At 47.3% G+C, this 70,011-nt stretch overlaps 2 protein-coding genes across 5 annotated transcripts; both read left to right on the forward strand.

Annotated features, from left to right (window-relative positions):
* The first annotated feature begins 432 nt into the window (after positions 1 to 432).
* Positions 433 to 42,065, forward strand: CREBRF (CREB3 regulatory factor). 4 transcript variants are annotated; one of them, XM_054567351.1, is made up of 9 exons: positions 433 to 556; positions 15,874 to 16,061; positions 18,018 to 18,143; positions 19,576 to 20,662; positions 25,095 to 25,289; positions 26,904 to 27,093; positions 28,756 to 28,829; positions 32,263 to 32,385; positions 36,462 to 42,065. In XM_054567351.1, exons 2-9 carry the CDS (start codon positions 16,053 to 16,055, stop codon positions 36,575 to 36,577), a joined length of 1,920 nt encoding a protein of 639 aa, XP_054423326.1. In that variant the 5' UTR covers positions 433 to 556; positions 15,874 to 16,052; the 3' UTR covers positions 36,578 to 42,065. The 4 variants fall into 4 exon arrangements, with proteins under 4 accessions (XP_054423326.1, XP_054423239.1, XP_054423414.1 ...); XM_054567264.1 differs by lacking the exon at positions 433 to 556 and adding an exon at positions 7,932 to 8,100; XM_054567439.1 differs by lacking the exons at positions 433 to 556; positions 15,874 to 16,061 and adding an exon at positions 17,519 to 17,665.
* A 3,310-nt stretch (positions 42,066 to 45,375) lies between these two features.
* BNIP1 (BCL2 interacting protein 1) lies at positions 45,376 to 55,891 on the forward strand. Its single transcript, XM_054578657.1, has 6 exons — positions 45,376 to 45,481; positions 47,247 to 47,339; positions 49,111 to 49,202; positions 51,854 to 51,955; positions 52,163 to 52,281; positions 55,334 to 55,891. The coding sequence occupies exons 1-6, from the start codon at positions 45,398 to 45,400 to the stop codon at positions 55,528 to 55,530; spliced, it is 687 nt and encodes a 228-aa protein (XP_054434632.1). The 5' UTR covers positions 45,376 to 45,397; the 3' UTR covers positions 55,531 to 55,891.
* Positions 55,892 to 70,011: the final 14,120 nt, after the last annotated feature.

A 70,011-nucleotide genomic window follows, 5' to 3' on the forward strand; every position in this document is an offset into this window, starting at 1 on the left:
CAGGGAGCCTGGCCCCGACCCGCCGCTCTCGCCACCCGAGCAGAGGAGGCAGGGAAGTACCGAGGGCAGTCCAGCCGTCCCTGGGGGTGGTTCCTGGGACTAGAAGGAGCTCAGTCTCTGGATTCTCCCTCTTTCTTGGCCCTAGGCTTTCTGACAAACCCGGCCGCCAAGCCCTGTAATTGCCCTCCTTTAACCGAAGAAAGCAAACCTTTTGCTGTTTCTGAGCGGGCTTGAGCTTTAAGACTAGCTTAAAAAGGTACTTGGATAACTAGCGGTCTGCATTTCTGCATCAGGCCTCAGATAGAGGCAGGCAGGGAGGAGGAAGTTCTGCTTTTCTGGATATTGCACAGAGAAAACCAGGACTAGAAAAGCAAAGTTAACGGCTCAGCGGGGTTTCCATTTTTCATCAGGCTCCCCTTTAAAGAGCAGGCCCTCCCGTACTTACCGCTTCTCACATTGGTAGCTTCCGTAAATGAACTTCATGAGAAACTGAGCCGTGAGAAAAGTCTTTAGATTTAAAGGTTCTTTAGGATTTTGTCTTGCGAATACCCTGCAGGTGAGAAATAGGATCAAGATCTGACTTAATTTTTAAAAAGCAAAAATTAAGACTTCTGTGTAAATCGTGTCATCTGTGGTAAACTCGTTGTCACTTGATTGTACTTTTAAATATTTTTCCCCATTGTATTTTAATCCGGAATAGCCAGGAGAAACACCGGAGACGAAGTGGGAAATGCTATGCATAATTACAAAATCACTAATTTTACTTTGTTTCATGATTATATTGGCATCACGTCGGCCTTATGAAATGCTTAATTTAGCTTTATGTTTACATCAATTTACAACCTGTGGCTACATGGGTATTGTCAAGGGTACCAGGTTGTTGATGCATCTTTGATTAAGCACTTAGGGGTGGAAGTAACACACCTTCGATATATCATGCAAGAGCTCTTCAAGAGTTGACTGTATTTAGGAATTTGTATTATTCCCTATTTTGTTAACTGTAGAAAAATAATACTTGGTAATAAATGATTTATCAATTTCTGTATTAATTTGACTCACAGTTCTGTTAGGAATGATATGTAAAAATAGAATCTCTGCTCATTTGATGGCCTTCAGTTGTTAAATATAACTAACAGCAAATAAAAATATTAGCTTGTTTTTTTCTCTTATTCTAAGAATGGCAGGTATATCCAACAGGACTAATTTGGGTGCAGTTTTTTTTATATGACTAATACAGCAACTTTAAGATTTTTAAGCTAGTAAGCATAGAAAAAACTAGATACATCCAGAAGAAGAGATTTTGGATGCTTCACTTACCGTCCCAGTCTCTGTCTGCCATGGCAGGTGAAACAAACTTTTACAGACTGTGTCCTGCTTAGTCGGCTTAGTTCATGGTATGTGGGTTCTTGGATGCCATTAAGGAGTATAGGAATAACTAGTATGGTTCCTTGTGGTGCTTAACTAAGTACAAGTGACAATAAAAGTACATTGAACCTTGTATGTTGATTTTAATGCAGCACAGATTTTAAAAGATTAAGAGAACTAAACTCACCGTTTCCTTTTAAAGTTTAGTTTTTTGTTAAGAGTGACAATTATATGACTTTGAATGAATCAGCAGAGGTTATTCCATGTGGGTTTCTACTTGGATGTTTTGGGGAAGATTTCTTTTTCACTGTATTGAGTGGTTCATGTTCTAAGGTAGGTGAACTCTCAGGCTAGGCATGCGCTCGTCAGATCATTGGTTCTGATGATTCTAATAAAGGGGTCAACAGTAAATATTTAGGCTTTGTGAGCCATATAGTTTCGGTCACCACGACTCAACTCTGCATACTGTAGCGTGAAAACAGCCATAGACCATGTATTTGGGGGCTGTATTCCAATAAAACTTTATTTACAAGAACCGCCTGGGGTTGAAGGCTGTAATTTGTGAGCCTCTGTTTCAAGACATTAGTCACCGGGTTCTGAGAACTTAGATGTTCAGATATTGCAGAATGTATAAACATGCACTTAGGCTAATATTTGAGCTCTTGCGTAACATACATATTTCCTTCCTTGAAGAATTTTTAGAATTAGAGCACATGGCAACATTGTGGTCTAGATTTTTATTTCATTTGCAAATAAATGATTTCCTGAAAAAACATTTAAACAAATATTGGAATATTCATTCTATTTAAGAAATGCATTCTGATTGAAAAAATTTTGGCTTTAAGATACGATACCTAAGAACCTCAGTATAGGCAAGGGCACAGTCCTGTGGAGGTTTAAAAGTGCATTTAGCGTATCATTCCTTACAAAACCACGTATAGCTGCTGTAAGAGATGTTAATGAAGTGACTGGCCAACCCACTTAGCTCATCTATATGTGTCATATAGTTAATTTGGAAACCGCATTGATTATACCAGTGCCTGAGAGGTTTATAGAATTATCTGAGTAGGGTAGGAATCTTTTTTAAACAAGACTCAAAAATAGACAGCTCACTGCCCTCTTGCTCCTTGGAACATGTCAAGTGGTGCTAAGTGCCCACCGAAGCAGAGATGCCATAACCTAAGAATGTTACATAGGCAAATACTTATTTTTTCCACGAGTAGCTTTCTGCTTTGTTTTAATGTGATATTTTGCCAGTTTTGTTGACATGAATTGGATTTCTGGATTTCAGGTGTACATCTAAAAGTAGAAAGGAGAATATATTGACTTCTTAAAACTGTTTCGTCACATGGTCTATAACGTTTCTCGTTCTAGTTAACCTACTGTTCGGCTGGGTGACTGGGTAACGCGGGTAATTATTTTGTAATGGTAGGGATTAATGATGTTCTCTATCTCACAGATACTGGGAAGTTGTTTGTTATTGTGTCTTCAAGCTCTTATACTTTGAATACGTTAATATTTGGGACTGCTGCTACTTCAGGCTGATTGGAACCACCTCTCAAGTCTGGATTAGATTCTTCTTGCTTATTGCTGCTCAGTACTAGGCTCCTTAGAACTTGCCGCTCTCTACAGTATTCCTCTACCTGGTTAACTTTCTCTATCCATTTAACGGTGGGCTTAAGGTCAGAGTCGGCCTTTTATATCTGTATCCCCAGTGCCTGACACTGTGCCTGACAATTTTTAGTGCTTCTGAATTGTTTAAATGAACGATCCTGAAAACTGCTTATCCAGAAGGTAATAAAAGTCAGTCTATTAGTAGAGATGTTTGGCTTTTCTTGGTTGGAAGGGAGGAATTAATCACCATCTGCTCAAATATTCACTAAAAAGTCTTTATTTAAGAATTGACCCTTTCTTTTAAGAAAGTTTATGTAGAAGCTATTTTGATGATGTCTAAAAAGCCTTTGAATTTTTTTGGTAACTTTTTTTTTCCCCCAGATTAATTCCATTAGTTAAAATTGTTGAATACTCCTTCCAGGCACAGTAGACCTTGTCCTTTGTCCTTTGGATTTGTCTTTAGCTCTTGGCACAGTAGGTCTCTGGGTGTTTGGCAAATGTGAGTGGAATCTCCTTTCTTAGCAGTTTGGGATAATTGTTTATCTCTGTACCAGGGACCCTTTTGTGGGGAAAGCACTGTAAAATCCTTCTTGTTAATAATTCTGCTTCACCCCAGTGGCGAGGGCTAGACGTAGGGAGAGAGTGATGCAGGCGACTTCAGTGGTACTTTGTGGCTGCAGTACCGTCCCATTCCGTCTCCAGCCAAGCCTGGTTTGCCTTTGCACCAGTTCACAGCCTTTTTCCCAAAATCTGTATTGGAGCCCTCCTCCCTAAACAGCTTTCTAAACTGGTCATCTCCCTGCCCGTTTGTAGCAACTCTTGATCATATTATCATTCTGTCCTTTTAACATCGAAACCACTTTTACATCTTTGTTACAAAGACATGTTGTCACTTATTTATCTTTGGGTATTGTGTACTTTAAGTTTCCCATGAAAACTTCATGAGCGTGCTGACTTTTTGTCTTACTCCAGTTTTCTTCAGATTCTTGTACACTTATTTTCTTCAGTAAAATCTTCTGTCTGTGAGAGTTTAAGGAGCTCTTATTATCTTAAAGAGGAGGTTTCTTCTTTGACTGCTACATGCCATTCCTGACGCAGTTTGCTTTCGTCTCTCTTATATGTTTGCCATTCACTGAGAAATTGAAAGCATTATGGAAATCAGCCTTCAGTAAGGCGGGGTGGCACCTTGGCCGGTTGGCGCAGTTGGTTGGAGCGTTGTCTGGGTAAGCCAAGGGACAGGGTTCCGTCTCCAGTCAGGGCACATGGAGCGACAAATCAGTCTCTCTCTCTCTCTCTCTCTCTCTCTCTCTCTCTCTTCCCCCTCTCTCCCCTCTCTCTCCCCCTCCCCCCCACTCTCTCTCTCCAAAATTAATTTAAAAAAAGATAGAGTGGATGTGCTCTTGTTCAAATGATTCATTGCAGAATCCCTTCAAATAGCAAGGCTTTTAGCATCCCACTGTGTTGAGAAGATGAGGGACTTTACATTTTTTAATTTTTTTAATTTTTAAAAAAGATTTTATTTATCTAGAGAGAGGGAAAGGGGGGAGAAAGAGAAGGAGGGAAACATCAATGTGTGAGAGAAATATCCATTGGTATGCCCCCAAATGGGGACCCAGCCGAAACCCAGGCACGTATCCCAACTGGGAAACGAACCGACAACCTTTCAGTGTGCAAACCAGCTCTCAATTCACTGAGCCACATTGGCCAGTGCTATTTTTTTTTTTAAATAATGTATTTATTTATTTATTTTTAGTGAAGGGGTAAGGGAGGGAGAAAGAGAGGGAAAGAAACATCGATGAGAAAGAGAAATGTCGATTGGTTGCCTTACCAAACCCGCAGCCCAGGCGTGTGCCCTGACAGAATCGAACTGGCGATGCTTCGCTCTGCAGGATGATGCCCAACCATTGAGGCCCACTAGTTGAGGCACTTTACGTTTTTGAACTGCTTTTTAGTAAGGGTTTTTGTTCTTAATATTCAGTGCTCTGTTGGAGTTGCCTGTAGACTAGTAGAGGAGACAGACACTGCAGTTCAACGTTAAGATAATATTTAGAACAACGTGTTCCAAAAATAAGGAAGAGGGACTGCTAACAATGCATGAGAAAGTTGGAGAAGCTTCACAGGAAAGGCAGCATTCGAACTGGGTTTTGAAGACCAGTGAAGGAAGCTCCCTAGCCCGGTCAAGGCGGCGGAGCGGATCGGTGCACAAGCTGCGTGGGCTGGGCCGGGTCTGAGCAGGCTCCGTCTGAGGCAGGGGTGGGAGAGGCCGTTCAGTGAGATTTAGGAGAAGAAAACTTGCTTGTTTCCCCTTGTCCGCAAATTCTTCTGGGCCTGCTGTCAGGTCTTTCGTCTCTCTTCTCTGTAGCTCTGGCTTTGGTTGGTTGGTCCCTTTTTCCCTAGTTTTTAGTTTTACTTTTTAGTCCCTCATCAAGGTACCGATGCACCTTCCTTCCTCTTCTAATCTGTCAGTATCAAGGTACCTTTGATTCTGACCCAATGTATCTGTTGTCTTTATTTCACCTCCTCACCTCTAATCCTACCTTTATATTCTTTGGGTTTCTTTTCTCTTTTTTGACTTATCCTTTTGCTTCATTTTAAAACAAAAGAAAATAAAAATCATTTCACACTGTCTGCTTATTTTGCATATGAACCGTAATATATGTCTGAATTGATTCCCTCTTGGGAAATCTTGTAAGATCATCCTGTCTTTGATGCCTATCCAAGTACTCATTATTCATCTCTATGAATTTCCTTTTATGAAGCATTTTCCTTTGTCTTCAGAGATGCCACTTCTGGCCTGCAGTGCAGAATATGACTGCTTATCTCGTGTGTTTTCTACTTCTTTTGCACCTTAAAATTGTTCTATGACAAGATCCAATTCAAATCTCACCTTTTCCTGAAGTGTTCCTAAATTTTCCCAGGTAGAGAAGTAGTACTCTCTTCTCTAGTTTTATAGTATTTTGTAAACACCTCTTTTTAAAATCAGCTTTATTGAGGTTTAATTTACATAAAATAAAGTTCACCCAATGTTTATCTCTGACAGGTGTGTGCAGTCACCTAAGCATTTCTGCAGCCGTCATGCGGAACATGCCCACTGCCACAGAAAGCTCCCTTTTGCCCCACCCCAACCCCATGTACTGACTTACTGTCTTTCTCTACAGCTTCGTCTTTCTGGGAATTTCATTTAAATGTAGTCATAGAGTGTGTCATCTTTTGATTCTGGCTGCTTTTACTTAACCTGATGCTTTTGAGATTTATTCATGTCGTTTGCAGTATCAGTTGAGTACTTTTTATTGTACGGATTGTTGTATGGGCATGCCACCATTGGTCTGTCCTTTTACCAGCAATGGCTATTTGAGTTGTTTCCCGAGTTTAGGCTGTTGTGAATAAAGCTGCGATGAACATTCCTGTATAGTCTTTAGGTGTCTCTTTCAACATTAACTACCTTTTATTTGGAGGACAAGTTGCAGGATAGTTAAGAGTGAAACTCCTGAAGTTAGCTATAGTACATTCACAGATAGAGTGTGGTTTTGAGACTCTCCAAGCTCTGATTCCCCATCTGCAGCATGGTGCTGGGTGGGGTGTGGAGCTGCTGGAGAAGCACAGGCTAGTTAAGGGCTAACGCTGACTTCAGTGCAAGTGATTCAGCTCAAGTGATCTTGTTGGGAATGTGTGCCCGTTATTATCAGATCTAACCCCGCCCCCCAGGCAGTGGCACTTGATAGCAGGATTTAGAAATTGTACATGAAATTTCCAACTTAAGTGCTGACAGTTAAATTTAAATTTTTAGTAGCACTAATATGCAGCTTGAACAAAACCCTTGTGTAGGCATTGATTCGTGGCTGCAGGATAGTTTGAGTTGTTTTTGCTTTAAATCTTCAGCTAATTTTTGTCTTTTGTTTTAAAATGTACATACTCCTAGTAGAGTGAATTTGAACTTGTTAGGACTGCATCACCTTTATTTTATAAATTAGCATAATAATTTGCTGGTTGTCCAAACTCCTAAGTTAAAAACTAATGAATTACTATAAATGAATTTTATTCTTTTCTTAGATTGGAAAGATATGAGAATTCTGAGTGTCCAGCGGGAAGGTGGGACCAAATCCTTGTTACACTCTGTACTTCTCTGATAGCTGCTGGTTCTACTCAAAGCTATGCTTTCCAGCAGTTGGGATAGTCAGCCTCCTTTGTTTGACTTATTCAGAGCCCTATTGAGACATGTATGGTATAGAACAAACTCTGTGAGTGTTTATTAGAAACCATGTAGGATGTTATGGATATAAAGATAAATTTTGTATAAGTCTATTCCCTTGAGTTGCCCAGAATCTGTGGTGAAGCCAGTATAGCTCACTATGAAAAAAGATAAATTGTATGTAATTGTTTGAACAGTAAGAACAATAATCTGTCTGAAGAAGTTCTTTCCCGTTGTAATGTATTTGCCGGTTCTTTATTATGTATAGAGATGACTAGTTTGCAGCTCTATGAATTAACTCTGTGAACCCAAAGATCTTGTGCTGATTAAACCAACGTAATTGACATTCACCCTCATAAAGCTGGAGCAAGGGTGTTAAACGACCTATGATGCCGGTGTGTCCCTTATTCACCTTCGTTCCAGGCAGTTGCGTTTTTGTGATTATTAAGTGTGGAATTTAGACAATCTAGGATTCCAGGTTGAGTTTGGGTTTATACCTTCAGTAGCAGGAACATCCACCAAGGAAGGAATCTGAGAATAAAAACAGCCATCGTTTATTGAGTGTCTTTTTTTATGTCAGGCCTAGATGACTTTATATAATAACATGAATCACAATATTCCTGCAAAGAAAGAAGGGGAATTCTGGTATTTACAAATAAAAGAGGGCAAGTGAGAAGCAGGAATGAAGTTCCAAATACTCAGTTATAAAAGAGAACCTTTCATCTTGAATCCAGAGTTTGTTTCTCATCAAGCAAGCCTTTTAGGAGTATTGGAGTCAAAGTGGCAGCCAGACTTTCTGAGTGTCGAAAGAAGTGACTGGAAATCTGTGAGTGATCCCTCTGTGACCCCGCGCCCATCGCCTGTGACCCAGCTGTCCTGTAGTCTTGGCCTGTGCTGCAGCCCCACTGCACAGAGTGGGGAGGAATTTGAAGGTATCTCACCATTGTCTCTTGCCTGTATTCATGCTGTGTTAGAGAAGGAGACAGCACATCTTGGGGAAGAGCCCAGACCCTTGTTAGCAGGAGTATTGGGGTTCTTAGGGTACGTCCAGAGTTTCCTGTGATGGATATTTCCATGGACTTCTGACTTCCATTGTACTGTACCGTTTTTACATTTTGTATACTATTGCAGAACAGCTCATAAAACGAAATGATTCTCTAAAGCTCCAACCTTAACCTCCATTGAATATTTTCTTTTAATTAAAAAGTGTGTGTGTGTGTGTGTGTGTGTGACAGAGAGGAAGGGGAGAGAAGAAGGGAGGGAGGGAACAGTGTAATACGTGCACTCTGTTGGTTTAAATAAGGTTTAACCCTACTCCTTCCTCTGCCTTCTGCTCCCTGGGTAAGAATTATCTCAGGTCTTTAGAACTGGCTGAAATTCAGACAGCACTTCCTAGATACTTAAAACAAAATGGGTACAATTTTAACTATTTTTACTACATGATATTACAATGGTTCAAGTCTTGATTAACAAGCTACTACAAGACACTTCAGAGCACATAAAAGATGCTCAATAAATATCTGTTGAATGACTGACTTATTGGTAATGTCCTCTTCGTATATGAAGAATATGGGACCTCCTTACCCAGAAGGACCTGTGGTCTTGGGATTTCCTGTCCATTGTCAGTCAGCTTTGGTCTGGGAGCCTGTGCTGGGCAAGCAAGGCATTGCTTTTGGCACTGCAGTGAGATGGAGCTACAATGGTCATCAGAGATTTTACAACCTGGTAATGGAGGCGAGGGGTTTGCGGGGGAGGAAGAGGAACAACATGAGCCAAGGTGCGAAAGGCCAGAGCCTTAACTGTTGAAGATCTTTTGGGGAGCAAAGTGGGATTGTAAGTACCTCAAGGATTTGGGGAAAATGTTAAGATCAAGCGAATGTTAGTTTTATATTTATAGAACAGTAGTGGACGATGGAGTGGGAAAGATAGTTTCACTATGTCTGAGCATCCTGAACACTCTTCCGGAGGTGTGCTAATATGATGTGGTAGCTCAGGGAGAATGATTTTATAACGCAGCATAATCACTGCAGAGAGGGCGAGGCTGGAGGCAGGAAGATCTGCAGGTCAACTGTGGGATTGGCCAATAGAAAGTGATGAAGCAAGTAAGAGCTGAGAAAGTGGGAGGGCCAAGTCAAACACCATGCTTGCTACAAGGAAAGTCATCAGTATATCTTTGTTACAAAGAGAACTGGCAAGTGGGAAGGAGGAAGAAAAAGTCAGGGCTGAGATTGGTGCTCCGTGCCTGGGTGGCTGAGAGTGATGGTACTATTGACCGGACAGGAATGTTTGGATGAGGAGGTGGTGTGTGTGTCTGAGTTATGGGATGTGAATGAACACGGAAATACCTGCTTTCAGATGGTAGGTTTTGTGGGCTTGGGTGTTCAAGATAAAGATGTAGATTGACTTGTCCTCTAGATGTGATCTTTGAGACAGTAAAAGTAGAGGTGGTCTCTAAGACAGCAGGTTTGCACAGAGGCATCATTTCCTGAATCCCTTAGCCAGGCTGAACTTTTCTTACTGATGTAAAAATGGTTGGACGGAGGGTCGGGAATGATGAGTGTGCCCATGCTTACCCGGACTGCTTCACCAGGTTGTATGAAATGACAGGGTATAGCAATGTGCTTTGTAATCTGTTAACAGCTACACAAATACCAATTGGTGAATATTCTGTTGCCAGTAGTAGCCAAGTATGGCTGGGGTTAGAAGAGTGTTCTTTGGTTCTGTCTAAAACTGTCCCATGCTCTTATTCTTGTGCCCTGAACAAGTTAATGTATGTATCAAGGCTTCAGGAAGCCCCTAATACTTCATAGTTACAGAAATAAAAAGTAGCTGTTACCGTTCAATTCACATTGATCCAGAAGCCTGCTTTTATGGCCTTCCTTTTTGGTTTCCAAAGCATTTTAACCACGCTTCTATATGTTGTCTCTGTGGCCCAAAGATTAAAGTTGAGTGAAGCTTCTGGAAAGGAATTGAATAAAATTTTGAAAGGTCTTGTGTCGTCCTCCAAGACAGCATGCCAAAGAGAGCATTTTTGATATTTGGTGTTTTAGCTCCTTAGGATTTTCAGTAAAAATTACTTTGTTTAATTTTTTTGTGGTAAAACCAATTTAAGCACCATCTGTGTTACCCTCCTGGAGTATGAGGATAGAAGGAGACGATTGGATTGGCCCAGGGACAGAGTCTGCTAGGTGGTTGGGTAAACGGATCACATCTGCTTGTAAGGCCGTAAGGGCTCCTCGGCTGGGAAGATGCTCGTCCCTCACCTGAGCAGAGGGGAAAGCTGTGTGTTCTCCTTACTTTCTTTCTGGTTTTCTGTTCTTAAAGACCAGCAGGAGCAGGATTTAGAAAATGAATAATGCGGGTCTTTTGCTAATAACTCCTGACATAAACTATAACCATCTAGCTTGAAGTTTACTTGCCTGTTTTGTAAATTTTGGAGTTCAGAGAACTGCTGTTGAAGGGCAGAGAATCGCTCAGCGCAGGCAGGTGTAGTCACGGGATTTGTATTACATAATAAAGAGAGAGCGTGGCCCCACCTTTCCTCCTGTGTGTTCCTGGCTTAGGCAGCCTCTGCTTCCTCAGTGGTGTGGAGATTCTGGGATCTCTGATTCCTGCTGTGCCATAAAGCAGGTAGTGGCTTGATTTCGTGAGCATCCGGAGGGCTGTTTGGTTCAACTTTTGCTGAGTCGTTTTCAAAAGGAATTCCCGAATCTGGCATACGGTGTGTAGCAGAAGGGCTGGGTTGTGCGGTGGCTGGGTCCTGGTCTGTTAAGGAGCTTGGGCAAACGAACAAACCAATAACTGTCTTCCTTGCCAGACAGGGGAGTCCCATGGGGTATGCACTGTAGAAGCCTTTAAGTTACCAGGCCAGGGGTCCTTCCTTTCTTCCCCCATCCTGTTCCTCCTCTTTCTTCCCTTTTCTTTCAGCTTTACTTGGAGGATTAAGAGTCGAACGATTTACTTAAATTGGGGGTCAGGACAGTTACCACCTCTTAGAAATGTGAACCTGGCACACTTGAAAGACAACAAAGAGAGACCCCAAGAACTCTGCCCACCTAAAGGAAATGATGAGAACAAATCTGCAAAAATTAGGCAAGATCCAAATAGACTGTGGTATATGAGTTGTGTAGCAATGTAAATATAAATGTGTCAGCATTTCTTACCTTGAAATTTTTTTAAAAATGTTTTTTGTCTTGGTAAAATAAAGATAAATTTTTCCATTTAAATCATTTTTAAATGTACAGTTCAGTGGCATTAAGTACACTGACAATCTTGTGTAACCATCACCGCTCTATTTCCAGAACATTTTCATCATCCCAAACAGGAACTCTCTACCCAATAAACACTAACTCTCCCAGCCTCTGGTAACCTCTATTCTACTTTCTATTTCTCTGAATTTGCCTCTTCTGGTACCTCATGTAAGTCACATAATGTTTGTCCTTTTGTGTCTGGTTCAGTTTACGTAGCATAATGTTTTCAGGGTCCATCCAGGATGCAGCATGTATCAGCATCGTGTCCCTTTTTATGGGTGAGCAATGTTCTGTTGAACGTCTGGACTGCGTTTTGTTTATCCGCTCATCTGTTGGTGGCTACTAGGGCTGTTTCCCGCTTTTGGCTCCTGTGAAGAGGGCTGCTGCGGGCAAGAGTGCACCTGGATTCGCCCCTGCTTCCGATTCTTTTGGGTACACCCCTAGAGGTGGAATTGCTGGATCATATGGTAGTTTCTGTGTGTGTCTCTACGGGGAACTGCTCAGCTGCTTCTCAGCTGCTTCCCAGCTGCACTGCTACACGTTCCCAGCAGCAGTGTGCACACGGGTTCCGATTTTTCCGTATCCTCGCCAACACTTGTTGTTTTTCTTTTTCTTTTTTTTTTTTTTTTGGATAATGGCCAAAATAGGGTGTGTCAGAAATTTTTGACCATCTACTCTGATGCATGTTGGATGATTCAGAAGTGCGGCTTACTGCTGAGGAACCAGTTCCCTCCAGTTACTAAAAGGAAGCAGCGGCCTAAGCCAGTGCCCTCTAAAGGGGAGCTGCGGGGACGCCGGCCATATGGACAGAGTCTGCTTGTCCAGGAGACATTCTCATTTTCAGAGAGGTGTATGGTTTGCTTGATGTCACCCTTGTTTCTGTGCGTGGCCTGTCAGGGACAGCTGAAGCCCTCAGGTTCAGAAGAGGCATAAATTAGAAGCTCTTGGATATTTGTGAGCCTGGGGCACACCAGTCAGCTCTAGGGTCTGGTTTGCAGAGATTGGATTAGAGGTTTGAGCAGCCCCAGGGAGGAGCTTTTGTAAGAAGTCCTTGACCTTACCCACCTTACGTTTTGCCTTGCCAGAGGTGCAAGTGAGCCTCAGCGTATTTTCAAACGGAGAACCAAAAACACGAGGGGTAGGCCCTGGGGGAAGGGGCTGTTCTGAAAGAGAGAAGCTCTGCCCGTCCCCAGGTGGTACTGTCACTGATCATAAATCAGCCATTTGCCCCATCTCACTGCTTTGGAAGGCTGGTTCAAGGTTACCCAGAGTGTTTTCCTGTGCTGAGGAGCTCTTGTTGAATTGTTTGGGTTTTTTTTTAAGATTTTATTTTTAGAGAGAAGGGAAAGGAAAGAGAAAGAGAGAAACATCAATGTGTGGTTGCCTCTTGCGCACCCCCCACTGGAGACCTGGCCTGCAACCCAGGAATGTGCCCTGACTGGGAATCGAACCAGCAACCCTTTGGTTCTCAGGCAGGCACTCAGTCCACTGAGCCACACCAGCCAGGGCTGTTGTTGAATAGTTTTGATAGTGTTGAATGAGCCCTGGTATAGAAAATCTGTTGGTAAATGTTATGTCTGATGGACCGCAGTCTTCTCTTCCTTGGAAAACGAAACTGTGCTGGGAACTGTGAATGAGAGGAAGGGCAATTGATTTAGCCTTTCCCCTAGGTTTTTTTTTTTTTTTAAAGAAACACTTGTTTTGAGTTCAGCTTGAGGGTAGAGTGGAAGATTTCATGATCAAATAAGTTTGGGACTTGACATCTGTTCTTTTGACCTCTTGGTGATTTGCCATGTGCACTAGCACCTAGCGCCGCAAGGCTTCCAAGAAGTGCTGCCTGAAGGCAGGGTAACAGTCCTGCTTAGCGCGGCGTTTTCCCAGGCTCACAGCCCTTCTCTTGGGTGTCCTTCTCACATTCCTGGGAACAAATGTTCCTCGGGTCACACATTAGGAAATTAGGAAAAAAGCTTTTTATGGACTTCAGTGTTAAAGCCTTGAGTAAAATAGGGATGTTTTTGCTCCTAAGGAAATATGCAGGCGTTCTGCAAAGCAGGTTGTTACACCTTCCTCTTCGGTGTCCCCTGGCCACCCAGGAGTTGGTGTCCACTTTGCATGTGGCTGCCTGGTGTGGGCGATAGTTTTGGAGCAGTGTATCATGGTGGAAGAGGCTGTGTAATGGTGATTGCTGGAGAAGCTTTTCTTCTTTCCACTTTTGGGTGGGGGACTTTGTTCTTCATGGTTGTTTCTCAGTATATGCCTGGAGGGGGACCAAGCGCTTCTGGGTAATGGGTGCCAGACGCTGGGGATGGGGACCGTTTGTAGTGAACTGGGCCATGAGTTCTGGAGACTAAAGAGTTTATCATTGAAAAGAGGTCCCACTGCTTGGGGGAGAGTTGGCCCTTCCCCCACTCCTGCTCACTGCTCCCCGAAGTGTTATGGCATAGAAGACTTGGTAGTCAGAGGGATGAGAAAAATGAGTCTTAGAAAGATTGACCTACCCAGTATTGTATAATTTGCAAGTAAAAGCTGCAACTGACATTTAGACCTTTTTTTGATCTAGTGTTTTTCCCTGATAAACGAAGCTGTTGGTAGATGGTGTCTTGAGTAGATACTAATAAAAATATGTTGAATACAACTTAATCTCTTCTTGAGTCTCCAGCCCTTGCTAGGAAGGGTAAGTTTCAGGTTGCACAGAGTATCAGGCTTTTCTCCCAGATCCCCATGGTAGACCACGATTACACTGGTACACTTCGTTGAATGCATCACTTGAATCATACACCTTTTGGGGGTCTAAGTAAATAGGCCTAAAAAAAACGCAAATAGCCTGTTCCTCACAGGAATCTGAGGAAGAGTTAGGACTGAGGCTACGTACCAGCAGTAGGACCAGCCATGAAGCCACATAAGTAGAAGTTGAACCAGACTGGCCTCTGGCAGGAGCAGGGATCAGTCCACTAAGACTGTAGCCCTGGATTGAGGTGCATTAACTAATTCTATTTCTAGGCCCAGGCTGGGCACTTGATGTTGTCTCCTAGGCTATAAAAGAGCGAGCTCAGAATGACACCCACCAGAGGGGAGAGCCCAGCAAAGAGCCAGGAAATACACATGGTAGTCAATTTATTAATCCAATGAAGTAGAACAATGATTGAGTCCCTTGTTGCCTATGTTTTATTTATTCAGCAAGAGATCTTTGAAATAATGTATCACTCTAACCTTCTAGCCCAGAGAGTGTTTTAACTATAGAGGCAGCTCAGCTAATATTGGCTCTTACGTCAGTCTAAGAAATGATGCTGCATCTAGACTGAAAGAGAGCTAGGAGTTGGCAGTGGTTCTGAGCTGTTACGGAGGATCAGAGTCACCTAGCTGGCTCGTTAAGACATATAACTGGGCCTCATTTCCAGAGTTTCTGCTGTAGTAGGTCTGGGCTGGGACCCATGCTTTTGTACTTCGAACAAATTTGCAGGTTGATACGGATGGTGCTGGGCAATTTTGGGCCACTGATCTAGGAAAGATGATGAACTGGGTATAGCTGTTTAGTTCCTGATGATTAAGGCCTTCACAGAGTAGGGAAAAGGGAAGTAACAATTAAGTCTCTTCCATAGGCAGGACCCTGTGCCAAGCAATTTGCAATCATTGTTTAATTTAACCCTGCAAAGTAGTCCGTATCCCTGTTTCCCTCCTGAGCATACATATATTTAAAAACTTACTTGAATAATTGTTACTTCAAGGACAGTTACTTCAGTTACTTATAACTGAAAGAATAATATTGTACATACCAGTACGAATATGATTTTATTTAATATAGAGGATATATCAAATTACATCATTCACTATTATGTATTCATTGCTCTTGTATCTTTATGAGTGATGTAAAATGTAGATTAGTTTAGTAGTGATGATTATACAATAGATGGAATTAAACGTTGCAACATATTTTTTCATATGGAACATAAAGTGAATGGGAACTTTAACATAAAGTATAATGTATCTTTCAGATCACATGAAAAATCAGCCTTTATTAATTTTTCAGTTTTTTAAAAAAATCCTTACCTGAGGATATATATATTGATTTGAAAAAAAAAAGAGAGAGAGAGAGAGGGAGAGAAACATTGATAAGTTGTCTCCTGTATGCACCTCGACCAGGAGATCAACCCCCTGCCAGTTTTTGGTGTATGGGACGACATTCCAACCAACTGAACCACCTGGTGAGGGCTGAGGGCTTTTTTGTGTGTGGTTTTTTTTAATGTGGCTGGTTTCTTATTGACCGATTCTATTTTAGAAACAAATACAAGAAGGAATGGTGCATTTTAGAGTAGTTGGTGCTAAAAAAGAACCGAATTCTTGATATTGTAACCACAAGACTTACTCCTTTACAATGTCCTTTGTTAAGGTCGTTTTGAAAGGTCAACTTGTTTTTAATGGTGCTCAGTGAAGTTGCTGCATGTTGTTGTTTGACAGATTCGCACAGAAAAGAAGAGCAGTGACCCCAGCCGCTGAAGTGAAGGCATTCCAGGAAACCGTGCCGTGTGTTGTGAAAGTCATCTTTAATTCTGAAATTAAAAGTAAAGCTGGAAAGCAATTTACAAACGAGAAAAAAAAGAAGTTTGGGATCGAACTTGCGGGATCTGGGCTTGGAAATGCCTCAGGTAAATCATACAGAGGAGGCGCAAGGTTTTTTTGTTTTCCCATGGCAGAAAGTTAGCACCACTGGTTCTGTGCGTTGTCTGAGTCTTAACACAGCTTGATATACTGCCTTCTTAAGACGTTTTCCTTCTGATCTCAGCCAGTTTTGAATACATGTCCTTCCTTCCAGTGCTTCTGTTTCCTTCTTTGCTATACAGCTTTGAAGTTTCTGAGCTTGGCACAGGGGACATGGTGAATGAAAAGTTAGAAGTTGGACAGACCTGCTGGCTTTATGGGGGCTGAACCTACTCCCCTGAAAGTTAACCTGCCCCAGAGAGCCTGTTTTCGTCTTCTCTGTCTTCTATTTCCCAACTGTTCCTTTCAATTCATGCCTGTTGAATTTAAAAGTAATTTAAAGGAAATGGTGTATATCTTTCATTCATATACACATGTGTGTGCGCGTGTGCACACACACCTCCCACAAAACATGTCTAAGAATGATTATATCCATTTGTATTGCTACTTTTAATTGATCAGTTCTGGTTTCAGGCAGTCACTGAAACCATAAACGAAGCCCTGTTAGTCCCCACTCTGCATATCCAGACTTCTTCCCTTCCATCTTGTCATTAGCTTTTACCCTCTTCCCTCTTTGTCTTCAGTGCTGGGGAGAAATCTAGAAATAATGAGAGGACAGGGAAGCTTAGGGGGCTTCATGGGGGACCAGGCAGAACTATGTCTGGGCACAGCAAATCAGAAACTTGTTGGGACTGTGCTGTGACTTGGAGGCAGGCAACAGAGGCGAAGAAAAGGGATTTGCCCACTGAAGTCACAGAGACCAGTAGCCTGCCTCGCCCCAGCCTCCCTGCCAGGCGGACTGCACATACCCGCTCAGAGTGCTTTCCCGTCCAGGGTTAACTTGCTGTTTACCGAATGCTTGAATTTAGGGCTGTAAAGCACTCCTTTTGAGTTTGCCCTCTGGTAGGATTGGGGAAGAATCAGAGAAAGAAAAGCTTGGGACAGGATGTACCAATGAAGGGAAACATGATGAGGGAGTACATGTGATAGTCTGTGGTTGGGCGGAAGGTGCGTGAATACACAAATGGAAGCAAACAGTCTATAATTTTTGAAAGTTTCAGCAGAAACTTGCAGAAGAACAAAAAGACGGAGAGGGAATTTTTACTTTTTCCCATCGTTTTCCTTCCTGCAAGTTTGGTTTCAGAGGGAGGCCTCTCTCTTGAGTGGGCCACCTTAGGAGTGTGAAGCCCGCCTTCACTCTGGAGTGGTTTATCAAGATGTTGAGGTGGGAAAGGGGGGTACCTTAACTCTGGGTGCCGACCCTTTTTCCCCCTCTCTTCTTTATTATAGAATGGATTGTGCCCTTTTCAGGAACCAGGATTAAAGCCACTGAGCTCATGTCCAAGCTGGTCTCGCCCAGGAGGTTTTGACCGTTTGGCCGATCGTATCTCCGTCACAGTCCCGGAGGCGCCTGTTGACTGGAGATGCGCAGATGCCTCCCAGCTCGCTTTGGGAAGTTAGACACTGGGCTCCCTGAGAAGTGCGGGGCCAGCTGACTTGCTGCCTCTGTAGACCCAGGAGATGGCAGGGCGCTCCCCTCTTCAGGGAGTTGGTACGGAGAGCAGGGTTAGGATGGGTTTGAAGAATGCGAATAGCCTAGTGAAAGTGCTCCTTTGGGACTGTGCGCGGGCTCTGGTGGGTAAACAGGCTTAGTTTTTAGAGGTTAGGTATTATGAACAACTGCCACTCTTACTTTTTTTGCCTGTTTTTATGTATCTTAGTTATTGTCCTAATATAAGTCTGCAGTTTAATGCTGGTTAAGTCTCTTAAATGTACTAAACAGTAGAAAAGATACCAAACTGCTTTCTGAAAATAGTTTTCTAGGAGTGGGGTAGGGTGTCTGTGTAATGAATTGGTCTCGAAGTAGCCGTTCAGATTCTAAAGTTAAGATCTCTCTGTCACAGCCTAGTGTAAGCGGAATGGATCCGCCTTTTGGGGATGCCTTTCGAAGCCACACCTTTTCAGAACAGACTCTGATGAGCACAGATCTCTTAGCAAACAGTTCAGATCCAGATTTCATGTATGAACTGGTAAGTAACATTTTCTTAGATTCTCCTTTGATTTATGGTAAGAGTGTTACGGTAGAGTTTTTTATTTATAAATGACGGAAAGAAAAAAAAAAAAGGATGTGATTAGGCCCAGTTTGATTCTTGTGACTGTCACTCTAGGAACTTTAGAAGAATGTATGAACCTACTGACAATAGTAAGAAGAAAGGTTTTCTAAATGTCTTTAGTCTGGTTTTGGATGATGAGGATGGGAAGCCGTCTTTTTTCAATGTGCCCAAGTGCTGAGGAACTTCCCAACTGGGAAATTCAAGAATGGTAACGCGGGGCAGGGTGTGCGACACAGAGGGTGTGGGCAGAAGTCGCAATTTCGAGCAATGTCTGTGCATACTTATTATTTGTTCTTGAGGTGAATAGACACTTACGATTCCTAAGAGAGACATTTAAAAAATAATTATAATTATGTATAATGTCAGCAACACAAGCGTATAAAAACTGGAAAACTAAGAATACAAATTGGTTCATTTACTAAAAATCATTGCCTTGTACACCTAATAATAGGTGAATTTTATGGTATATAAATTATATACCTCAATAAAGATGTTAAGACATACACACATACACACACGCAAAAAATGAAAAATCCCAAACAAATGCAAAAGTCAAAACAGAACAAAAAACTGGGAAACTGAAACTTTCTCATTTCCTTCCTGAGCCTCCACTTTCCAAACCTCCCCAGGGGGAACTACTGACAGAGAGTTGTTCTGTGCCTATCAGATTATATGAATATTTTAAATTGAGACATATTCGTAAGTACAAGATTCTGTCACCTTTTTAACATAAAAATATATAGTGAGCAGCCTTTCATGTTAATTTATTGGAGTTTAACTGTGTTCTTTGTAATGGCTGCATAGTCTTACATTTTAAAAATTACATCTCTGCTCATGAGGAGTATTTTATTTGCCAAGCCCAAGAGTTGTTACAAGGTCTTACTAAAGATCTTATTGTTCTGTGGCTGAGTTCCAACTCTCTGAGTTGCTCTTTGCCTGTAACTTTGAGTTCTCATTTAAGAAGACATACTGTTCTATGATGAAGGTAAGGTCTTCGCTATTGCTTTGTAATTGAAGCTTGTTTCTAAGGCGGTCCCAAAATCCTTCTAGGTCAAAGATCAGGAAATGTAAACTTTTTTTTTCAGGAAGAGTGTTTATAGTAAAGTTCAAGAGGCCTTGATATCTGGACCATACTTAAACCTCTCAAAGGACATATTTTCCCTCCTTTTTTTTCTTGTCCAAGGAAATGATGTTATATGGAATGGTAAAGTTTCATGTAAGTAGCCTTTATCTTAAAATAAAACAGACCAGAGGTCAAGTACTTGTTTATCAATTTGCTATGTGGAAGTGGATGGAGGTGGATATTTCCTAAACTAGGGGGTGTAATTTTGTTTTGAACCTTTCTCAGGACAGAGAGATGAACTACCAGCAGAATCCTAGAGACAACTTCCCTTCTTTGGAGGACTGCAAAGACATTGAGAATCTGGAGTCCTTCACAGACGTCCTGGAGAACGAGGGCGCCTTAACCTCAAACTGGGAGCAGTGGGACACGTACTGTGAAGACCTGACGAAGTACACCAAGCTGACCAGCTGTGACATCTGGGGAACGAAAGAAGTGGACTACTTGGGTCTGGATGACTTTTCTAGCCCTTACCAAGATGAAGAGGTCATAAGTAAAACTCCGACTTTGGCGCAGCTTAACAGCGAAGACTCTCAGTCTGTTTCTGACTCCCTGTATTACCCGGATTCACTCTTCAGTGTCAAACAGAGCCCTCTGCCCTCTTCGTTCCCTGGTAAGAAGATCGCCAGCAGAGCTGCCGCCCCTCTGTGTTCTTCTAAGACCCTTCAGGCTGAGGCCCCTTTGTCAGACTGTGTCCAAAAAGCAAGTAAACCCACTTCAAGCACACAAATCATGGTGAAGACCAACATGTATCACACTGAGAAGGTGAACTTTCACGTGGAATGTAAAGACTATGTAAAAAAGGCGAAAGTGAAGATCAACCCAGTGCAGCAGAGCCGGCCCTCGCTGAGTCAGGTTCACGCAGACGCAGCGAAGGAGAACACCTGCTACTGTGGGGCGGTAGCAAAGAGGCCCGAAAAGAAAGGGATGGAGCCTCTGCAGGGTCATGCCACTCCAGCTTTGCCTTTTAAAGAATCCCAGGAACTATTACTCAGTCCCCTGCCCCAGGAGGGCCCCGGGGCGGCTGCAGCAGGAGAGAGTAGCAGCCTTTCTGCCAGCACATCGGTCTCAGATTCATCCCAGAAAAAAGAAGAGCACAATTATTCCCTCTTTGTCTCTGACAACTTGGGTGAACAGCCAACCAAACACAGTCCCGAGGAAGAGGAGGAGGACGAGGAGGATGTTGATGACGAGGACCATGATGAAGGGTTTGGCAGCGAGCACGAACTTTCTGAAAACGAGGAGGAGGAGGAAGAGGAAGAGGATTATGAAGATGACAAGGATGATGATATTAGTGATACTTTCTCTGAACCAGGTATTGTAGTGCTTAGAGACTTACGAGACTGACCTTTCTCCTTCTCTCTGGAAATAGACGTTTTGCTATGGATGCTTTCTTTGTCTTAGTTTGAGGATTAAATGGCTTAATATCTTGGCTTGGATATGTAATTGCTTTTTTTTTTCCTGTTCAGACAGCTCTAAAATAATTACTTTTGCTCCTATAGTGGTTCATATGCTGATTCCTCGAGGGCTACTTCTTAATTTATTTTATGCTAAGTGACCTGATTTATCACTCTTGAGCAGCTGTGCAGATGCCAAGAATTGATTGGCTTTAAAAAATCTTCCTATTTATGTGTGAGTCCCTCCATTAAGTTAGGAGCTTACAGAATGGTGGACCCAGGGATGATGGTGTGCATTGCTCACGCCTTTCACCAGCAGAGCCTCCTCAGTGAAGAGTGCAAAAGAGCTTTTCCTGTGTGTCTGCTGCATCTGGCACACGCTCAGTACTTTTCCATGTAAGGAAAATCTATGCTATAGTTTCGCGAGCATGAAGGAGACTCTGTTTTATGTATACGCAGTGCTTACGAACAAGGGAGGAAGAAAACGAGGCCTGCGGGGGGCGGCCCACTTCAGCGTGTGCGCGCCCGGGCTGCTGCCGCTGTCAGCGTGTGCGGTTTATTTATGAAAATGGTATTGCCAAGTGGAGCGCAGTTAATACACAAAGAGGTGAAGATCTTCAAGTTTAAGCAAAAGTTACTTTCTTCAGAAGTAATGCTGATACTAGAACGCCTGCATACAAAAAAACTAAGTTATTAAAAAACCTTATAAATTGCCAAAGAACACCTTCCCCATTTGTTATGATGACTGTTGGAATTTCCGGTAGTGTAAACCTTGGTATTTAATTTTTGGAAAGGTTTTTAAGGCATAGTAGCTGTGCTGCGGGCACTGAAGGCACTGTTACTGCTGAAAGACTCCTTTTATTGCAGTCTTCTATTCCACCAATGCCTATGTGGATGTGTTTGATACAAGCATGTTGTTTGACTTGGGTGGGGTTGGTTGCAAGTAAGGAAAAGGCACTTTAACGTGGAGGAAAAGGGGTTCTGCCTTTTCTTCGGTTTTCTTTAGAACTCTCTATGGTCCAGGTAGAATATCTTTCCTACTTGGCAGGAAAATTTTTCAACAAACTAATAAAATCTGCTTGGAGATGTTTCAAGGGACGTCGTCTTTGTAGCCGGTAGTAAGACCAGAGTGGTCCTTAACGTCTGGCAGGCCAGCCCTGTGGCTCTGAGTTCACATTTAGAATTAGGATGCGGGGTAGGGGAAGGGTGAGACCAGGAGGAATGGGCAGTAACTAAGGGAAATGGCAAGCTTGGGGAAGTAAACGCCTTTGCCAGCCAGTGCTTAAAGGAGTAGATAGGTCAGTAAGCAAACGTCCCCACCGCTGACCAGGCAGAGCCTGTTCTGTCTGCCCCACTTCTGGTTTACGTTTTGCTCTTCATTGACTTTTAACTGCTTTACATTTATTCTTGCTCTTTTGACTTGGTCTTGTGTTGAGAGGTGAGTGGGTCCATGAAGAGATACCACTTGGTAGGTTGACCCTCATTTGCGTGTTCTCAACCTTCGACCCTGATTGAGAGGAGGGTTGGTCCTGGCTGGTGTGAAGCGGTCAACACTGCTTTAAAGCCGAGACGGGTTGGTGGGCACTCTGCAGAGGACAGCTCCCCTCTTGGTGCTGTTTAACAATGTTACATGTTCCGGTGGCATTTAAGTCACTCATTTCCAGTTGACTTTAAGTAAACCCTCCTTGTTTAGTATCACTGGGACAGTTTTCACAGACGCTAATGAATGACATTCTTTAGCCACAGAAGCAGCACAATTTTGTGGCTGTAATTGGGGCTTTATTCACACTTGCTAATGAAAATTTTCCTTTTTCTTGAAAGAAAGAGCTAAACAAGCAACTTTAGGAATGCAACAAGTGAGTTATTGGTGAGAAGCAGGAAGAAAGTCTTTGAAGCTGGAGGCGCGGGGATGGTTGTAGCCCCTTCGGAGCGCTGGTTTCAGAGCGGGTCGCTGGGTTTGCTCGCAGCAGACAGCACACAAAGGCCCTTTTGTGACGCCCAGCTCCCTTGATGCTGGTTCTTGGCAGTTCGCTACAACAGTGCCCAGGCCTACAAAGCTCCAGGAAAGGTGTAAAAGGGAGTTTCAGTCCCTACGCTGGACTGGCTCCCAGGTTTTAAGAGAGCCTATTCTGTGGGCGGGCCACAGCTGCTGGGGGTCATGGAGTTGCTTGTTTGTGAGACTGAGAGTTGGGCCCCCTTTGTTCTGTCATCCTCACTGAACACTTTTACAGTTGACTTTCCCAGCGTGATGGCAGTAGCCTTTACTAACCAAAGATGTGTGGTTGAAATTTTAGGCAATAAACAAGCCTTTTTGACTTTCTTGGGATAATCATGTGAGGAAGGAATGAGTTAGATCAGTCTGGTGATCCATCAAGTGAAAAAGAAAAGGGGAAAGGCTCAGTTGGAACTCTTGCATTAAACAAGTCATTGGTTTGTTAAAATTTTTTTGATTGCCTCCTTTTGTGTCAGGCACTGTGCAGAGATGAGCAGAGGAGAGAGACGTGGTCCTTGTCTCCGTGGAACTGAGAGTGGAGTGGGCTCGCTGTTGCGATTTCCACCTTCTAACATGCTGTGTGCCCTGTGATTTGGCCAGAGGGAGAGGCAGGAGGAGTTTCTTAAGACTTTTTTGACCACAGAACCCACTTGGGGATGAAGGCATATCTTATAGCATTTCTCAGAACATGCTCTGAGAAATATTTAATGACCTTAAATACTAGCCCAGTGATCTGGGAGTGTAATTTTTCTGCATTTTACTGGATCATGGTGGACTCTGTGTTGAAAGGTAGATGACTTCAGCTAACAAGTCCACTGTGTGTGCGCCCTGTGGTGAATTTGTGGTGTGTGCTTGTAAGAAAATGTTAAAATATTAAGTCATAGAAAACTGATGGCCCTTTAAATACTTTTTTTAAGAGACTGAACCTTTATAACTAAATAAAACTGGTAACTAATTTGGGTGGGGCAGAAGAAATAAAAATCTTCGTGACTCTCTGAATTTAACATGGAGCGCCTGTGGGGAAAAACTCCATTGAGACCGTTTCACTGGATCAGCGCAGGGAGAGTAGGAAGCCCAGTGGGAGCCGAACTCCCCGAGTCCTGGGGCCTAAGTGGGTCCAGGCTCTGCCCAGTGACTGGACTTCTGCATCAGTTCTAAACAAAGAAGCTGAGGTTCACAGCCACTCTGCTGGCCACATTGTTTTAAAGAACCACAAGTGCACGCTAATGCTGTAGAAGCTGGGCCTCATTGTTGCTTCGAAGTCATTCTGCTCTCCGAATTGATTCTCCTTTTAAAGGTCATGTGTATTGAGGTCTAACTTTCACACAGTACAATTCACTCCCTTTAAGTGTGTACTTCCGGGAGTTTCGGCAAGCGCATGTAGTCATGTAGCCACCACAATCAAGACACAGAGAATTTGATCACCTACCCCCACTTTCCTTCAGGATCCTTTCTGGTCAGCCCTCCCTCCACCCCCAAATCCTGGCAGCCACTTTGGCCCTATAATTTTGCCTTTTCTAGAATGTCATATAGATGGAATCATATTCCTAGTTAATTCTTAATCTGAAGAAAACCTGGTAACATTCTAATTTTTTCTCCTAACTGCTCAGATCTCATCACTTTCTAAGTGGCAGTTCCAGGGGAGCCAACATTTTAGGAGGGAAAGTGGCCAGTGTGCTTGGCCAGTGCCGCCCCATTTTCCCCGGCCACTCGGGTCGTGGCCATGTTGTGCATGGCGCGTGCCCGCTGCCCCACGCACTGGTGCTGGGAGCGTGGGGTGCAGACGGGGCGGGCGCTCGCTGAGGGGACCTGAGGGCGGTGGGTCGTCCTGCACTGGGGTCCACCAGAGGAAGCCCGCTGCCGCCTCACCCGCTCTGCCTAGCAGGACGGCGCCCCAGGAAGGCACCCCGCTTGCGGTCAGGGCGCGCGTGGTTCAGAAGCGTAACATTAAAAAGAAGACACTGAAGATCACGGGACAGTGGCTAAGCGTCATTGTCTGTAGTCCTTTTGACATTCCTGTTGCTGTGTTCATTATTCTCTGAATCCTACCTACGTGAAGATACAAAGTGTCATATACTAATTTATAAAAACGAAAGAGAAACACTGGGTATAGTTATAGTGTAATTATCTTTGCTTTTAATCTGTGAATATTTTATGAGTTAGAGGTTTCTACATTGAAAGTTATTTTATGGGCCTGGCTTATTATCTTTGACGTGCCAGTGATAAACAGTGATGTTTTCAGATGAAAAGAAATGTATCAAACAACGAATAGAGGATCTTTTTGTTTGTTATGACTGGCTTATTGAAGTTTATGGAACTTAAAAATTGGGGTGGTGGGGCTGTGTTTTTTTTTTAAGGCTATGAAAATGATTCTGTGGAAGACTTGAAGGAGATGACTTCAATATCCTCCAGGAAGAGAGGCAAAAGGAGGTACTTCTGGGAGTATAGCGAGCAGCTCACACCATCACAGCAGGAGAGGATGCTGAGGCCCTCTGAGTGGAACCGAGACACCTTGCCGAGTAATATGTACCAGAAAAATGGCCTACATCATGGTAAGGGAGATGGCAGTCAGCTGGTTGGTGCCGTTGTAAACAGAGACACTAAACCATGACGTTTAATCATTGCACGTAGGTGTTCAGCCCTTCCTGGCACCCTGGGGAGGGGAGCAGCAGAGCTGCCATGCCGGCTGTGGCTGCTGTTCACTCCCAGGTAGCTTTTACCGGGGTTGAGAGCCGTTACCTGCACAGAGGGAGACCCATGTGAAAATGATGCTGTGTTCAGTCACTTCCAGGAAGTGATCGGGGACTGCCGATCGCTGACCTGGCGCAGCTGCCAGAAGGGGGGGTGGTGCCTGAGATGCGGGAGGGCGGGGGGTGGGGGGGGAGTGGGCTCAAAGGGGTGGTGGTAGGAGGGAGGGGGAGGAAAAGGGAGAGAGGGGAAGAAAAGCTGTGAGAAAAGGGATGGAAAGAGGAGAGGAGAAAATAGGGGTCGGGAGAAGCTTCTCATCTCAGGCAGGTCAGTTTTTGAATTGTGAACCCAGGCCGATGTAATTAAGTAGAGTTTCTTCTGCATAAATGATACTTTTACATGTTTCCAAAGTGGAGGGCGCTCGTGTGTTTGGTGCTCAACAGTCTGCAGATTTATGTTGCTAAGCACTTTTGCCGCTGGAATTGTACCAGGAGTATATTTGTGCCTCGTTTTCCTTTCCATTGGTATCCAGGTCTGTGCTTTGCTGTCTCTTAACACCCTAGTTTTGCCTTAAGATCGATTTTTCTATCAGAAAGGAGAAGGCGGAACCAATAAATAGGCCTAGCTAGCGTGCGGAGAGCACCAGGAAAGCTGTGTGGTGTGTCGCAGTTTGAGACCAGCGCCGGCCCTCTGGCCTGCAGTGGCAGGGTGAGACCCTGGAGTCTTCTGTGAGGTTGTGTACCAAACGAACCGAAGAAGAGCTTTCAAAAAAGGCAACCCGTACTTGAGGGACTTTGGAGTCCAACACATATGACACATTTTTAGTTAGAGAATCAAAGCATCTTGGTTTAGGTAAAATCTCCAAAATCATTTTCTCACTGTATTTTTACCCTAGCCCTGATTTTTTTTTTAAAAGATTTTATTTATTTTTAGAGACGGGGGAGGGAGGGAGAAAGAGAGGGAAAGAAACCGCTGTGAGAGAGAGACACACACACACATTGATCGGCTGCCCCTCGCACGCCCCCAGTAAGGGACCTGGCCTACAACCCAGGCCCGAGCCCTGACCGGGGAGGAACACTGGCGACCTCTCCCTTCGCAGGATGACGGCACGCCCACTGAGCCGTGTTGCTCAGGACCTGATTGTTGTGTGCACGTGAACTTGCACCCCAGTCCTGAAGCTTGAGATGCTTACTACTGCCATGCAGATAATAAGACTCTGTCATACCAGGACCAGAAACCTTAACTGAGAGGACTTAGAAAAGGCTGCAGCGGCCCCACATTGCCCCCACTTTGTGGGCAGGAGAGGAGGCCTGCGCTCCCCGCAGAGGTTGCGATTGTGAGACTTCTGAGATGTGCCGAGACCTCTGAATGAGAAAAGGGTTGGGTAGGGAAAATGTGGTTTTAAAATATGGCTGTAGAAAATATATCTCTTGTTAAATAAAATGATGTAACTTACACTTCATTTAAACAACCTCTAGGAAAATACGCAGTAAAGAAGTCACGGAGAACTGACGTTGAAGACCTGACCCCAAACCCTAAAAAGCTACTGCAGATAGGCAACGAACTACGGAAACTGAACAAGGTGATCAGCGACCTGACTCCAGTCAGTGAGCTTCCCTTAACTGCTCGGCCAAGGTCAAGGAAGGAGAAGAATAAGCTGGCCTCCAGGTAATCACTAACCGTGCCGCTCGTGTGAATGAAGCCAGGAGGTGAGGTTAGACTTGCAGTGAGCTTTTATAGACGCTCATCTGACCCTCAACCATTTATTCAGAAATACGCTCTCATAAAAACTGCAATGAGAGTATTACAAATTTTACCTTGAAAGTAAAAGATAGTATTTATGCTATATTTTATCCTCACCTGAGGACTTTTTTTTAACTACTTTTAGAGGGAGAAGGAGGGGGAGAGAGAAACATCTGTGTGAGAGAGAAGCATCAGTTGGTTGCCTCCTGTATGTGTCCAGAAGGGGGTTGTACCGGGGACTGGACCTGCAGCCTAGGCATGCGCTCTGACCAGGGATCTAACCGGCAGCCTTTCGGTTACGGGACAACGCTCCAACCAACGGAGCCACACCAACCAGGGCAAAAGACAGTGTTTATGCTCGCTGAAAACAGTTTCTAAAGGGCAGCGGTGAGCGCTAGCTTGGCGGCTCAGTTGGTTGGAGCATTGTCCCATGTACCGAAAGGTTGGCGGTTCGATTCCTAGTCATGGCACATGCCTAGGTTGTAGGTTTGAGTCCCAGTTGGGGTGCATATAAGAGGCAACTGATTGATGTTTCTCTCTCACTGTGTCCCTTCCTCTCTCTGAAATCAAGAAAAACATACCCACGGGTGAGGATTAAAAAAAAGGTGGCGAGGGGGAGAGGTGAATGCACTCACGTCTAGTAAAACAATGAAAATTTTTATCATAGCTTTGTTTTTTGTTGATTTTATAATTAAAATTCATCCCTTTTAATGTTCACTTCTGTGAGTTTTGACATAATCATATAACCACGCCCACAATCAAGATATTGAACATTTTCATCCCTTTAAAAAATTTCCTCATGCCCCATCGTAAAGGTAAACCCTCTCTGCCACCCCGAACCCTCCCCGCCACTGCTGTGTTTCCTGTCCCTACGGGTTTGCGTTTTCTAGAATATCACATAGATAGAGTCCTACGCTTTACAGCCTTCCGGCTCTGAGTTCCTTGATTTAACATGCTACATTTGAGATTCATCCATCTTGTTGTGAGGAGTGATAGTCTGTTCTTTTTTGGTTGAGTAGTGCTCCTTTGTGGGGATGTATTACGGTTTACCCATTCACCAGTTGAAAGACATTTGGCCTGCTTCCAGTATTTGGCAATTGTGAGTAAAGCCGTCATAAACATTCACTTAAGAGATGTTTGTGTGGACCTAGCTTTTGTTTCTCTAGGGTTATGTACACAGGAGTGTAGGTTTAGTTTTATAAGAAACTGCCAAAATAGCTATTTCCAAAGTAATAAAGCAGAATTTTTAAAAAATTACTATTTCCCAGAATAGCTGTATGTACTACGTGACATCCCCCCCGGCGTTACCTGAGGGTCCCATGTACTTCACAGCACTTTGTCTTGGCAGCATGTGTGTGTTTATTTCAGTGAGCTGGTCATAGCTTTATTTTTTAATATGCTTAAAATTTTTAAAAATCAGTTTGGATAAATGGTTATATTGTGGGTATTTTGGTAACTGAGTTAATATAAAAACATCAGCAGGCAGTGGTTTTTGGTTGCTATTAGAAAATGTCTGACAGCAATAAAGAGAAGTATATTCTGAGTGTTATTTTAAAAAAGTAAACTAATTGTTCCTTCCTTTCACAGGGCTTGTCGGTTAAAGAAAAAAGCCCAGTACGAAGCTAATAAAGTGAAATTGTGGGGCCTCAACACAGAATATGGTAAACCTAAACTTTTAAGGATTTGATTAACCTCCTGTTACTCGTTGACCACCCTGATTTTCTTTGGTTTTGTTACCTGCTCTCCCTGTGTTCTGTCCAGCTGGAGGCCGGCTTTATTTTTGTCAGTCTGCTCAGTGAGCAAGATGCTCTTTCTCATTCCCGTCCTGCTACCGGGGGTGTCTGTCCTGGCCCCCACCGCGCCCCTTGCCTGCCCGGAGGAGCTCCTCTGCTTGCGAGTGTAGCACGTGCTTGCTTCGTTTTGCAGTGGTGTCGCTGGGGTAGCCAGATTCACCGACTCATGTTTCCTTTAGCCTTGGAGTGGGTAGTTTAGATCTCTGGTTTACAAATTGGTTTGCTCATTGGCACCCTCTATGTACATGTTGAAATACAGGTTTCTAGGCTCCTCCCCAGCTCCTCTGAACCTGTATAAGTAGAACCCAGGAATTTACGGTTTTCGTCCCACCCCCCCATTACTTGCATGCAGCCATCCTAGCACATATTTGGGAACTGTTGGTTTAGATCTCAGTCCGTCACATCCTGGCACACGCAGAGCATTGCCATCTCTGAGGCATCCTTGGATGTAACCCAGGAGGCTGCTCTGTGGGCGCAGGGGACCGTTCTCATGCACCGGGAACCCTTCCCAGCTCACCAGACAGTGGGAGGGCTCTGGTGCGAGCTCTGTCCTTCTGTTCCCTTGCTCTGCTCCCGTTCCTTAAGTCTGGTATCCTAGAACGTGCATGTTCCTTTGCGTCTTAAGATTGGACACTTCACTGTGTAGCTCTTGGCCTAAGTTGTATCAGGACGTGGAACAGTGGCAAAATGATCGATTATTATTTGTTTCTGAAGATTTTCTGAAGTCCAGCATGATGTCTGGCACATCAGTGCTCATAAACTTTGTGTAGTTTTTCTTAATCCTTGATCTTGATTATGGTGTTTCCATTCATGAGAGCAGGCAGAGGATTTCCAACTGTGAAGTTTACAACTTGTTAAGTGAACCGATGTGTTATTTATTAATGGCCCCTCAGGAGCTCTAATCAAGGTAAATGAATTAGGTAAAACAATAGTTGGCTTCTTGGAATGGAAATGTGCCCCATTTTCCTATTATTCTTTCTTGCTGCGGAAGCATCATTTTGGCCTTGAGCTCTGAGAGTATCTATAGATATGACGAGTGCAGTGCCGTGGCGTTTGTACCACTTTCAGAACACAGCTGGCCCACACTGGGGGGTGTGTGGTGGGCCGCTGGGAGCCTCTGGGTCCGTGTTTCCTCGGACACGTGTTGGCATGTCTCTGTGGTGTTCAGTTAGTTTACTTATCCATAATTAAGTGCATTTAGGTGGCTATATATTTTGCCTTTGTATATATGCACCTTTGTTAAATCAATTAACCACGTATGTATGGGTCTACTTGTGGACTCTGTATCCTGTTCCATTGATCTATTTGTTGATCTTTATATAAAATATCTTGATTACTGCATTTTATAGTAAATCTTAAAAGTCAGGTAGTGTTAGTCCTTGCTAGTCCTCCAGCTTTGTTCTTTCCTTTCAAAGTTTTTTGACTACCCTAGGTCCTTCACATGACCATATAAATTTTAGAATTAGTTTATCACCTTTTAAAACAATCGTACTCAAATTTGGTTGGGATTGCTTTGAATCTGTAGATCAGCTTGGTGAGAATTACCTTCTTAAAAAATGGAGTCTACCCATATCTGAACTTGGTATTTCTTTCCATCTGGTTATGTTGTCTTTTCTCTCCACCTAGCTTTATAGTTTTCAGTATAGAGAGCTTGAACATTGTTTGTGAGATTTGTCCCTGGGTATTTTATATTCTTGGTACTGCTGTAAATGGAATTGTTTTTGAAATTTTACTTTCAAATTCTTTGTTGCTTATAAATGCATATAAAATGAATGTTTTAGTATTGGTCTGTATCTTGTTATCTTGCTAAATTTGTTCATCAGTTCTAGTAGTAGGTATGTAGATGCCCTGGAATTTTCTATTTAAGCAACTATCATCTTCAAATAGAGGAGGTTTTATATCTTCCTTTCTGATCTTTATGCCCTTTATTTCTTTTTTTATTGCCTTATTGCAATGTCCAGGACATAAATACAAATGGTGATTGTCTTGTTTGTATTCTTGGGGTGAGGAGATCTTTCACCTTTATGATGTTGGCTGTAAGCAGTTTTCGTATATGGCATACCCTCTATCATTTTGAGTAAGTTCTCGTTTTTTCCTAGTTTCTTTGCTCATGAATGGGTATGAGCATTTTCATATAGGGTTTTGTGAGTTTTTTTTGCATTTATGGGAATAATTGTGTTATTATTCTTCTTTTCTGCTTATATATCACATATTCACCAGTTAATATGGTGAATTGCATTAACTGATTTTTGAATATTAAACCAACCTTGCAATCCTAATAAACTCTCTTGGTTATGATGTATTTTCTTTTTTTATATTAGAATCTGTTGCAAATACTTTGTTAAAGATTTTTGTGTCTATATTCAAGAAGAATGTTAGTCTATAATTTTCTTTTTTTATAGTGTCTGTCAGGTTTTGGAATTTGGACTCTACTGGTCTTATGGAATGAATTTAGCCATAATCTTTATTTTTTTAGAAAAGTTTGAGATTGGCTTTTAATTCTATATTGTATATTTGGTAGAATTTGGCGTTAAAACCATCTGGGTTTTTGGGAGGTAATATTTTTGGATAAATTCGACTGACCTCACTGGAAATAGGCTGCTCAGATTTTCTATTTCTTCTTGAGTTGATTTTAAGTTGCATTTTCAAGAAATTTGTCCATTTCATCTAAGTCGTTGAATCTGTTGGCATAGTATTTTCTTAGGGTCCTTTTAATGACGCTAGATTCTGAAGTGATAACCCCTTTTTCATTCTAGATAGAGATGATCGATCAGTCTAGCTAGGGGTGGGAGTACGAAGAGGTATCAGTTTTGATGATGTTTTCAAAGAAACAGCTTTTGGCTTTGTTAACTTTCTCTATTATGTGTTTGTGTTCGGTTTCATTGATTTCTGCAGTTTTTATGTCCCTCCTTCCATTTACTTTTGGTTAACTCTGCTTTTTTTAAGCTTCTCAAGGTGGGGAAATTTGTTCTTAAGTTTTTGTCTCTGAAAGACTTCGTTTGATTTATTTAATAAACACTAAGATCTTATGATTGATATACCAGGCACTGTCATAGGTCCTAAAGCCATGAGGACAAGTCAGGCAAGTTGCTTACAGGACAGTGGACATTGATATGTGTCTACATGTGTTATCAAAGGGCTCATCATCTGAAATTAGTCTGTTTGGATAAGAAAGCGTATAACCCTGCTTAATGCTGTCTTACACATGCTCCATTTTAAATTCAATATCTGTTATTGCATAATTAAAAGCAAATTCTTCCATGTTAGTGACACATTCCAAGTGTCTTGTTCTATCTTACAGATAATTTGTTGTTTGTAATCAACTCCATCAAGCAAGAGATTGTAAACCGAGTACAGAATCCAAGAGAGGAAAGAGGACCCAACATGGGGCAGAAGCTTGAAATCCTCATCAAAGATACTCTTGGTAAGAAGAATATTGGATAATTAGTAACAAATAATAACATGTAGTGTAAAATATATGCTTTTCAGAAGGATAAGGAAAAACTCCAGTCCCTCCTGGTGGTCACCCTCCACTACAAGTAGTTTTGACTTCGGAGATGGAGCATTCATAAACATGCGCTGCTGGTTACCGCATGCCACATTTAGACCTCATCGCTGAACTATGTGAACTCTTAGGAAAGAGAGACTGTTAGCAACTTTAACTTTCTCTTGGGAGAAGGAAAACAAAGATCTCTGAGCTGTCAAGCCTGCGGCTTACACCTCAGGCAAGGTGCTGGCCTGCTTGTTGTGCACTTTGTGGGGTTCTGACAGACTGGACTGTCTAGCTCTCCTGTCTGTCTGTTAGGTAGAGAGAGGAATTTAATACTTCAAGAAAAAATTCTTTTTGCCTTCTTCTAATGTAAAGGATTTCTATGTTGAAAAGTTTATATATTCTTTTTATATCTAAAAGTCTGTTTCATCAGATACAAAATCTTTGGCTTATATTTTCTTTCCTTGAGTGTTTTAAGTATGTTTCTCCATTTTCTCTGGCACCAAGAAATGCTATTGAAAAGCGAATAATTGCCTTATTTTTTTCCTTGTAATCCATTTGCCATTTTTGCCTAAGGTTTTTTCCTTTTTCTTTAAATTCCAGTAATTTTACTAGGCTGCGTCTTGGCATTGGTCATTTAAGGCCGATACGCTCATGTGTGCACTCTGCGCTTTCAGTATGTAGTTTTAAATCTTTTTAACACCTTACCTGTTCCCTTGCTTTGGTTTTCTTCTTCGGGGTCTCGCCATTTGTGGGGTTGGATCTTCTTTGCCTGTCTTCAGTGTGAAAGTTCTTTCTGCCTTTCACCTCTGTTTCTCCTAAGAGCATTATCTTTTATATTTACTTGCTCATGTGTTTCTTTTCATTTTGCCTTAATTTCAAGAGTTAATTTTTTTCTTTTATTTGTAATTCTTAGTTCTGTCACCTTATTTCTGAGTTTTATTTCTCATTAAGTTGTTCTTTCACATCTCATATCTTTTTTTTTTTTAATGTCTTCTAGTTCACTTTGAAATAAACATGGGTTCTGGTTTTCATTCATTTTTGTAGTTTTTCATGTCTTTCAGGCATACTTGTATTGTTTGTACAAATCTTATTTTCTTTTGTCTTACAATAACTTACTGGGATTTAGACCTTGATATTTTTGTTATTTGTATGTGAAATCAGGCTTGCCTTTTTTTTTTTTTTTTTTTGAAATTTCAAGACACAGTTCGGTTCAGATAACTCTTCTAACGTCAAACTTTCACAGAATCCCCTGTTTTCAGTTAATGTAAAAAAGTGTTCTGTGTGTGTTCATGAGGTAGTCATTCGTGTGCATCCATCAGAGAGGACTCAGGAGAAGAGCAGGAACAGAAAGTTTACCCTGGAGAGACAGTCACTGCAGGCCACTGGGAGGCCGCTGGAGGGAGTCCGAGGGAGCAGGCGGCCAAGCAGGTGGCGAGGAGACAGAAACAGACAATCCAGGGCAAGTGCCTTTCAGGGGAGTCGCGTGGAGTACGGAAGCCAAAGGCCTGGGGGATCCGATGCATTTGAATGTCACTAGGCCACAGGCAGGCGAGGGCAAGAAGACGACCTTGTGGCGGGGTCAGCTTTATCACACAGGTGCGCACATCAGTCGTCTTTCTGAGGTTTCTTGTTCTGTGCCCCTCGCCCATCGTGTTTGGACCTTTTCTTTCTTTCCTATCTATTGTCCCTGTCATGCTCCATTTTGATTCTTACCAGCCTTGGCTCCTGTCCTGCAAGGGAGTCCTGGCTGGTCTGTTTTCTGAGGTCCCAGAGAGGCTGGACTGCTGCCACCCCCGCATCTGCCTGTGGGCTTCTCACACTCGCCCTGCACACGCTGCTCGGTGGGACAGGGGTCTCATCGCCTCAGCTCTGCCTGCGGCGCCTGGCCCGCCGGCCATCGTAGACTTCCGCGTTCGCAGGTTCCTTGCTTCCTTTTGACTCACCCCGCACAAGCAGTGACTTTGTTAATACTATGCAGGCTTTATGGCCTTTCATAGTTCCTTCCCACCCTCTTGAATTTTGGGATTGTGGTGATACCGTGTCACTTGTTAAAGTTGTCCATGGGTTTATGGTTTTGCTATTTACTTGCTCTAGGGAACTGAGGAGATTAAAAATCTATGCTGTCACAGGACCATCTTGCCAGGATTCTCCTCTGCAGCAGTTTAAAATGCACTGGAGTTTTTCTTAAAGGTTTGGTAGAACACTCTTTGAAACTATCTGGCCCAGTGATTTTTATGATTAACTCTTTGAAAACGTCCTCTGTGTCCCCTGTGACAGTTGTCATATTTACAGCATCTTCTGAACTCAGTTTTGATAATTTTTATAGTCCTAGAAAATGATCCCCTTCTCCAGGCCCGCAAATTTATGAAAACTGTCTTTGTTTTTTAATTTCCCCTTTATATCAGGGGCTAGTGTTCCATTTTCACTTTTCAAAAAAATATTTTATTTATTTACTTTCAGAGAGAGGAGAAGGGAGGGAAAAAGAAAGGGAGAGAAACATCAACGTGAGTGCGTTGATCACTTGCCTCTCACACGCCCTCAGCTAGGAACCTGGCCGGCAGCCCAGGCGCGTGCTTCGACTGGGAGTTGAGCCGCGATTGTTTGGTCTGCGGCTAGCAGGGCCGCTTTAATTTTTTACTTTATATTGTGTTCTTCATTTCTTGAGTCAGTTAATTAGAGTGTATCTTACCGCAACCCCCAAAGAACTAACTCTTGGATATCAGTTATCCTAATTTCTTCAGTGAAATGCTTAATGCATTTATTTTCTTGTTCATTAATTACAATTAAAAGCCTTTGAAATTTCTACCAAGTTCTACTTTAGCTGTATTTCATAAATTCTGATATGTCCTATTTTAATGGTTTTTGACTACTTTGAAATTTTAGGTTTGATTTACTTTTTAACCTAAGAATCATTTGAGAGAGATTTAAAATTTTCCAGAAGGTAGGGATTGTTATTTTCTAATGTATTATTAACTTCTATTTTTAATGATTTATTGAGATTTTTTCATCCACCCAGTATATGTTTTGTGGGTGTTTGAAAAGAAGATATATTTTCTGTTTTATGATAGGACTCTGCTATCCAGATGTCAGATATTCTTAACTATGTCTGGTCTTCTTTTGCGTTTCACTTTTGTAGGGGGCATCCACTTGGTGTTATGCAGCGCTGAGAAAGTCCCCTCTCATGTGTTTCCCTGTCTTCTCGCATTTTCTGTGGTTTTGTTTTGAACGCCGGGCTGTTTGAACGGGATTCATTCCTGCTGGATCTTCATGAATCAGTCCGGTCTGGGGTCACAGTCCTGGGCGCAGCTTTCTTACCGTCTGGGTTTGCTTAGTGTCCCTTTGGGCCGCCCTTTCATTTTCAGTCTTTCTGAATCACTTAACATTAGCTACATTGCTTTTAAAAACCATTTTTAAATTTAATTTAATTTTTGATTTGCATACCACTGAACTCTTAGATTTTTACATATACTACATAGTTGAATTTTCTTTGTTAGTCTTGGAGTTTTTCTTCAATATGTGAATTTAGCTAATTTTTATTCTTAATATAAGTTGAGTTTAGTTCTGTCATTAAAAGATCTATTAGGATTTGTTGATATGGTTTTGTTTGTTTTTTGGGGGTTTGGGTTTTTTTTGGCCTTTTCATGTCATTCACATTGATTCATTTTCATAGTTGGTTTTTTGTGGGGGCTTTTTGTTTGTTTTTTGTTTTGTTTGTTTGTTTTGTCATCTGATAATCTGCAAGCCCTGCATTTTTCTTTGGGACTGTTATTACTTGTCCCCTGCTCCATTTTGAAAGGTTGATGAGCTATTCTTTATGGTTATTCTTGACTTGACCCTTCTGATCTTAAAATTGTAGGCTCTAATCTGGTGGGTGGAGTTATTTTCTGGGCTGCAGCGGCAAGGAGCGGAGTACTCACCTGGAACCAGGGCCAAGCCCAGGGCTGCCGCTGCTCCGCTCAGGCCCTCTGCGTTTCTGCGCCTAAGTGTGCCTTTGATTCTTTCCTCAGGCCTCCCAGTTGCTGGGCAAACCTCAGAATTTGTTAACCAAGTGTTAGAGAAGACCGCAGAAGGCAATCCCACCGGAGGCCTTGTGGGACTAAGGATACCAACATCAAAAGTGTAATCAGCCTCATCAGACCGCTGGTCAGAAATGTCTGAGTTTGTCATGTTATCCATTGTAAATTTTCATTCTGTTTTGCATGTCAGTTTAGCATTATGTAAACATTTACAATTAGGTTACGTTGTTTTAAGAACTAAGTAGCATAAGTGAAGCATGATCCAAAACACTCGATTATTGCATTTTCAGAGCGTAAACCATGGTTACAACTGCTACTGGCATCAGAATCGAAACTCATACATTGAACTAAATGTTTAAATACAGATTGCAAAAATCTGTTGAAGCAAAACATTTTGGAGGGGTGAAGATATTAGTAAATGCCAAATATTGTGGCAGGTTTATGTTCTGAACTACAAAAAAAATTGAGGACGCCTTTTTTTAAGAGTTTAGATTGTTTTAGAATTCCTGCTTTTTGTTCTAATTTTCCACCGCCATTAATCTCACTTGTCCATGGCACAGCCCAGCACTCATGCCCGTGTGCCGTAGTAGGTGTTCATTTTCCGAGCTCAATGCGGTGTATATAAATATATACATATATATATAATGTCTGTGCAAGTAAGAAAAAAACGCATATTCTTTGTGCCTTGTATTTTGGGGAAACTATAAAACTGGTAATATTTTGTATGATGAAAACCCTAATGAGGAAAAAAGATATATAGATGGAAAAATTATGGGGTTTAAATGTTTTTTTGTTCCAACTCTTTTTCAGATTTTTTGAATGTATATAGGACTATGTTGAAATGTAGATATATGCCACAGAGTCTGTGTATTGTATAAAAAAACAAAACAAAAAACAAACAAAAAAAGATGGCTCTAGAAAACTCATATTTCGGTACTTGACCGGAAGAAGACAAATACTTGCACATTATTGCGATTGTTTTATTTTTTTGTACCAAAGACAAATGCAACTGATATGGCAAACTGCCAGTCTAAGTAAAGTTTTGCACAGCTTATATGATACTGTATGAATGTATGAATAAAAGGAGAAAAAAGAAAACGAAAAGGTCAGGGTTAGGGATCTTACTGAACTGTGAATTTTATTTCTGTTTGGGTCCAATTATCTACAGAAGGAGCATCCACACATACAACTATGATTTTGCTGTTCCTCTAGTTCGCTTCCACAGTAGATAAGTTGGTGGCCATTTAGATGTCTTGTCTTTTTATTTCTGCACTTATTGTAGAAAATTTTAATATATTTCATTTTAGTAAGCTATTGATAAAATAGTTTTTGACCTTGAGAATTTAAAGTTTATTTAGCTTATTGTAGTATACTTCCACCAAACAACCAAAATACAGATTATTTTTATTGTATTATGTATATATATGTAAAGAAAGAGAAAAGCTAAAAATATCTAATTCTTTAGTTGCCACTTTTCCAATTGATGTATTATTGTGCATGTAATATTTTCAAAGATCAACACAAGCTTAAAACAAAAACAAAAAAATTTATAGATTTTTATATTTTTGTACAGGTATTTTCAAACTAGCTTCTTCAGACTTACATGTGACTTCTTCTATAGTTCCTAGAACTGAGAAATGCTAGCACATCTAGTTTTTAGGTGCTCTGTTCTGCTCACATAAACAGCTTCCCCAGCCAGCGCTCGGCCTGCGTGCAGGCGCTCCCCTCGCTGAGAAGTCTCTGTGTCGAGGCAGCATCGTGTCCCTCCCCCGGTCTTCCCGCTGGTCTCTCTCTTTCTGTTTTCTTCTCAAATCTTGTGGTTTGAACTCTGAAAACTGGTAGCTTAAAACTCTACTTAAAAAAAAAAAAAATTCCTACCTATCCAGAAAAAAATAACAATAATACCAAAAATTTCAGACTTAGCTGCTGGGAAAGTATCTCTTTCTCCATTACCCGTCGGAGAATTTATTCTTTTATTATAGTTTGTCTGTATAGTGTATTTCCTTTTCTCTTATTCCTCCCACCCCCCACCCATTTGTAAGCAATTGCACATGAAGCTATAGCTTATAAAGGTTTGATTCTAAAACACACAGCAACACCTGGGCGATGCTTCACACGCTGCTCTGGCACCAGGAACTGTGACGCACCGGCGCTTGCGGTGCGCGTGGTGGGATGTACCTGGGTGGTGCGTTCACACCAAACAGATGATACGCTCAGATCTGATGGTTGGATAGAATGTAGGTTCACTGTTTTAAAGTTTTTCCTTTTTAGATGGGAGAAGGCAAAGCACAGGTTTGTAACTTGGAAGTATATAAAGTTTTGACAGAATGTGTATCTGGCAAACTAAAACGTATTCCAAAATATGGCAGTTTTGCAATCGGGAAAGTCACTTTATGATAGAGATTCAGCTGATGAGATTTGTAAAATTGCCCCTTTCTAGCTGCTCTGTTAGGAATTCTGGTTTTTGATACTTTTTTCCTCTCTGCAAACCAGAATTTGATTTTTTGGTCTTGCATTTCAAAAAAGACTTTGAATCTGTTTAGTAGATTCCATATCCTTGCATTTCAGTGTTTTATATGTACTACTTAAGTTAAATAGTTAAAAGCTTTTAAATAGTTGAGCTTTTTAATGTTGACACTTTATTTTGTACCTATTTATATATGTATGTATATCTTAGAAAAGCACTTTGTTAAAAAAATTTGCATTTTATATGATTCCTGCCATTTGCTGCTAAATCTGGGCTGGTCAGAATGCTGCAGCGATACTTGATCTAAATAAAAACCTGGCAGTAAAATGTAGAGTGCAAGTTAAACCCTCCTGCTGTTTTAACTTGATCACAAAGATGACATAGGCAAGCTGTGCAGCTTTACATTTTAACCAGGGGACTCTGTGGCATTTAAAACCGTCTAGAAATGGTTGTACTTTAATGCCAGTAATAATCTGCTTCCTCTATTGTCATTGAATATATACGTTTCATGTATCACACAAAATCTTATAAGGGTGATGTAAAAACCCCAACAATTGTACATGTTCTGTTTTTGAAATTGTGGCATGTATTTTTGGGTGAAGATCATTAGAGAAGAGGTCTCTAAAGGTTTTCTGTGTTCATACATGGTATACAGATAACTCATAATGAAGTCCAGAATCTTACTTTAAGTGAAGGCATTGTGAAATCACCTCAAATGAACCCATTGTTCCAAAAGCAATTACAGAGACTTTGACTCTAGTAGTACTATGATTTAAAAACAAAACAAAACAAAACAACACAAAAAAAGAAACAAAAAACGTTCTTCCTCGTTTCAGATACACTGGATTCTTTGTAGAGTTTGTCTCCATGATGAAAGCATGCTGTCCAGTTGTTCTTGTTAAGATCTTGTCTGAGTTTTGAATTGGGTGCCACACTTTTTCAGTCAATATGATTGCCTGTTCTACTGTACCATGTATGATTCTTGTCCCTTCCTATATTCTTCATGACAGATTATGATGTGGCTTTATATTGTGCCTTACTTGTACATTGAAACAAAACGTCTCATTCCCTTCCACTTCCTAAATCTCTCACTTCGACCTTTTTGGTAAGAGAATCAAAGCTATTCTAAAAACATCATGAAGGATTTCAGATGGGTATCGTTTCAAATTCCCTCTCTTTATAGTTATTTTATATTTGTATGAAAGACCAGTTTTGAATGGTCTTTGAATAGGAGGGGGAAAGATTAGCGGTAATTTCACTACATCCCTTTTCTCTGACTTCAGGAATTTGTCATACATCTTCTTTCTGATGCTTGACTTTATTTGCTTCATCGCAATAGTCTGCATTTAAAGAAAGGTGTGTTCTATTCATCAGCTTGAAGTTGACTATTTCATTTTTCCAGAATTTTTTAGGAGAAGAGTACCCGTTTTGTTTGTTTTATAAAACAGATGACAAGTCTCTTTAAAAGAAACAGAAGTACAGTACTTTTGAAATAAAATGCTGTTAGTTTGGATTTCTTTTTTATATATATAATATTCATACAATTATCTGATGTTTGCCTTCATTAATAAAGCTGTTAGTTTATTCACCAAAATGTCAAGAATGGATGTGCTTTTCTTTATTCCACACATTTAAAAATATTTTAGCTGCTAAGATTTAGTTACCTTTCTAAGAGACGAATTCCAGTTGCCTTCAGCAGAAATTTAACAAATAGTTAGGTTCCCTTTCTTTATATAGTCTTCCTGAAATTTTGTTTAAGTGTTTTCTAGTTAAGTATGTGACAGAATGTTAGCATCTCTCCAAATCTTGAAACTTGAATTTTGAGGATGCATTGAATCGTGCTCTCAGTGTTGACGCGACAGGGTTCAGTCGGCGTTCTTGTGAAGTCTGTTGTGGAACAGCACTTCCCATGGAACTGAGGCCATGTCCACAGCTCCGCACACAACTCCAGTCTCGCTCTTCCCTTGAATCATGACAGACAAGTCTCACACAGTGCCGTAATTCTTGTGGATTCTTTTGTAATCTTTGTAATCTTAATAAGGGCATTATGAGAAGATGACTCCATGTTTTTTTACTATTTCAAACACATTGGGATGTAACAATGAATGTCCCCGGTAGGGATGGTTGTTTCGTTTTAAGGAATAAGCTCGTGGGGAGAGGTGGTGAAACGTACTACTGAGAGTTTTATACTCCCGTAGGCAAGTGGGGCTATGTGTTGAAGCATAACCCTCACGCCTAGTAAACTGACTGAAGTAGAAATTACACCTGGGGTTTGAATTCTGCCAAATTGCCATTTTTGTTTAGAAAAGAGAGATTTGGGGGTAGTCGTGAGGGAACAGAACCTTAAAACTACTTCCAAATAGTATCTTGGAGACTTGGTGACTGGTCCAGAACATCGGAGTAGGGTATTTCAGGTGCCAAGTTTGGGTGAACTACGTTTGCCTCTTTTCATAGCAATGTAAACACAATGGCGTAGTTAATTAAATCCTGGGTGGGTGGGAGCGGGACTGATCCCTGCGTCTTGCCCTTCGCCCTTTGTTTTTTTCCCAGAACCAAATAACAGAAATGTGTATGTGTGTACTGTATCTGCCTTCCTACCGCGTTTTTATGACACTGTATTCCACTGCCTGCCTTTTTTACCTCCTTCCCCTAGGATTGGTCCTATAACTTAGTACTTGTGGGTAACAGTCACGCTAAGGCTGACCGTGCATAAGAAGTCACAGAGAAGAGCAGAAGGGCAAGAATTCAAAGCATTTGTTCATACAATGTGGCAACCTCTCTCGCATAGCTGCGTAGGGTCCTGTTTGTAACGCTGTCATATTCTGTAGTTTTGTTCCCCTGCCCCACCCCCCGCCCCCCAACTGGAGCTTTGAAACCTTTTATTGGATTCAGTCTTGTCTTTTGTCTAGAAAGAATTTTATCTTGTTGACGCATGAGCTGTTTAAAAATTATTCTATTAAATGTTGGTTAATAGTTGTGCAGTTTTTCTTTTCTGAAGAAAAGGCAATTCACACGTTGCCTTTGTTTTCTGTCGCCTTCCAGTCCCTCAGCACTTCTAGTCAGATACAGATCCATCCGTGTATGCAACATCCTTTGTAATTTAAAATAAAAAAAAGATGACAAGAAAAGGTTTTGGCTTGTTTGCCTCATGTTTTCGCCCTGCCTGTCTCTGTGGCTTCCCTCCGAACGGCAGACAGCAGAGAACTTTAGTGAAATTCTATTTACGTAGAACTGTTGATAAACACTTGCATTCTTCGTAGCTGGGAGCACAGTTTATTTATACTTATTTCTCCTCTTTGATTCTTTAAGCAAGCAAGTTCTCTGAGGGAAATAAACTATTTTGAGTCTCTGAGTAAGAATGCATAGAGCCTAAGTCGGGCACCTGAGCGAGCCCCGCCGTTGCAGCGTGTACCTCCAGCTGACGGACAGACTTGTCCTTGTGCCAGCTGCTGGGCTCTGACGAGGTGAGAGCGCCCTCCGGGGCCTTCCAGGCTGCGGGGGGGCGCTGGGGGGCAGCCTGTGGACGGGATCGCAGGACAACACAAGAGTTGTTACATGGGGGGACAGGTGCCACATCGCAAGGGGGCGGGGCGCGGTGTTAGCAATTGAAGGGCTTGTGTTCCCGGCATCCCTGAAGAAGCCCTTTTGCTTCACTTGAGTGACTCTGAGGCTGTTGGGACGCAAAGTGGACATGGCCTTGCGTGAACTCGGCCTGCTCCAGGACTTGACCTCTCAAGCCCACGCCTCACAGGAGCCTCCGCCACGGTCCAGGACCTTGAAGGAGCGGAGTGAGCCAGGTCAGCGTGGCTCTTAGGAAACTAACGCTCCTGGGAGTGACGCGCAGTCAGGTGGGTGGTTCACCGGCGTGCACTCGGAACCAGGGGAGCCCAGCCACCAAGGAAAACGCTGGGTGGGATATACTTTAACCTCCCGGCTGGAAGGTCAGGACAGCAAGGAGTCAGGAAGTCCTAGAAGGCTAGGGTGGCATTCACGAACCCCTGCTGGGTGCTGTCTCATCAGGGGACTCTGCTGCTGCTCTCAGGGGCCCCGTGAGGTGGGTAGTCATCAGACCAGACGCAGACGAGGGGACTCACTCCAGACCCAGCTCAGGGGGTGCAGAGCGCCAATTCCGGCTCCAGTGGGCTTGCGGGGCTCAGAGACCACCCGTATTCACCTCTAGGGGACCCGGCCCCAGCCCAGGCAGTTACTGGGGTGGGTGTCTGTGTAGGAGAGAGAGAAGGGGCTTAGAATATGAAAACCAGAAAGAACTAAAGCCAAAACCCAGCAGACGGAGGAACCAAAAGCTAGTCTCAGGATCAGAGTGTAAAAGCGATGGACACAAAACAGCGCTGGCAGTTGGGAGAGTGGGTCGCCGAATGGCACACCTGTCCCTCCCAGACAGCCTATCTAGCTGGCGGGCTTAGAATTAGAAGGGACTGTGTTGAAGGAGGGAGAAAAGGGGAGCTGTATTTTCTGCTTTAATTGCAGAGAGATGCAGTCGGGGACTGTTGATTACGTGGGCATTTCCAGCAAGAAGCAGGATGTTAAAGGGGCCCAAGGTCATGTGGGCAGATCTGCTGCTTGCAGGCTTCGGGCTTCTTCACTGTCCTATAGAAGGAGCTGCTTATTGTGTGAAGGTCCAGGGCATTTGACCTGAATAATGTCAACCTACGGTTCTTTAAAAAGTTTTAATCTTAACATTACTAGGAATTTACAAAATGTACAAGATCTAAAGAAATCTTGAAAATACGATGAAAGATACAGAAAACTGGAACAAATGCAAAGACAGACCAAGTGCTTGAACAGGAGCAGCCAATAACAAAACCATCCTCCTATATTAAATAAAACATATAATGCCATCCCAACAAAGACGTACCAATAGGGTTAAAAAAAAAATATGTTCACATGGGGGAAAATAATAGATGGGAGATGCTGGGGGAGGAAATGGGGTGTTTAATCCCTAACATGTTAAAACATATAAAACTTTCATAATTAAAAGTGTCATTTTGTCACGTGAATGACTAGACAGGCTAACAAAACAAATACATTCCAATGTAAGAATGTAGTGTGGTAAATGTGGTATCTTGAGCCAATGAGGAAAAGATGGATTCTTCAAAAAATGATGTTGGATAAAGTAAGGTTGGCTCTATACCTCACACCATATGCCACCATATATTTCAAAATGGGTAAAGATCTAAAGGTTAAAAAAAGATAAACAATTCCTGTTGGTGGAAGGCCTTCCAAACTTGGACCCCAAATCCAGAAGTATAAGTGAAGATTGATAAACTTTATGTGAAACAAAAAGAAAAAAAAAAAATTTTTTTTTTAACCATTAAGGCCAAAAAAACACTAAGCCAACTCTAAATTCTATAGACAGAAAAAAAGCTCACGGCTAAGGGCTAATCCTAATATAGAAAAGAGCTCTTGGGAACTGACAGAAAGAAGACCAACAAGCCAATAGAGGAATGAGCAGACAACAAAGACAACTCTCAATCTCATTCATGATAAGAAAAATGCAAATTTTAAAATGGCATTTTTCACTGAATCGGGTTGGCAAAACACCCCGTGTTTAACACGCCAGGTTGCCGAGGCCGTGGGAAGAAGCAAGGCATTGGTAACACACGCTGGTGGGAGTGTCAGCTCCCACAGGTAAAACCTCTGTGAAGAGCAGTTTGGTGGCATGGGTCAGAACGCTTAAATGCCCACGTCCTTGGACCTGGCGATTCCAGCTGCCCTGGGCAAGTCGTCATGCCCTGTGCCGGTTTCCTCGTGCGTAAAATGGGGATAATTCTATCTCATGGGGCTGTTGTGAGAGTTAAGTTAGATGATACACATACAGCAGTTAGTACAAAACGCTTGGTACAGAGGAAGCGCTCCCAAACTGTCGGTAATGTAATAATAGCAGCCGGCGGGCACTGCCTTCTTCCCGGAGGCCACCTTCCCCACCCGGGCTGGGGGCTTTTCACGTCTTATTGAATCCCCAGCCGACCCCGTGCGTACCACCAGGTGGCCTCTGAGGGCACTGAGGCACGGAGACGTGGTGTGGGTTCGCTGTAAAATATGAAACATACAAGGAAACTTAAAGAAACATAAAAACTTGTCAGTGTCACCTTCCAGAGGCACCCCAGTGGAGATTTTTCTTCCAGTCTTCTCCCCCACCCCTCAATGCAAAAAAAATAAAAAAATCTGTAGTCGTTAGAATGGCTGATCGGCGGAAGAGGAGAGGCCACTGTGAAAGCATTCTTGACATGCCCCTCTTCTCTTCCTCTTCGTATTTTTGGACCGCAGCAAGAAGCGAGAACGATTTAACCGCGACGTGTCGCGGAAAGTCCCCAAGACTCGGTGCCGCCACTCTCGCTGGCCTCAGGCCGGTCTCTAGGGGGCGCTGTAGCAAGACCGGGCGACGAGAAAACGCGTTTGAGCTTGGCCACCGCCGCTGCCCGTAGTCGGCGTCTCCAACATGGCTGTTACCCAAGATGTCCACGTCCGGATCTGCAACCAAGAGATTGTCAAATTCGACCTGGAGGTGAAGGCACTTATCCAGGTACTGATTCCCGGGGCCCCTGCTGGTCTCCCACTGCCCTAAACCCGAGCTCCGCTAGCCTCCTGTGAACTCCGCGGTGTCACTCCCGAGCTTTCCCCACTTGGTCAAGTCTCCTTGGTCGCTGGCCCCGCTGTATGGTTGGCTACCTGCAGTCTGGCTCCCTTTAGTCCCTTCTCCTTGACCGTTGGTCTTGAGCCTCCATCCGGGTGCCGTTGGCTCGCCCTTTTCCGGGACACTCACGGGTCCCCCTTCCCTGGCCAGGCTTCCCTTTGGTGGCCCTGCTTGATCCCTCCCATTCGGACCCTTGGGTGTTGCCTCGCCCTGGACCACCTTACAAGGTACTCGTCACCCTGTTCAGCCCCGCCTTCTGATACGGCGCTCCCCACCGTTCGCTTGCGTTCTCGAGGCGTTAGCCCCGCCCCCTGCCGGCCAGCTCCGCTGGGTCTTGTGCCCCGTGGCACCCAGGGCCACCTGGCACTGGAGGCACCGGATGAAATGAACGTTACCTGGACGTAGTTGTGATTTTGTAAACGAGGAAATCGAGTGAACCGGCAAGGACCGAATCTGAAGGCAGATAGTGGCAGAACTGGGCGTTAGTCTAGAGAAGGGACTTAGAGAGGCCATGGAGGTGCTTCGGCTTACTTAAGTCATTTAAGGGCAGGAGAAAGTAGTGCAGTAAACCAATTGGCATAGGCAAGAGTTAGGAATGTAGAAATGGTTCCTTAAGTTTGACAAAAAGAAACCAAGAGTTTCAAACCTTGGTTTTAGGCCAATCATTTCCATTTCCAATAAATGTTATTAAACACTAGATAGAGATTGGGAGTTTGCAACTAGCTGGGGCAAAAGGTGAAGGAAAGTAGGGCCCTCACCGAAACCAGATGCAAAATAAACTGAATTACTGGTTTATCATGTGGTGCCAGGAAGTGTGATTTAATGAGTAAGCCAGGAACAAATGAGGAAACGATGCAGTCCTTCAAACTTCTTGAACTTTCCTTCTCCCATGTGTAAGCTACAAACACCGGGCTAATTCTAAACTCTAAGGAAAAAGATCAATTGTAGCAGGATTCATTACACTCTCACTGTGTTCCGCCTCCTCTGCTGAATGCTTTATGTACATACTTGGTCTGTGAAGTAGGTAATATGATAAGGAAACCGAGGCACAGAGACATCAAGTGATTTTTTCCCCCAGGGTCGCATAGCTAATAAATACACAGCCAGAATCTGAGTCAACACAGTGTGGCTCCAGGACCTGCTCTAAAACCTGGCTCCCATAATTCTGACTGTCCAGAAACAAATCTAAGTCTGTCCTCAGATATGTCTATAAGCACTGTGATTCATAAGAAATAGAGGGTTTGTCAAATGAGATTGAGGTTAATCTTATCACATGGTGCCAGGAATTTAGCGCCCCAATTTTCAAAGACCTAAGGTTATTAGCATCAGTCTGGGATTTATTTCCATCTTAGCTGAACACACAAGCTACTTTAAAGCTTTCAGAGTTGCCGGGAGGCATTGTGTTAAACTTGAGGAACTAACTAATAAGACAGAGTTGTGTTTCTATGCTTTTATATTACCTACTCAAAGTTAATTTAAAGAGGGAGGAGAAAGATGTAAATAACAATGTGTCTGCTTGTGTGGCAGAGGTAAACAGCAAAGATCAGGGTGATTACAGTCAGTGGGCCAGCCTGAGTTGCGGGCACTGTACCAGTGGGGTCCGTTCCATTTCTTTGCCTTGAGAAAGTCCCCCCATCTCTTCAATGTCTCCTAGGACATTCGGGATTGTTCGGGACCATTAAGTGCACTTACTGAACTGAACACTAACGTGAAGGAGAAGTTTCGAGAGTTGCGGCACAGAATACAGGTGAGCGGCTGCAGAGCTGTGATGCTAGGAATGGGGCCCAAGGACGGGCCTGGGTCCTCGGACTGACCTCTGCCCGAGAGCTGGCCAGGTTCTTCGGTGAACGGTTAGGCACTGAGGGAGACTGTCCTAACCTGAGTACGGAGCACTGCCAGCTGTGTTAAGTGGATGGCAGGGACACCGTTGTCCTTGGAATTTCCAATTTATAAACTCTGAGGTCACTTGAACTACTTCCTTTTCTCACCCACTCACCTGAGTCCATCACCGGTGTCGCCTGAGGTTTTTTTCAGGCTCTCGCTTTGCCCAGCCTCCTCCTCTCTGTTTCGTAGTCACCAGTCACATCATATCCATATACGACGCTCCTGAATTCGACTCTGGTATACAAGGTCTGTCCAGAAAAAGCCCAGCCATCGTTAACATGATGAGAACAGTTTGTGCAGCATGGATGTAACCTGGCAGCCAAGGAGAGTGAACTGGAATGCACGTGTGTGAACAATGATGACTTCACTGTAGTAGTCAGTGGGGGCAGTAGACGCCATTGAGTGAGCATGTGTGTTGTATGGCCATTGCATTCAAAATGACTGAGCGAGGAGAGCGACAAATGTGCATCAGATTTTACATTAAGCTTGAACATTCCTCCGTGGAAACTATTTAGATGGTCCAGAAGGCCGCAGCTGTGGGCAGCTGTGATTGGCAGCTTCATCCCAGCAATGTGCCCACTCACGCATCACGCCTGGTGCGGAGTTTTTTGTGGAACATCAAATCACCCAGGTGACTCAGTCCCCGCTGCAGCCCAGATTTGGTGACCTGTGACTTCCGGCTTTCCCCAAAACTAAACTCACCTTTGGAAGGGAAGAGATTTCAGACCGTTGATGAGATTCAGGAAAATGTGATTGGGGCAGCTGATGGCCATTGGGAGACCTGTACAAGGAGGGGACTGAAGTTCTGAAGAAGAACTTCAAAGTAGGGGAGTGAGGTGTCATTGTCCTATGTACAATGTTTCTTGTATCTTCTTCAAGAAATGTCTTTTCCCATATGACTTGGCGGGATACCTTCTGGACAGACCTCGTATGTGCCATCTCAAAAACAACCAAGCAAGAAGCTCCAGGTTGGACAGTGTAGGTGTTTCTGTTCCGGTGCCTTCAGTGAGGGTGACTCGGGTGGCAGGGACCTGCCCGTCTCCAGGCGGGTGCTGGGCACCCAGTCTCTCTGCGTCTGTAAATGGGGTGTAAAGGCATGAGCTCTTCATGTCGCGTGGCCCCAGAGGCCAAGCCAGCAGCCGCTGTTGCTTAACACAAAGAGACAGTCCGTTCCAAAGCTGGTAGAAAGACTGGTCGTCTGGACCCTCAGAAGCAGTCCATCTGTGTCCCGCGTGTGGCTTCACAAAGGGATTTGCAAGGGCAGGTTGGAAAATAGGCAGTTTTTGATATTCCCATGATGTCTAAGAATGGGCCCAGTCTCCCGTTTCGTGTTTTTGTCCCTTTTTGTTTCAGGCACGCGCCGCGTTACAGGAGGCCCCCCACTCCAGGGCAGCCGCACTGTGCCGGCTGAGCCCCCTCCTCACTGTGGGGTCTTGGGCTTGTCCCTGTGACCTTCTTGCAGCCTCAGCTATGCATTTAAAAGGATGTGTGCAGTGTGTCACCTGGTGTTCCTAGGGGTCCTGCTCCGGGAGGGTTTTCAAGTGCGAGCTCTGGCCTGGCTGCAAGGAGACATGCTCTCTGGGTTTCGTGTTGGCTTTAAACTCATTTTAATACAGAGCAGTTTTCCCCCATAGGAGCTTGAGCAGTTGGCTAAAGAGCAAGACAAAGAGTCGGAGAAGCAGGCGCTGCTGCAGGAGGTGGAGAACCACAAAAAGCAGATGCTCAGGTAGGCGGCCTGGCCTCCTGCGGCCGCCCCTGCTGGCCCTCGTGCCCCCGGGAGTCGTGTGCCTAAGGGACTTGGGTTTCATGACTTCATTGTATCATTTATATGCGGACCGAATGTTCCCTCTAGATCAGTAATTTCCAAAGAAAAGGGCAAGCAGGAGCTGTCGGGTAGGCGGAACTGGGCAGTTTTACAAAGGCACATTTAATGTTACACTGTATTTTATGTTTCTACAACAAAACCGAAACAATGGTTGCTTTTGTAATATAGGAGCTTTCTATCTAAGGAGAATTGGGACCAGAAAAAGCCCACTGAAAGCGAACCTCTTTCAGATGGACCAGCCCTGACCCCTGTGGCGCAGCCGGCTGGAGCGCCGCCCTGTAAGCCGGAAGGCCGTGGGTTCCGTTCCCGGTCAGGGCACTTGCCTGGTCAGGGGTGCGCACAGGAGGCAGCCGACTGAGGTTTCTCGCATTGTTGTCTTCCTCCCTCTCTCTCTCTCCCTCTCCTCCCCTCTCTCTAAAATCAATGAGCATGTCCTCAGATGAGGATTAAAAATAATAATAATTAAAAAAAAAAAAAAAGATAGACCAAAATTGAGAAAATTGTGAATGGGACTTTATCCTAAAAAGCGAAACGAGAATGTAAATGAGTTTACGTTCTGTAAAACTGAGGTGATTATGGCTGTGGGCTGACCCCTGATCAGGGAGCTGAACGTCAGTGCTATTTCTCGAACCTGAACAGGGGGACTTTTCCAACAAAAATTGTCTGGGGGCATGAAACAGTACCTGCCCCTTCACATTTGACTTCTGCACCACAGTCATAGGAGGGTTTTTATGGCAAAGGTACCTGAGGGCTCTGCCATCTTTCTCAGTCCCCTGGCAGCCAGGCTGTTCTCTGTAAAAGCCCCTGCTCGCTGCCCTCCTCCTGGGCCTTCTCTTCGTCCTTGTCAGTTGTCGGACTCGGCCACTCCCGTGCCTGTCTGTGGCTTGGCTCCTGGGTTGAGTGATGCCCCCGCATCTTCCCAGCTGACCGCAGCCGTGTGTATAGCCCCCGCCGATCAGGGGGAGCCGGGCCGCCAAAGGCGTGGGTGTGCTGGGGGCCAGTCTAAGGAGGGCGGGGCGTGTGCGTGCCAACCCGTGTTAAAGTGCTTGGCTCAGGAGTGATACTTGGTGCCATGATGACTGTTGCGTCCCCGGGCCACCGAGGGCACTAAGATTATACAATGTTCATAATGCATGAAGAGGACAGCTCGTGTGAGGCGTAGCAAGTTATGCTGGACCGAATCAGCCCAGCTGGGTTTAAAGTTGAGAAGGGCCCTTCGTGCGGTGGAGGTCGCGGGCGGAGGCGAGAAGGCCGTCCGGCGAGCGCACCAGGCCCGGTGCCTGTCGGCCTGAACCGCACACGCCGGCCACTTTCCCTCGTCCCCGGGGGCGGTGAGCCCTCTGAGGGCGGACGCTGTTGCTCGTTCACCCCGCGTCACAAGGCCCGGCACGCCTGCCGTGCTGACCCTTGAATGTGTTTTTTGTTTACGGTAAAGATTTTGTTTATTAATTTTCAGAGAGAAAGGAATGGAGAGAGAAAGAGGGAGAGAAACATGGATAGGTAGCCTCTCGCATACCCCCAACAGGAGAACTGGCGCGCAGCCCAGGCCTGTGCCCTGACCGGGAGTCGAACCAGTGACCTTTCGGTTCGCAGGCCGGCACTTGATCCACGGAGCCACACCAGCCGGGGCGTCACTGATTCTTGTCAAATATCAGGTGTGAAGTGGCACAGCAGCTGTGTCTGCAGACTCTCAGCCTTGGGGCGCTAGGAGGAAGTCCCCCCCCCCCCGCCCCATCAGTTCGTGAACTCTCCGCTTGACCGGAAATGTTTCAGGGGTTGGCGCCTTTGACAGGAGCCTGCTGAGCACGCGTTCCAGGGCGTGAGCATGGCCTTCTGCGGGCCCCTCCCCTTGGCCTAGGCCATCAGCAAAGGCTGCCCCGCTAACCCGAGGCTGCTGGTCACCTTGTCCCTCCCAGGGAGGGGGGAAGCCTCTAACTGAGTCATGTCACGGCGGGCCCCGCTGGCTGAGTGTGTTTGTGTCACCTGTAATCTGTTTGTGGTGCGGAAAGAACGGCAGACCGTGAAGAAATAGTGAGGAAAACTGCCTTTTTGTGATTTTTCTACTTCTTACATCATACCCTGGCTGAACAGCTAAGGAGCCAGAAACTGCTGTCGTAGACCTTGGTGGTGCAAACGTGGGTAAAGGGGCGGTTCCCGGGGAGCAGAGCCAGGCAGTGCCCAGGGCAGAGCCGAGAGGTGAGAGGGAGGGCTGGGCAGAATGGCCTCGCATCCTCAGCTGAGGGGCTCGGGGGTCACCTTGAAATCGGGAGCCCCGGGGTGCTGTAAGCGGAGCCATGCCAGGACCAGACTGCTCCCTCAGGCCATCCCAGGCTGGGACAGGGACAGTAGGGGGCATCCTGGAGGCAGCTGGGGCCCAGAAGAGAAGTGCCGGGCGACCAGGAGCAGGGAGTGGCGGGGGTCGGGGGACTCCGAGGGCCACCCCGGTGCGCCCGCCCCATCACTCCCTGCCGGGCGGAAGAACTGCTGGCACTCGGACTGTCTGTGGGCCTGGCGGAAGCCACAGAAACTCACGCGCCCCCTTCTGATTCCAGCAACCAGACGTCCTGGAGGAAAGCGAATCTCACTTGCAAAATCGCAATCGACAATCTGGAGAAAGCAGAGCTTCTCCAGGGAGGAGACCCCCTGAGGCAAAGGTACCTCTCTCTGTTACAAAGGCAGCACTGTGCCTGTCCCTCCCGCAGGCAGTAAGAGCGCAGGTGCGGCACGCCCTTGTTGGCATTGACCGTGAACACTTAAAAACGTGTTGTTTTGATAGATGAAAACACGGGGTCTTGTTTGCATATGGGCTTCCTTGCAGCCCGGCTTTTTTTAACATCCCACTCCCTGCTCTGGACTTCTAGGAAAACCACCAAAGAGAGCCTGGCCCAGGCGTCTAGCAGCATCACGGAGAGCCTCATGGGGATCAGCAGGATGATGTCCCAGCAGGTGCAGCAGAGCGAGGAAGCCATGCAGACGCTAGGTAAAGCCGGGCCCCGAGCAGGACGCCTCTCCCACGGACGCCGCTGCGGAGTCCTGGCCCGGCACCTGCCCCAGGCCTGCGCCCCCACCCTGGCCTCTGCCTCCCGCCGCCCCAGCTTCCTGACATGTGTGGCTTCTCACTTCGGCGGCGCGGTTTTCCCCAGAGTGGGTTGTGCTGTGCCCACCTCTCTCTGGCTTCTGTAGTTGTGCATCCCCACAGAAAGGCTTCCCCAGCGGAAGTGCGCCCTGGGGCCCATGCGACAAGCGAGGGAGCTGCAGTGCGGGCGGCAGGCAGGGCTGGGTGGGGGGCCTGGGAGTCTGCTCTTTATCAGGGGCTCTTGGGACCACCCAGGCCAGGCTGCTTGGGGACTCGTTGCCCAGTGTGTTGGCGGCCGGCTTCTCTGCCAGGGCTTTGGCCTACAATCTTACTCCCCCGTGTGGTTTTTACTCTGAACTCCTTTTAAAAAAAACTGTCAGAGGGCACAGGAGAAGTGGCTTGAGACCGCCTGGTTCCCTCCAGCCGCTTTCCCGAGGCGTCTGCCTTGTGATTCGCAAGAGAGTGGGCCTGGCTGTGTGGGCCCTCCGCGTGGCCCGCAGAATAAGAGGGTTTGTGCCTGAGGCACTTTGGGCTGATTCACACACAGACAGAGGCAGAGGACGTGGCACACGGGCCCTGCCGTCACCCAGCTCCAGCAGCTGTCGGCCAAGCCAAGCTGCTTCCGCTCTGTCCTCGCTGTGCCCCCGTCCAGATGATTTTGAGGTGAATCCTAGGCATCATAAGTATGTCACAATGTCTCTTTAAAAGACTTGAGGCAAAAAACCAAGAAAAACCCCAAAAACCTCAATACCATTATCACCCCTAAAAAGTATGCGTGATTTTGAACCCCCTTTTTTTCAGCACGCTGTTCAAAGAGGCAGGAGCAGAAGGAAAGGCAGCAGCTCGTCCCCAAGGTCACGCCCTGTGTTTGAAGCTTATCTGGGCATTTAGGCTCAGAGCTGGCCAGTCGCCTTCCCTGAACATGCGCAGCAGGCGCGGGCTGAGCTTTGGGAGAGGCCTTGGGGAACGTGGGGGGCAGGGGCACCTGGCCTCTGGGTCGGGGCCTTTCTGCTCTGGCTCAGGCTACGGGCAGCCGCCCCTGACGCGTCAGCAGCAGGTGCTGGGCTTAGGTGGCAGGAAGGAACGCTGGTGCTGAGTGTTCTGGGGTGTCGCGGACTGTTCTTTTTTCCTTTCCTTTTTTTTGAGGACTGCACTTGAGGTACATTTTGTAGGAGAGGAAGTTGTTGAAAAAATAAGAATGCAGTTTTTAATCTTTTCTCTACGGCTCACATGAATTCGGCTTAATTTAAAAGCTGGTGAGAGCCATGGTTTTTTGTTGTTGTTGTTTTTTGTTGTTTGTTTTTTAAGGCTTGTTAGGGATACGATGTCTGGGCTTTGCTGGTGGGGGTGGAGAGGGGACAGGCTGCTGGGGAGTCGGTGGCTGAGGAAGGGCGATGGGCACATGGTGTTTCATGATGTGGTTCCGCCTACTTTTGTGACGCTGGACGTGCCCTGCGGGGCAAGCTGACGAAGGACGGCCCGTGAGGTTTCCGCTTGACAGGTCCTTCCGTGAGGTTCGAAGCGCAGAGGCCTGGAGAAAGGGGCCGAGGGGGAGCTTTCTTAGTCAGTGTTTGTTCCTTCCCTGGATCTGCTTTTTCAAAGTGCTCCTCTGTTTCTTCCAGTAATTTCTTTTGTTTACTCCTCACTTTGTGAACAGGTGATGTGAGTTAGGTAGCGAAGGAGAGTCTGCTAGTCCAGCGTGTGCGAGAGAAGCACAGCGTGAGTCACCCAGGAGGCGCGTCCAACACAGGGAAACGAGACAGGAAATTAACTTTAATGACGTATTTTCCGTAGCCCACTCGATGTAAAATATTACCATTTCAACATGCAATTAATATGAAAAATTATTGACCCACTTTACCTGCCTTTTTTCTGCATACCGAGTCTTTGAAGCCATACGGGCATTTGGTACTCAGACACGTCACAGTTCGGGCTGGCCATGCCTTACACGCGCAGGTGCCTTGTGTGTCTGGTGGCTGCCCTGTCGGCCTGCACAGCCCTGGGTGGTCCGAGAGGGAAACAGGCAGGCAGCCCACCTCTGACCACCTCCTGAGCCCTGACCGCCAGGCCCACCCCCAGAGGTCACCACTGTTACCAGTGCCTTTTATGTCCTTTGAGGTCCCAATGCACGTATGGCACAAGCAAACTGAATGCTGCCCATCCTCCTCTCTCTCACTGAAGTGGACACGCCTCCCGTGCTGCTTTCACACCGTGCATTGCCCTGGAACACGCTGCCCTTTCTGGGGGTTCCGACAATGTCCTGCTTTACTTTGTAGGAGAACCTTGTCAGGTAGACCTTCCCGAAGTGCCAGGCCCAGACACCCACCCTCAGTAAAGTGACGCCTGGGCACCTGAGCCATAAGGGACGTGGGCCGCCTCCCAGGCTCCGCACAGCGTCCGGAGCGCAGGTGCCCCATCCTGGGAGCTGCAGCCGCGTCCGTACTGCGGGGCTTATTTGTGTGAGGGCTTGTGGCGGGGCCGGGCCGGCCTTCCAGGATCCCACAGCGCAGATCTGGCCGCTGGGGGTGCTGGCAGGGCACCCCTCACAGGCAGGAAGTCCTGTCCCCATACAGACCTCACAGCACCAGACCCTGGTCACCGGGATCAGTTTTGTGGCTGGCGATTCTCAGCAGCACCCGCCTGGTGCAGAAAGCTGAGGTTGATGGTGAGGGAGAACCTTCTTCTGCTCTTTTCCCTGGTGGGGCCCACTTTGGGGGCTCCTGGTTATGGTCCTGTGATGTCACGTGTAAACAGACCACCTCACTCTCTGAGCTGGAAGGGACCTAGGGAAGTGCCTTTCCTCGTCTTGTCCCTGTTTGCCACTCCGTTCGCAGCCTCTGCTTCCGCATGGGGCCCTGGCTTCAGAGAGCGGTGTTGCCCGGGAGCCCAGCCAGCAGAGCAGCCGGGTTCTTGGCTCCGCAGTCTTTGAGTCAGGCCCCGCCCTCTTATGTTTCAGTCAACTCTTCTCGGACTATCCTGGATGCCAATGAGGAGTTTAAGTCCATGTCGGGGACCATCCAGCTGGGACGGAAGCTCATCACAAAATACAATCGCCGAGAGCTGACGGACAAACTCCTCATCTTCCTTGCCCTGGCCCTTTTTCTTGCGACGGTTCTCTATATTATAAAAAAGCGGCTCTTCCCGTTCCTGTAGGACCCGAGAGCAGCCAGCGTGTGCCCTTTGAGCTCCGGCATCAGGATCCAGCGCGCTCCCGAACTCCTGCCTGGGCTGCCAACCCACCCGCCTGCCCCGGGCAGTTCTAGTTGCTCAGCAGGTCGGATGGAGACAGTCCCCCAGGTTTTTGCTGGTGGCTGCCTTGTAACGGGCGAGCAGAGCAAGGGGAGGCCTGTCGTCAGGATGCCTACAGGGACAGGGACTCCAAGAGCCATCGCGCATTATGATGGCGGCCTCGCGAGGCACTCAGAGGCCACCCTCTGGGGTTTGACGGTCCCCCTTTTCGTCTCCTGAGGTCGTGTCCCTGCCAGATCTGGTGGAGGCGGGGGAGAAGGGGGGAGAAGGGTGATGAAAACTCACGTCCATTCCTTGAATAAACTTGACTGTATTTAACAGAGTGAAATGTATTGAGTTTTACGATGTGTCCCTCCGGGAATTAGTGTGCTTCTGTGCTCCGTGTCCAGGTTTCTTGGACGCGACCTTCAAACATTTATTAGTGCATCCAACAAGCAGTAAGAAGCCACAGCCACACGCAGCAGCTTAGAGGTGCAGTGACTGTTACAAATGCGTTGATAAAGCAGCCACGGTCCCCCGAGGAGCAAGAAGAACGAGAAGCCACAAGCACCAAGGAAGGAGCGCGACAGCGCCCATAGAGGCGCCCACCCAGCGCTGAGCAGGCCGAGGCCACCGGCAGCCTGGGCAGGCGGGGGTGCAGCGTCCCAGGGGCTGGCCCGCACCGTTCTCTTTGAGGTCCAGAGCTAAATGGAGCCCGGGAGAGCCAAGCCAGCGATAAGCGGAGGCTGGTCTGGGTCTGAGTTCTGCTGAGGCCAAGGGGACAGGGCCCTGGCGAGCCCAGGCTGGAGGTGCTGGTGTCGCTCTGGCCGCAGGCCCGGCTCGCCTTGCCCAGGAGCCTCGGCCTCCCTCAGTATTTATAGCCCTGGGGCCCAGGGGAGGGTAGCGTGGAGGCAGAGGGGAGAGTGGGCTTGAAGACTTGGTTCTGAGCCTTTGCCCTACTATTAATGGACCACATGGCCATGGGCAAGTGTCATGCCGCTGAGCCTCAATTTTCCCACCTGTACCATGGGGGCTGTTTATCTAGACACTTGCTGTCAGTTTGAGAATCAAACGAGAACGTAAAGCAGCAAGTGCAGCTTCCGTGTGACTGAGCACATGCGGAACTAGGGGCCCGAGGTCCTGCGGCAAACAGCCAGGGCTTCGCGGGGAGCTGGCCTGGGTGTCCCAGGTTCTGTCGGGTCGGCGAGCAGCGGGGCCGCAGGTAAGGCCTCGGGTCTGAAGTGCCAGCTCATCACGGGACCACGTCATGACTGGCTACATTCTGCAGACTGCCTGGTTTAATGAGTAGGCTCTGAGTTAAAGTGTGTGTGTGCGCATTCACACTTTACACATATCATCCGCAAACAATTCCTGGCCCCAAAAGACACTGGGTGCAAATTGGGTGCGCGTGTGTCTTATTTATAGTCAAATTGAAGCTGAGAATAAAGCACAGATGGAAAATTCCCGCTCAGGTTCCAGCGGTAAGGACAGCAGATGGATGTTATCAAGTTAGGAGTTTCTTGTCTTAACATTTTTCTTTACTCCTTCCCACTAATTGTCAACATCCTCCTCACAATATGGAAGTGTGTGGGCTCTGTACTCCTAAAAATTCTCCCTTTGACACTTTATTCCTCTTTTACTTGCCTCTTGAAAATAGTGTTGAATTTGACCCATTCTGAAATGCCATCGATAACATTTATCTTACAACCCCACACAGCCACCGGGGTTAGAAGTCACCCGCAGCCAGCTGGCTGCGCAGGAAGCAGCCTGCTCCACGTTCCACCATGAGGGGGCACTGTTCACATTCGCTCCATGGACTTGGCCAACCCTTCCATCCACGTGAAATGCTCTTAGGGATTTTTTTTTTTTAACAGATACCAGGTTTTTAAAAAAAAAAAAAAACATACAAAGCTTACTTATATATCTTGTTTTTGGAAGCCATTTCATAAATCACTTTAATTTTCACTGTTACACAATAAGACAAGCTTGCATTCTACATTTTAATTAGCTGGCAGCGAAGGAATTAAAAGTAGAGAGCGGACGAGAGACCTTCCCTTCAGTTCTTCACTCGGCACCCACTTTGTGCCAGGCTCTGTGTCCGGGGTCCCAGCAAACAGGACAAAGAACCCCCGTCAGCCTGGAACTTACAGGATGTGCGGGAAGGCCAGGGAGGTGATTAACGGTTAACATGCCGAGTAAGTTATTCATTGTGTTAGAAAACAAGTGTTTGGGGGGAAGCGGAGCAGGCTAATGAGCACCTGGGATGTAGCGCTGTGGCCAGCGTTGGCTCGTTGAGGAGGTGAGGTGTGAGCAAAGGCGGGTGGGCAGGGTCGCACCACACACACACACACACACACACACACGCAGTCAAAGGGGAGCAGGCTCCACACACGGACCCACCAGAGCAAAGGCCCCTGGTGGAAGCGCCTCTGATACTGTGATTGATAGTAATAAGTATATATTTGGCCTTGGTCCTGTTTCTGGCACAGAGCTCCTGAAGCCCTGGGAATTTCCTGTGAGGAGAGTAATCAACATGTCTTGTTATGTTAATGGAGCGACTTTTGGACCCCGCCCCAGGATGGGGGCTGGTTGCCAGAGAAGCCCACCCTGTGATTAGAGGGTTGAGGCTTTCTGTTCCAGCCCCCACCTCTGGGGAGGGGAGGGACTGGGGAAGGAATTCAGTCACCGATGGCCAGCGATGTAAGCCATCAGGCCTCTGTGACTAAGCCTCCGTGGAGTCCCAAAAGGACAGACTCCGGGAGCTTCTGAGGTGGTGACCACCCGAGACTCCAGAGTGTGGGGAGGGGGTGCGTGGCAAGCGCCTGGAGGCCCGCACCCTTCCCTGCACCTCGCCCTCCGCATCTGTTCCACCTGCCTCCTCCTGAGTTACAGCCTTTTGTAATAAACCGGTGATCTCGCGAGTGCTGTCCCTGAGAGCTGTGAGCCGCTCTAGCAAATCATGGGAACTTCCAATCTGTAGCCCGTTGGTCGGAAGCACACGGGGCAACCTGGACCTGGGCCTGGCGTCTGAAGGTGGGGGGCAGGGGCAGTCTCGTGGGACTGAACCTTCGACCTGTGGGAGCGGACGCTCTCTCCAGGTGGCTAGTGTCAGAACTGAGTGGAATTCTCCAGTCTCCGACACCAGCTGGTGATGCGGAAAAAACCCACACGTGACATCTGGGCGCAGGAACTAAGCATGTCTGGTTTACTTGGGGAGCAAGTAGCAAGGAAGCCCCTGTGTCTGGATCAGAGTGTGAGGAGTGGGGAGAAGCAACAACAGAAGCCAGAGAGAGAGTAGGGGACGGAGCAATGAAAGGCCACGGAGGAAGGACGGGCCTTGTACTCCCCGAGACACAAGGAGCCACGGCAGGGCTTTAGGGGTTAATAGCAAGGTGAAGGGGACAAGGGCGGAACAGAGAGATCAGATAGGAGGACAGTTGCCTCCGTCCAGGTGGCAGGTTATGGCTTGTACCTGGCTGATAGTGGTAGACACAGAGTGGTAGTCATGTTCCGGATATATTTTGAAGATAACACTAACTGGATAGGTTTCCTGAAGGAACGGTTATCATTCTTGAAGGAATGAGAGCAAAAAAAACTAGATTTTTGGCCTGAGTAACCAAAGGCGAAAGAAGATGGGGAGTTGGATGCTGGACACTGGGTTTAGGACGTCAGACAGCCACTTCGCGGGCACAGGGGGCCGGTGGCTGTGTCCGTCTGAAGTTTGGGAGACTCGTCCGGGCACGAGGTGCAAGTTGGGAGGTCTCTGTCCTGTGGAACTTACAGTCAGTGGGTCGGATGGGATGGCCCAGAGATCTGGGTATAGATAGGGACGAGGTAAGAACCGAGAGAGCAGAGCAGCCGGCCAGCAGGGCTGCGGGGCGGCCAGAGCCCCAGCAGGCGCCCTGACTTGCTCCGCTTCCTGGGGAGTCTGTTCTTTTAATCCCCACAGCAAGAGATCTGCTTTATCTTCAAGAATCTGTTTTTCATCATCTTCTTCATCATTGTCATCACTGCCATCGCCATCAAAAGTGGACACAGCACGATCAGAGCGGACTTTTCGGACGCCTTTGACAATCAATATGGAGTCCCTCTCGGCCATGACAGTTATGTCAAGGGCTGTGTCAAGACGGAGGTAACGGGTGTAAGGGAAGTGCCCTCAGGAAGGGCCTAGAATGGCCACAACTGCAAGTCCGGACACTGGATAAGGACTCCGTCTGAGTGGGACCTGTCTGCCCGCCATGGGCTGTAAGAACTCAGAGCTCCGACCGCCCACCACTCGAGCTCAGCTGTGCCCGGGGTCCTGTGCGGAGCCCTGCCGGACTTCCCCTGCGCCGGACACATGCCACCTCTGCAGCCACCTGGCTTGAGACCGACGCCCGCCTCTCCACCCGCAGACACGGCCAGCGCACAGGACTCCACGGCAGGCACTCGTTCTGCTCGCTTCTATCCTGTAAGCTCCCCCTCTGGGTGCGTGACCTGCGTGTGCCTCTACTGGCTTCCTGGGGTGGTCTCCCCTACCAAACCTGGCCTCGCAGGAAGTCACAGACGTGTGAGGCTTCTTTCGGGGATATTCCCTTGCACATGACAAAAAACATCTAATATTGGTCAGGTTCCCGCTGTGTGTTAGACACCTGGGGATGACACAGAGATGTGAGGCCCCGCCCTTAAGGACAGTACCGGTGGCCTGGTCTGGGGCCAGAGCCCATGCTCTGTGTCCTGGTGCCTGTGTCCTGCTGCCACAGAGGCTCTGGAGGGAAAGAGCTTCCTCTGGGCCAGGACATTTCACTGCCCGGCCCCTGCGCACGGCTCCGCTCCCTCACCCCCACTCCCCGTCCCCCTCAGTCTGCCTTCGGCTACCATCAATGTCGCCGAGACAGGCCTTGCCAAGGTCTTCGGTGACCTCCAGGCTGCCCATCTGGAGCACGTTTGCCCCCACTCTCCTCGTTTCAGCAGCGGCGGGCCCGCTGGCCGCCGGCTCTTCCCAGAGACCTGTGACCGCAACACTCCCTTGTTTGCCTCTGGCTCCTCGACAGCTGCTGCTCACTCTCCCTCCTTCACCTCCTGCTCAGCCCTCGACGCTGGACGGCCTGGATCTTCCCTCTTCTCCCCTATACAGTCTCTCAAGGACAAGGCCACCCGTGTCCCCACGGCTTTAACATCCTGGGGGTGAGCATACATAGTTCCAAAGTGGGAGGCCACTGCAGACCCCTCCCCAGCGCCATTCAGGGGTCCGAGGCTCCCGCCTCTCACCGTAGGCCCTGCCCCAGCCTTCCCTCTCAGCTCGACGCCCCCTCCCCTGTTCTTTCCCTTTCCCTTCCCTACGCCCCTCTTCTTCACGCCTCCTCCCCGCTCTCCCAGAAGCTGAGACTCCAGCAGATGCAGGTCAACAGTGCTGTGAAAAGAAGGTGTCAGTCCTTTGTGTCAGGAGCTCAGGGAGCCAGAGGGCCCTGCTCCAGGCGATACAGCAGGTGACACCGTTGGGGTGGAGGTGCTTCTAAGGCAGAAGAAGACAGTGAATAAGCTGTTTCCTTCCTCGGCTCCTGACGGGCTCCCCGGGGCCCTGCCTGAGGGTTCGCCCAAGCTGAGTGTCTTCCCTGAGCAAGGGCAGAATAAAAATAGCTGGGGACTAATCTAAGAGATACCAGATAGGAGTTTCAGCCACGCTGTCAGGAATGAGGGCTGGGGTGAGGGGAGCGGTGGGTGTTATCAGCTCCTGCCCTCAGTCCCCAGCAGCCAAGCCCCAGGGCCTGCGGGACCGTTCCGGCCCTGGCGTTTTCTACGGGCCTCAGTGCACAGCCGTCCAAATGTGGTCTTTTTTTAAAAATTAATTTATTTTTTAAAATACATTTGTCTCTGCCTTCCCCCATAAATGTCGCCTTTGGTGGCGGAGAGGCTGGGTTCGAATTGCACCCTTCCTGGCCCTCGGCCCCCCGGCCGGGCTCTGTCGCTCCCTCATGTAGGACACAGGGACAGCCCCATGGCACTGGCCTCTTAGGGGCGCTGGGCGCGTTCAAGGACAGAACCCAAGCCTGGTGCTCACACAGGGGCTCCTGCAGAGGGTGTGGGAGAGAGGGCTGGTGTCTGACTCCGGTCAGGATGGCGCTGTCGGGTGGGGTGCGGGCTGTGGGGGTGGGAGGAGGGACCAGCAGACAGAGCTGCGGAGGCGGGGGGGCGGGGGGAGCACTGGCGAGGATGCTGGGGGCGGCGGGGGGCGGCCAGGAGGCCGAGGTCTGAGCAGAGACGGGGTGCCCGCTGACTCACCAGCGTGGTTTCCGGGGGTGGAGGGCAGGAGGCAGCTGGCAAAGGCAGGCGGTGAATGTGGACCCTTCCGTCAAGGGGTTTGCCTGAGACGGGCAGGGAGAGGCGGGCAGAGGGGGCTGCTGAGAAAGGAGACTTACGTTTTACAAAGCAATAAAAAGGGATTTACTGGGGAAGACCGTATGGCGGTCCCTCAAAAATACAAAAATTAAACATAGAATTACCCGTGATCCAGCCATCCCCCTTCTGGGTCTATCCCCGAAGGGACCGAAAGCGGGCACTCAGATATTTGCGCACCCGTGTTCAGAGCGCGGCCTCACCCAGGTCAGAAGCGAGATCGCAAACATCTTCCCTCTGGAAAATGGATTTGCATAGGAAGGTGAGCTCTCAGGGATAATATTTACACCCATCTTTCAGCCGCGCTGCTCATGTTACCCAGCGTCACCCTGACTTCAAACGCTTCTGCCCAGCAGCGCAGGCGTTGCCTTCAGCCCCTCTCAGGAACAAATGCGGATCTGTAATCCGGGGGCCTTCAAGGAATGTGGCAGCAACTGACCGATTTTTAACCATTTTCTGGACCCCAAACCTGGAAAGCATAGCAGAAACACCCTTGAGCAGACACCATCAGCCACCCGGGATTTTATCAGCCCTCCAACCAGAACACAGCCAGTTCCTCTGACCTGAAAGACTCCACTCACAGGTCGCTGTTTTCCCTTGTGCATCTTAGCGCCCTAAGAAGTGCTTTCTCTCTTGCGCGCTTTAGCGGTGATGGAGCTGGTAGGTGAGAGCAGAGCTTGAGGGTGCCCCTGGCTAACCTGAAGTCCTTCCCTCCTTTCTGTAGGGACCGGGGCATGGGGCCAGCTCAGGGCCAAGGAGGTGACTTGGCTGTGTTAGGGGTGGTCTGGGAGAAGGACCCGCACGCTCCTCCCTTGAGGAGGGAAGCAATGTCCCTCAGCCCTCAATTAAGAGGCAAATGTCCTGTCTGCCTGCCCCACACCCCTTCTCCCTCACCTGGGAAGAGCCCCCAGGATCCTCTGGGGAGCCACCCTGCCCCAGCCCGTCCACATGGTGACCTAGCCGCAGCGCCAGGGCTGGACATGTGACCTGGACTGTCAGGGTTGAGTGACGGGCTTGCTGAGCGGTTCCCACGACCAAAGCCAGGCCCCTGCACCTCAGGCCTGGGATGCTCGCTGCACTTCTTTGGAAGGGGGCATTCTCTTTGTCTGGGACCAGCAACCTCGGAGGAAAGGATCCTGAGCTCCTGGGGAGCCGTCTTCATGGTGGCGGGCGCCGGGGGTGCTGCCCAAGAGGAGAGCTGAGAGACAGAGGCACGAAGAGGCAGTGTCTTCTGAGTCTCTGGATCCAGCCATGCCTGAAGTTGGATCTATCTCTGGTTTTCCAATGGAGGTCAGCCGAAAATTAACTTTTTTCACTTTGGGTTTCCATTATTTGCAACCCAAAGTGTCCTTACCAGTGTGGCCCCTGTGTGTTGGGGAGGAGAGACAAGAGGGAGGGACCTGGCTCGCCAGCCCCGCCCCAGCAAGGCTCCCGGAGAGGAGCCCTCCGCGTCCGTGTGGCCGGCAGCGGAGCAGCGTCCGTCCCCCCTCTCCCTGCCAAGGCCCCAGGCCCCGTGCAGGGGCTTGGCCCTCGTGCCTCGGTTCTCCCTTTGCCACCGGCTGCCCACTCGACTGTGACCTGGTCTCACCGAGAGCTGGCAGTAGTAGCATTGCCCCAGCGTCCGGGATTCCACCCTTCTCAGCCGTAAGCCTGCCCTGGGCTTCAGCACGGGCTCTGGCCCCAGGCCGGGCGCCACCTGAGCGCAGAGGGAGGGCGAGGGGTGCCTGCCGAACCGCGGCCAGTGGCCAAGAGCGAAGAAGCCGGGCGCCAGGACCTCTGCCGGCCTCAGTGCGCCCGTGTGGCGCCGCTCGCAACGGGCTGGGGACAGTGGCAGCCTTCCCGGGGGCTCGTGGTTCTCTAGGGGTTTTATTCAGAATGAGGACAGTTTGGGAGAGAAACAAACTGCCTTTGTTGGTTTTATTTATTTGTGAACAATATCATCGGTTATATGGAAAAGTCCAATGAGACTACTACTACTACTATTATTATTATTATTATTCTCATCATTATCATTCAGCAGGGTTTCTGGAGATAAAATCAATATAGAAAAAAAAATGCGTTCCTAATACAAGCAACACACTGAAAACACATCTTAAAAATTACACATTTAAGAGCAGAAAGAAAAGAAACTCAGGAATGAGTCAGAGAGGCCTTGGGCTGGGCCTGAACTTTATGGAGGAAATTATAGAAATGTGTTTAAAAAAAAACAATAAAGAGCATTAAAAGAATACAGCAATCTAAAGCACAACTAGGGACCCACGGAGAGGAAGACTCACAGTTCTAACAAGGCCAAGTGTTCTCCCAAATTTGTCTCTCAATCCCACGCAACTCCCCAAATAAGTAAATAATGTCCTGATAGGAATTTCTGTAGAACTTCATCATGTAGTCTAACATGGGAAGGGAATAGCAGAATCAACAAGGCTATTTAGAAGACAAGGTTGGGAGCAGGTTCCGGGAGTGGGGGTTACTGAGAGAGATGAGAAATCATAGCGATTCTCTCGTCGGGGGTTGGGGGCAGGGGAGCTCTGTGCACTGAGGGGGCCCGCAGAGCACTTCCCGTGGCCCGAAGCCGCGCCTCTCCTGAGTGCGGCCTGGGGCCCGGAGGCCAAACCCACATTTCTTACTATAAGACGCTGTGTCTTGGTGCTTCCATGCAGTTGGCAATGGTTTGCTTCCCAAGCCAGGTTGTAGGTGCTCGGCGGGGCTCGTGTTGTTCTCTATGCCAGAGTCCCCAGCCTGTGCCCAGCTCACAGGTGTGCTTCTCCCAACACTCAGGTGTGCCTGGGATGCTGGCACGCCCGTCCTCGGGGCAGCCCGCAGACGTGGGCAGCTTTAGGGAGGCCCCGGTGAGCAGGCGGGGCCTGAAGGTGGCTCTGCAGCGCCCCAAAGGCCTCAGGAGCGCCGTGGGCCTCGGTGGCATGTCCTGCCTCCTGGACGTCAGCCAGCCACAGAGTTCCCGCCGCCTGAGTGGGCCACGGCCATGGGGCTGGGGGCCTGTGTCCTCGGTATTCGGAAGCTGCAGGGGGAGGGAAGGACGGGGACAGGAGCCACCGCAGACCCAGCTCCAGGCCGCCGGCTTGAGTCTCCATCTTCAGACAGACACTTCCCCTGCCAGTGTGGCCAATGTGTCCCCATTAGGGGCAACTGTGTCACCTGCAGGCCACCCTCTTGGCCACGTATGAGTGTTCTGCAGGTTATAGCTTCGTCATTGTTTTGAAATACTCGATAGGAAGGGACGTGCGCCTGGATTCAAAATCCTAAAAGGTTCCCACATTATAATTGCCAAAAACAAAAAGAAGACAGAGATTCTTAAAATGTAATCTTGACCATTGTAAAGTGTTTGAGGTGGCAAAACCATTTTTGAGAGCTTTGTCTTTCACCACTTACTTGGGCTGTGAAGGCAGCGTTTCTGGCCACCGTTGCTGCTCGGAGCTCGCAGCTCGAAGCTTCTGTCACTAACGGGGGCACCTCAGGGGCCGTGAGCCCGCGGCCTGTCCCCAAGGCCGCAGTCCTGGAGCGCCACTCAGTCGAACTCCTGAAAAGGTTTTGTTCACATTTCCCGTGAAATATGTTCCCACTCTCTGTGATTCCTGTTTTCATCAGGGTGGCGAGGCGGGAAGGAAGGCGTGGGGAATTTTTCCGAAGCCCGGGGAGACGCGCCCAGGCCACTCTTGCTGCCGCAGTTTCCCGCAGAAACGTCACCGTGTGGCGAGACCGCTGTGTGCCGCTTGGGTGTGCGCTCGGCGGGTTGATGATCAGGGGACCCAGGGCTGGGGTTGGCCCCGGCCACCGGGTCACCGCCGGTGCGGAGCCGGCAGGGAAAGAACACAGGAACGAGGGAGGAAGGAATGGAGAGCTCCCGCCTCCCGCGGGCCAGGGTCCTCTCCCTCCAGCCGTCACTGTCCACAGGGAGCAGGTCTGGCTGCAGCTCGTCAACTGAAGTGAGAAGGATCTTTGTTTCCGGACTCTCAGTCCCCTCTGCGCCCACGGTCATCCGTTTTGTCAGGGAGCAGAGGTCGCTGGCGGCAGGAGTGCATCCTCCCTGCCTCTCCTCTTGCCCCCCACCCCCCGGCCGTGTTCATGGGTCCTTTTAACAGAGTGGCCCTTCCAGGTGTGGCCCCGGCCTCCCCCTCGCTCAGCGCCCCACCGCTGGCTTCAAAGGCGGCCCTTCAAGGGAGCCGACGGGGCTCAGCTGTCCCGAGCAGAGTTATGAATTTGGGCGGGAACTCTACAAAAATGCAAGCAGCTCTGATTCCCATGCTTAGGGCCACTCAATCCACCCAGCTTTGAAGCCCCAGCTGGGGCGTCTGGGCAGCCTCCAGCAGAGCAGGGTTCAGGGGTAGGAGACAGGTGGCCGGGTCATCAGCAGGGGGTGAGGGGACAGCATCCTCAGGCGAGAGCCCGTGGTGCCAGGAGGGTGCCTGCATTTCCCTGGGTAGCTCTGCGCCTTTTGAGGAGCAATTCTGGGATGCCACCCGCCCGGATGGTACCTTTGGGAGTTAGACAAGAGCGGCCCTCTGGCTGTCACAGCCCTCAGGCCCGCAGCTGGCCAGTGGGTGGCACCCTTGTGTGAGGGCGTTCTGCCAGCCGGGGAAAGCTCAGGCGGCCGCAGAAAGCGGGGACGCAGGCTTGTCTTGCACTTGGAGGGAGGGCGAGGTGGGCCCCAAACCCAGACCCAAGGAAAGCCCGGCTTCCTACCTAGCAGGTGTGATTGGCTGTGGTGGTTTTGAAACGTGAATCTTTGAATCTTCGTGAATCAAAGAATCTTTGACTCTTACTTGTCCCCTGGAGGAGGGGCCTGTGTCTGTGCCCAGAGGCTCCACGTCCTTCCCCTTGAAGGTTGGAAGGCTGGGGAGTGCTTTGATCAAGAGTGTGCAGCGGAGACGATCATGCACGGCTTCCCAAGTTAACTGATACAAGGCCATGCAGCTCCTGGAACCCTTGCCCTTGGAGATGGGAGCTGCTATGTAAGGGGTTCAGCTGATCCGAGGCCGCCATGCCGTGAGGAAGCCCAAGCCACGCAGAGGCGCCATCGCAGACGCCTGGGTGGTCAGTTCCGGCCGAGTCGTCGCAGCCCAGGCACCTGATGAGTGAGTGAAGAAAGCTCCAGAGGATTCCAGCCCCCGGGCTGTTCCAGCCTCCTCGCCCCCGAGGCCCCAGGCCTTGTGATATTGAGACCAGTCACCCACCTGGGCTTCCTCTGAATATTTGACCCACAGAAGCCTTACATGGTTGTTTCACGCCACTAGGTTGGGGGTGGTTTGTTACAACCACAGTTGGTAGGTGGAACATTTTCAATAATCTTAACCCCAGAGGCTTTCACGTGGGCAAGGTGTGCGGTAAACACATGAGACGGGGCCTGGCAAACGCGCCTTGCAAACAGAACGCCCGCACGGTGGCCCTGCAGCGAGGCCCTTGCTGTAAACGTGAATGAAGAGTGTTGGGGACGCCCCACGTTCCCACCAGGGCCACCTGGGGCAGGGAGGCCCAGCGTGTACTGTGAGGGGCCACCCGGCGCGCAGGAGCGGGGAGAGGGCCGCGCCCGAGGCCTCCCCTCACAGCCCCCCTGCTCTGTCTGTCGGGACGCAGTGCGTCCTCTGCTCCCCTGCCTCCAGGTCCCTTCCGCCCGCAGACGCCCCTCCGTGTGGGTGGTGGCCCTGGTCCTGCCACCTCCGGCCTCCAGGCCTCCAGGTGTGTCCCCAGGACCTAACACAGTGTCTGCACACAGTAGTTGCTCCCTAAGTATTTTGGAGCATGTGTAGGTGGCTTAAAACAATGGAACATCATTGTCGCACAGTCCTGGAGGCAAGAAGTCTGAAGTCCAGGTCTCGGCAGGGCCGCGCTCCCCTCGATGGCTCTAGGGCAGAGCCCCCCTCGCTCCTTCTAGCTTCCTGGCTTGCAGGCCGTCTTGGCCATTTCTTGGCTTGTAGCCACGTCACTCCGCCCTTTGACCGCATCGTCCCATGCCCGTCCTCCCGCTCTGTATCTTCACAGTATTTTCTCGGTGCGTGTCTGCCTCTGTGTCCATTCACCCTTTTCACAAGGACACCGGTCACAGTGAATGAGGGCTCCCCTTAAAGGCCTCATCTTAACTAGTCACATCCGCAGCGACCCTATTTTCAAGTAAGGTCACATTCTGAGGTCCTGAGGGTTAGGACTTCCCATAGCTTTCTGGGAGACACAACGCAATCCATAAAACCCATGACATCTGGGATGACATAAGTCCGCCCTGGAGATGAGGCTTTGCTCCCAGGATGCTCTGAGCCAGCAGGGCAAGGGTGAGAGTCAAGGTCAGCCTGGCAGGGGGCGTCTCGGGGGGCCCCAGTCCATCGACTACACCGTGAGCTTTGGTGTTCCTGCCTTTTCTTGTCTTCCTGTTGTCCCTGCAGATGGCGGCACTCACTTACACGTGTCATTATTTTATTCACTATAAGCTCCAGGTGGGGCATTCTCCTTGTGTATCTTTTTTTTAGAAGGGTTTTTAATTTATTTTTATTTTTAGAGAGAGGGGAAGGGAGGGAGAAAGAGAGAGAGAGAGAGATATCAATGTGTGGTTGTCCCTCGCATACCCCCTACTGGGGACCTGGTCCACAACCCAGGCATGTGCCTTGACTGGGAATCGAACCGGCGACCCTTTGGTTTGCAGGTCGGTGCTGAATCCACTGAGCCACACGAGCCAGGGCTCCTTGTGTATCTTATTAACACGTATCCCCAGCCTCCAGCACCATAACTCAAACGTGGGCTGAGTGCGTGCATGAGTGAATGAATGAATAGTGACTCACTGGAGGGAAAAAAAGGTATCGGAAAGCTCCCTGTGAACCACTGTGGAGAGACAGAGTCCCAGGGAGTGGACCAGGGAGGTGGCTGCGGCCACAGGCTATCGCGTAGCATTGGGATGTTGATTTGTGGAGGTTCCAACCTGAAAGCAAAATTGCCGCCTGAGCCTTTCAGGAGATAAGGCGTCCGTGCCCGGCGATAAGGGTGCTCAGGGAGCCAGGGAGGCGCTGGGCAGGAGTCAGCACACAGCGGCCCCCGCGCCGGCCGGTGGGCGGTAAATATAGAGCAACATGAAAGCGGGGCCCGGCCCCCCCCGACCGTTCCCAGCTGTGAGACAGTCGCAGACACCCGAGCCAGGCTCGCCGACCTTCCCCTTTCCAGGCCTATCTTGCCCGCTGCACCTTTTCTTTCTGGTCTCTGAACACGGCCAAGGTCACCAGGGCCCAGCGACAACAGAGCGGGCCCGCACACTTGGCAAACCCTCGTGTGAAAATCAGCCCTGCCGGCCGGCCGCGGGCCAGGGAACAGACGCAGCAGACACGTAATATCTTTCTGCTGAATGACATCAGCCCACTCAGTGCTCTCTAAATTCTTTAACAACTGCCATGGCGTGAGCGCTTCCATGTCCAAGGGCCCCCACCGCAGCCCTGTGAGGTGAGACGTCAGGACCCCGACGATGCCTGCAGGAACCGGGGCCCGGCGGGGCTCTGCCGCTGAGTTTGATGAGCACCTGCTCTGTGCCAGGCACTGTTCTGGGGCCTCCCTTCTATCGGCCCAGGGCACACAGCTGGTAGGCAGCGCTCGGGGCTGCTGGCGCTCTACCCAGAGCTGGTGCTCTACCCACCCCCCCAACCCAGTTGCACCTGCCCAGGATTGTCTGTGAGGGGTCTCAGCTTTGGGGGCTCAGACTGAAGCTGCCTTAGGCCCAGTCTCCTGCGTGAGATACGGGCCCACGGAAAGTGGAGGAGAGCTGACGTTTGCGGAGAACCTGCATTACTGCGTTTTACCCTCCTCACGACACAGTGTAGGGCTCTATTAGCCCTGTTTTGCGGTTGGGGAGGTCAAGGCTCAGAGAGGTAGAGTGGGCTGCCCAAGGTGTCATGATGCAGAGCCGGGACACTAGCTGTCGGTCCCTTCCAGGAGACCTCCCTGCATCTTCCTTTGTTGTCCCCCAGACAGCAGGTCCTGGTCTGGCCCACAGGCCTTGTCCCAGGACGGGTCAGTCGTGGGCCCTGCATGCCTGTGGCTGGAGGG

Source organism: Pteronotus mesoamericanus, unplaced genomic scaffold (genome assembly GCF_021234165.1).
Source record: "Pteronotus mesoamericanus isolate MK-2021 breed Mesoamerican mustached bat unplaced genomic scaffold, CSHL_Meso_final contig_1, whole genome shotgun sequence".
Taxonomy (NCBI): Eukaryota; Metazoa; Chordata; class Mammalia; order Chiroptera; family Mormoopidae; genus Pteronotus; species Pteronotus mesoamericanus.

Bases quoted from the DNA above. Each gene is read 5' to 3' on its own strand.
- CREBRF (XM_054567351.1), top strand. The intron at 27,094-28,755 runs GTAATCACTAAC...TTCCTTTCACAG, and splicing joins AAGAATAAGCTGGCCTCCAG to GGCTTGTCGGTTAAAGAAAA. The intron at 32,386-36,461 runs GTAAGAAGAATA...TTCTTTCCTCAG, and splicing joins CCTCATCAAAGATACTCTTG to GCCTCCCAGTTGCTGGGCAA.
- BNIP1 (XM_054578657.1), top strand. From the start codon at position 45,398: ATGGCTGTTACCCAAGATGTCCACGTCCGGATCTGCAACCAAGAGATT. The intron at 45,482-47,246 runs GTACTGATTCCC...AATGTCTCCTAG, and splicing joins AGGTGAAGGCACTTATCCAG to GACATTCGGGATTGTTCGGG. The intron at 49,203-51,853 runs GTAGGCGGCCTG...TTCTGATTCCAG, and splicing joins CACAAAAAGCAGATGCTCAG to CAACCAGACGTCCTGGAGGA.